Source organism: Neoarius graeffei, chromosome 17, assembly GCF_027579695.1.
Source record: "Neoarius graeffei isolate fNeoGra1 chromosome 17, fNeoGra1.pri, whole genome shotgun sequence".
In the NCBI taxonomy this organism is placed as follows: Eukaryota; Metazoa; Chordata; class Actinopteri; order Siluriformes; family Ariidae; genus Neoarius; species Neoarius graeffei.
In genome coordinates this window covers 63512809-63584897 of record NC_083585.1, presented here as the reverse complement: position 1 = coordinate 63584897, position 72089 = coordinate 63512809, and the positions used below count along the sequence as shown (strand labels likewise).

Here is a 72089-nt window from a genome sequence, read left to right as displayed (position 1 = left end):
CTGATGGAGCTAGTTGTTGCAGGCTGCCTTTGAACCGGCGGGTGTACTTAAGGCCAATTTATGCTGACAACCCAGTCCTCGCAGACGGTGTCGCAGTGTCTGCGTAGCCCCCCCACCTTCACAGACGCTCTGCGCGCACCTCCCAAAAACTGTGACCACCGCAGAAGCCTCGCAGACAGCGCCGCAGACAAGAGGGCTCTGATTGGTCCACTCTACCCGCTGTACATGCACTTCCGCTTCCCTACTTTCCCGGTTTTTGTTTTCACGACCGGCATTTTTAAAAGCACGAGCGAAGATGGAGCAGCATGAAGAGCGGTTGATTGAGGAAGTACGTACATCTATACGACTCCAGTTCTAGTCATTATAAAAATAAAAGTTCTAGTCATTATAAGTAACCGGAGGATAAACACTCCACTAACCACACCCACCAACTACTCCTAGCGACTTCGCGCCCCCTTGCGTTGTGCTGGTGAATAACATCGCGCACGCCTATTCCCCCGCTCAACAATAAATTACAACTGTCTGCGAAAAGCTATCTGCGAAAGCCTTGTCGCAAGAGCATGCAGAGGCCTTTAGGCTGTAGACGAACCAGGTTGTGGTCAGACTTCCCTAGTGGAGGGAGGGGTGTGACTCTGTATGCATCCCCCACATTAGCATACAGCAAGTCAATTGTCCTGTTGTTCCTTGTTGGACAATCCACAGCCTGGTAAAAAGCAACCAAAGTAGAGTCCAAAGTAGCATGATTAAAGTCCCCAGAAATGATGATAAATGCCTCAGGGTGCTGTGTCTGCAGCCTTGCTGTGACAGAGTGAATCTCCTCACATGCAGTGGCTGTGTCTGCCCTCGGAGGGATGTAAACACAGATGGTGATCACGTGACTGAACTCCCTTGGCAGATAATATGGCCGCAGGCTAACGGCTAGCAGCTCCAAGTCTGGGCAAAACTTTTCTTACAGGCTCTCAATATTGCAAGCTACCAACCCATGCATGTATTTACTTTGTTTTCTATTCCTTTCAGTGAGCAATGAATGCATCTCTCTCTCTCTCTCTCTCTCTCTCTCTTTTAGGAACATGATTCTGAAGTGATTTAATTGATCTGACCAACCATCCATCCATCCATAATCTGTAGCTGCTTATCCTGTGCAGGGTCGCGGGTAAGCTGGAGCCTAACCAGAAATTTTTGGTGTGGGTGCATTTGGGTAATTGAGTGATCAATCTCATTAAATCAGTCTCATATTAAATTTGAAGGTTAATAATTAAATTGAATCAATCTCATTTGAATCATTTAAATTGAATCATTTAAATTGAGTCACTTAAAGTGAATCATCCAAGTGAACCATCCAAGTGAATCACTCAAATTATTATGATCACCTACCGTATTACATAAACTATATGCACCTTTTTGAATTCTTTGGGAGATTGTGTGACTTCGGGTATATTAAGCACAACAAATAAATACACACAGTTTCAATAATAAATGAATTTATTATAACAAAGATAAAAATGAATAATAGCAAATTAAATATATACAAATAGTGAGGTGTGTGTGTGTGTGTGTGTGTGTAGATGTGTGTGTGTGTGAGAGAGAGAGAGAGACCTTGGGTGTGGCTTACAAGAGGATGGGCTCTTGTAGCAAACTCCACGTGTGTTTGTGGGAGAGGAGTTAAGGCCCAAGGACCCTACCTCGTGGAGTTAAAACAAAGGAAGGTGTGTGTGAGTGTGGGGGAAAGACTGCCACATGTTGGAGACAAAAGGCTAGCTCTGTGTAGCTAACTAAAGTGTGTTTGAGCACATGGTAGGCCTAGATTAGCTTTGTGTTGCTAATGTGTGTTTGTGTGTGGCCAGGCCTGGTGAACACGTGTTTCTAAGTAACAAAGGGCTAGCCGGTAGCTAACCCACTAGTTCATAACACTACTAAATCCACTGAAATCTTGATGAGATCAAGATGTGTGATAATGAAATTGAGGATATTAGTAAGGAATAAAGAAGCATGCACAGCCTATCTAATAAAACAATTGAGAGATTTACAAAATATAACAATCATCAATTCAACATGCTGCATGTCTAATAGTGTAAACAAAACCTTCCTGAGTTTAAATTCACACTGTTTCAATAAAAGCAAATTCCTAAGACTAGCTTAATTATGCCCAAATGCCAAAGTCTTACTTAATATCCCACTTCTACGCGAGATTATGAAAAGATTTTCCAAGACTTCGGAGGTTCGCCATTGTGGAGCACGTGAGTCAATTCCGTGAGTCGATTCCATGGACAGAGAACTTCTCTTGATCCGACGCGTCGCTCGTGATAAAAGAAAGTCTCTGATTAAATTAATGTGCACAGCGCTTCAATCAGGAGGAATTCTGGTCACTCCTAATTATAAATTAACTGCTTTGAGCTGCAGTCGTACGTACTTAATGAATGAAATCGGTTGTAACTCACTGAGTTTAAAATCGCGCGATCGAGTCTACCATGGCCAAAGGTAACTCTGATTCTTGCAAGAAAGAAAAGTAAAGACGTCTTTATCTGGTTGGCTCGCGGAGCGAGCCTTCCTCTCTGTGTCCGTGTTGGAACACGGCGCCAAAAGAGAAAGATATGGCGGATTTCCAGGTCCTTTACGGAATCATGGAGGATGTGATGAAAGTGATCCCAGTGACGTAGGTCAATGCGGAAGTTGGCTGATGGGAAATGTAGTTTCTTAAAAAGGGACTGTACCTACATTGGTTACTCCGCCTCTCTTTTGAAAACGTCACATACCGAGTCCACACATCCGCTGAACTGATTGGTTTTCGAGGGGGTTCATTAGAAAGTGGTGGCTAAAAACTTCTCTCTGTAGAACCCTGTCACTCACTCACTCACTCACTCACTCACTCACTCACTCACTCACTCACTCACTCACTCACTCACTCACTCCCTTCCCCCTCCTCTCCAGAAGAGGACAAAAGGGCAATAATATAACAACAACCAATCAGAATTCAGATACATTCTGTTGCCAAGTAAAATTCCTCTGGCGGGAAACTTCAGAAAGGCAGTGAGGCAAGGAAACAATTCTCCAAACATTTTAATGAATTGGATGGCTTTATTGGTGAATTATGCCTCCAAAAAAGAACTTTACAGCCGAGGAAGGTGATGACATTAAAAAGTCCCCCCAGGATTTCACAGGCCTTTTTTGTGATTGTTGCGGGCTAAAATGTCTGATGTTGCAGGGGGTTTTTCCAAAAAATTGCGATGAAAGTTGCGGTGTTTAGGTTTTTGTTGCGATTACATTGCAGGAGGAAGTGAAAGTTGTGAGAAATTGTTGCGATTTTCTCTTTGTGATTAAAATTGAGTGATATGTTAAATATTAAGTTATTACTGAAAAACTATTGATTAAAAAAACAAAGACACTGAGAAATGGTCCTATAAACAACTTTACCAATTTAAAAGATTACCAGGATTACAAAAATGCAGAAAAATAGGCTTTACTTATCCAAATGCACTTGTTGGTTCAAAAGTTAAAGTGCAGAGAACCTCACAGCACAACATGAAGTTACCTTAAAATATAATATAAATGCCTCAGCTTTCATGTAAGAAAAAAAAACTATTAATACTAGTACTGTGTGCAGGCAGTCTCTCCTGAAGACTAAATTAAACAATAATTATAAACTAATAAAATAAATGTCTCAGGCTTCATAGAAGAAAAAAACAATTTGAACAGAATCTCACAGTATGATGCTGAAGCTGCCTAAACAATGGAAAATAAAATACCATTTTGGCAAAAATGTTGGCATCCATTAATTTCTTGTATTAAGTAAAAAAATAATGTAAAGTGCACACAGTACTTCACTGTAAACATAACACACTTTCAGTAACAGAATTTAAGCCTACATAAACACTGACTCGCACACAGTGTTGCCAGATACTGCTGACATTTTCCAGCCCAAAATATGTTCAAAACCCATGTAGGTGCATTTGGTAATTATTAAGTGATCTCATTAAATCAGTCTCATTAAATTTGAAGGTTAATAATTAAAATGAATCAGTCTCATTTGAGGGCGGCACGGTGGTGTAGTGGTTAGCGCTGTCGCCTCACAGCAAGAAGGTCCTGGGTTCGAGCCCCGGGGCCGGCGAGGGCCTTTCTGTGTGGAGTTTGCATGTTCTCCCCGTGTCCGCGTGGGTTTCCTCCGGGTGCTCCGGTTTCCCCCACAGTCCAAAGACATGCAGGTTAGGTTAACTGGTGACTCTAAATTGACCGTAGGTGTGAATGTGAGTGTGAATGGTTGTCTGTGTCTATGTGTCAGCCCTGTGATGACCTGGCGACTTGTCCAGGGTGTACCCCGCCTTTCGCCCGTAGTCAGCTGGGATAGGCTCCAGCTTGCCTGTGACCCTGTAGAAGGATAAAGCGGCTAGAGATAATGAGATGAGATGAGTCTCATTTGAATCGTTTGAAGTGAATCATTCAAGTGAATCGAATCAGTGAATCATTCAAAGCGAATCAGTGAATCATTCAAAGTGAATCATACCATTAATCCTGGTGCTTAATAACAAATTACCAAACAGCTAGATTATGGTATATTCCAAATTATTATTGATCACTTACCATATTACATAACTTATATGCACCTTTTTGAATTCTTTGAGAGATTGGGGACTTCAGATATTTATTGGAACACAAATAAAACAGTTTGTTCAATAAATTAATTTATTATAACAAATAAAAAAAATGAATAATAGCAGATTAAATATGTACAGGGAGGTGTGGTCATATACTTGAGTATGTAGATGTATAAGATCGTGCGTGTGTGTGTGTGTGTGTGTGTGTGTGTGTGAGAGGCTATAAAGTTTGGAATGTTATCTGAGGTGTTGGGGGGAAGGTGAGTCCCCCCCCGTTGTTTGCCTTGAGACAAAGGAATTTCTTTTTTATAACATTATAACATTATCAAATTCACTGAAATCTTGATAAGGTCAAAATGTATAATAAGAATGAAATTGAGGATATTAGTAAGGAATAAGAGAGACAGAGACATGCACAGCCTATCTAATTGAGATATTAAAAACAAAACAGATCAATTCAACACGCTGCGTGTTTAACAGTGTAACAGATAAACCTGGTTTTAAATTCACACTATTTCAATAAAAGCTAAATTCCTAAGACTGATCTTTATTATGCCCAAATGCCAAAACCTTACTCAATATTCTTTAGCCAGATATGAAGAGATATTCGCCGTTGTAGAGCACGTGAGTCGATTCCGTGGACAGAGAACTTCTCTTGATCCGACGCGTCGTGGCTCATGATGAGAAGAAAAGTGTCTGATTAAAATTAATGTGCACAGCGCTTCAATCAGGAGGAATTCTGGTCGCTCCTAATTACAAATTAAAACTGCATTTGGGCGGCAGTCGTGACGTCACTTCTAATACGAATAAACCGGTTGTAACTCAGGTTGAGTTTAAAGATCGCGTGACTCTGGAGTTTACCTTGGCCAAGGGTAAGAAAGAAATTGCGCTAAATCGTGGATCTTGCAAGAAAGAAAGAAAAAGAAAAGACGTCTTTATCTGGTTTGCCCGAAAAGAGCACTCTCTCTGTGTCCAGACTCCTTGGAGTCCAGGAGGAAAGAGAAAGAGCTAGGAGTGTCCTTGTGGTTCATGCCCTCCTGGGGGATGACGTAGATGATCCCGCCCTGGCGTGACGCAGGTCAACGCGGAAGTGGGCTGATGGGAAATGTAGTTTCTTAGTGGAATGTACCTACACCTGCCAAAATGCACCTAAAACCGCCCAATCTGGCAACATTGTTCGCACATGCTGCTTCTCTTGAACGTATACACGGAAGTAAGGTGGGAGGTAGTTTGTCGACGTCATCTCAAGACAACGCCAACGATTGGTCAAATTTGCGGGAAAGTTGCGGTGATTGGATATAATTGCAACACCGCCCTGAATTCGAGGGGATTGGTTGAATTTGCAAATTGCAACATCGCGAAATCCTGGAGGGTCTGATTAAAAAGTCACTCGACTTTCTGGCGGAGGAAGTTTCTGTTATTAAACAACAGAAAGCCATCATGGACCTGGTGACGGAAGTGAAGTCGCTCAGGCTGCAGAACGCCAAGAAGGACCGGCAGCGTTTCGCCCACCTGGAAAGCAGAGTTGCTGAGCCGATGCTCTGTAGTGAATCATAAGAGCCGACTCCCATCGAGTGAGAGCCGGCTCCCCACTTTTTTATTTCCCTTTCGCTGCTCAGCTCTCACTCTGAGGTGGGGTTTACATTAGACCGTATCAGCGGATCATCAGATTAACATTTTTAAAACGATTAGAGTGCACACAGCAACACCAATACACGATTTGCGTGCACACAGCAACACCAATACACAGATACGCTCGGCTCTGCAGGCATCCTGTGCTCCAAATCACTCCGCCCTGAACAGCGAGTGCCCTCTGGAGGGTGCGCACTCTGGCCCCGCACAGCTCACAGAGCGCGCGAGTGGAGCACATGAGCTGTGATTCAGGACTGAGCCGCTGTGTGTGTGATCTCAGTGCATATCACTTACCACTTGCAAATGGAAGGATGGCAAGCCTAAAGACAATCATAACTACACAATGGGCAGTATTTGCATCAGTATTTGTAGTATTTTCATACTTTTATACTCTTTATTGAAAGGTGATACAAGGCGGAAGTCCGCGCCGTTTTTCAGCAGTCGCGTCACATGACCAACGCCAGCGAATCAGGAAGGTGGATGTCACAGTGACGTTGTCCAATGACGACGCCAGCTAGAGCTCAGTACAGCGTATCCGCGTATTCTCAATGTTTACACAGCACCGGACCACACACGATCTGGATTGAATACGTGGACCCTGGCGGATTCCCGTTTCCCGGCATTTCAATGTAAATGGATAGTGCATCCGCAAAGAAAACAAGACAGATACGGTCTAATGTAAACTTGGCCTCAGTGGCTCAGCTCTGCTCACGGCAGAACTTTGTTTTGATTGGCAGCATGGCGGCCTTGTGGCCAATCACATGTGAGGATATAGGATCATACCATTATGTGAAAACAGAGAGGGGGACAGACGCGACAGTCAGGTGGAGCGTCTGTCCGTTCCCGTCAGTGAGTGAGACAGTAGACAGCAGTGAGGAGGACAGTGCGAGTGCGGCGCAAAAACACGTAAATATGACTGACACCCATAAACGAAGCAGCATCTGGCTGCAGTTTAAAGATATTGGGAACAGCAGAGCAGAGTGCCTTCACTGTAAAATGAAAACAACAGTAAGAGCAGGTTCCACCACAAACCTGCACAGACACATCAGAACTGTCCATCCCACAGTGCAGTTGGAGGAGAGAGGGCAAGCTGGCTCAACGTCTACTGACCCTGCTGTGTCTGGTCCCAAACCAACAACTGCTGCAGCAGCTACTAGTAGTGCAAGTATAATAACCCCTCCTACTGCAACTCAAAGCAAAATAAGTCAGTTTATACCAAAGCAGATGACCCCAGCCAAACAGCACCGTATTGATGAGGAGTTGGCTAAAATGATTGCCACTGATTTCCAGCCCTTTTCCATTGTGGAGGACAAAGGTTTTAAAAGTTTTGTCAAAGCCTTAAATCCCACATACACTCTACCCAGTAGAAAAACAGTCCCTAACAATGATCCCAAAACTATATGACACAGAACGTGCATTATGGCAAGACAGGGTGAAAAAAGCTCCATCAGTTTGCCTGACAACTGACTACTGGACCTCTAGAACCACCTGCTCTTTCATGTCCGTCACTTGCCACTTTATTGAAAATTACAAGATGACATCTTGCCTGCTGGACTGCTTCGAGTTCACTGACAGACACACTGCAGAAAACTTGGTAGAGGAGCTATTAAGAGTGATAAATGAGTGGCAAGTACAGGACAAAGTGGTGTGCTGTGTGAGTGATGATGCTGCAAACATCACCAAAGCCATAAAAAATCTGAAGTGGACCCACCATCCATGTCTGGCGCATACATTAAACCTGATGATAAGAGATTCCCTGAAGGTGGTGAAAACAACCGTGGACAAGGTAAAGGCTATTGTGGAGTTTTTCCATTGAAGCACAGTAGCTGCAGAGAGGCTGAAGTCCACACAGCGCCAGATGGAGTTGCCCGAACTGAGGCCCAAACTAGAGTGTGCTACCAAGAAAGATCTCGATCTCCGAAAGTCAGTTTCTATTAGAGATAGGCCGATATGTTTTTTTCGGGGCCGATACCAATAGCGATTATTAGTAGTCACAGAGGCCGATAACTGATATGTGGAGCCGATATTCATTTGCAGTAAAAGTAAAAATATTGGCGTTGAAATTTTGAATAATAGAAATTCCAACACTTAACTTTGTTTAAATGCCTTTAAGCATGTGTTTATTAAACTTCTTTTCAGATTTGCAACTGACAATAGACATCTTTTTAAAATTCTAACAAAAAGTGCAGGAAGCTCCCAGGCTCAGCAGTATGTCTTATAAAGTTAACTGAAAACTTGAACAAATAAATAGCTCCCTGAAGTTTTTCTACAGTAAATTAAGTTTTCCAAAATTTCAATATAACTGAAATGTTATTTTATCTTTCACTTGTCTTTGTTTTAAGTTCAAACAGAAACATAAAGTGCAGGGAGTTCCCAGGGTCAGCAGCATCATCTCTTATAAAGTTAACTGAAAATTTAAATAAATAAATAAATGATTGTTAGGTTTATATAAATATTATTCTTATTATTCTTATAAGTATTATTATTAAAATGGTGACAAAATTAAGAGTTAACTTAAGGTTCAGTTAAAAATTACCTTCTGTCTCGGCTGGACATTGTTTGGGAACATTTTGTTTATGAAATGTGTATTTTGAACAGAGAAGTGTCTGAAGGACCCACCAAGGTCTGTTTTAGTGTCAGATCGACCCACACACACACTTTAATGTTGGATGTAATGGTAGCCTTATTGCTGAACAAAGAGTTAAGACTCTTATATTATATTTTTATAGTATATATTATAGTATATATTACTTATAGTATATTTTAGAGCTTTTTAAGATCCTTTATTATTTTGGACTATTGCATATACTATGGCAGTGATTTTAAACTGTTCCTGTGTAGCCTGACCTTCGTCCAGTGGAGAAGAACACTTCTTTGTTAGACCAAACATAGTCTTTGTTTAAAACATTGTCGTAAAAACATCTCACGCGCTTTGACGTACGTAAATGAAATTGCTGAACTGCTGAAATATTATTTTGTTTATGATTGAAGGTTTCATTCACACACACATACATATGGAATTAAGATGTGATTTGCTGACCTAGCACATAGACACAGAAATCAAAATGATGTCACTCACTCACACCCTCCCATAGAGGCACAAACACACCCCTCTCTGAGGTCACATACAAACACACACACACATACATATGGAATTAAGATGTGATTTGCTGACCTAGCACATAGACACATATCAAAATGATGTCACTCACTCACACCCTCCCATAGACACACACACACACACACACACACACACCCCTCTCTGAGGTCACATACAAACACACACACATTTGACAGACACAATAGCCGTTTGGAGAGATTATGATTTGTTATAAAAGGTGTTTGTAATCTTTCATCTTTGACGAAGTGACTGTGCGAATAAACTGGCATGTGAACAACTCAGGTGTTCCCTTGTCTGTTTCTCTCGTTCTATCATTCGTCCCGCATCCGAGGGGACTCACGAAGGAATCTCGGGGTCTCTTTCTGGGTGAACCCCAACAATTTGGTGTCAGAAGTGCGATACTGCCAACCAGGTGAGTAAATTATTTTAATTTTAATTTATAATTTGATTGGTTATTGATTGGTTGCCGCCTGGTTGGTAGTAATTAAAAAAAAAAAAAGAGACCCATTATAATTCAGGTTGGTAAACCTCGTGTAGAGGCACGGGACGTTTTGGGGAACCTCGTAGACTTTTTAGATTTTAGACTTTTTAGACTCTTGTTTACGGGACGAGACGGGGCTGGTAGAGCCACGGGATTGGACTGGTAAACCTCGTAATTTGTTTACGGGACGGTGAGCCTCGTGAAGACACTCCACGGGAGAGCTGTCACGAGAAGAGTGCGCTTTTAATCTTTGATTCCTTTGTGCAGCCACCATGGGGGGAAAATTTGTATTATATTAATTGTATTATATTAATTGTATTATATTAATTGTATTATTGTATTAATTGTATTATTGTATTAAGGTACCCAGACCCCGAGAAAAAACCCACGGGATTGGATGAATTGCTGTGGTTTAGCATTCTACAAAGATTCTAGACAATTTGGCTGGCTCAGTTTTGATTTATCCTCATCCAGGTATTTGCAATCTCTGGGAGCTGTGTAATGTATCTTTAATTGTTTTAGCATTTATATAAGGCATTACTGGATATGCACAAAATAATGAAACAACAAATCAGTACTCTGGACATGAACAGTCAGAACTGTGTTCCTGGTGTGCATAAATGTCAAACCTTTGGTCAATCAAACCTATATAACCAACTTCCAAAATCCTTATTTCCTTTATAAAATCCTTATAAGATGCAAATTAAAATGATTTACCTAAAATTTGAATGATAATTAACAATGTTAATTAACAATGTTAATGTTAATCCCAGTTACTTTTTAGAATCCTAGAAGAATGAATACAAAGCTTCAATGTTTGACAAAAAACTACAAAGTGTAAATGTTATGTGCTCTTTTATCATTGTGGGAATTGATTATAGCTCTAAATAAATATTGAAGGTTTTTTGAATCCGTATACCTTTATTTGTACGCCCATATACTATGTTTATTGAATCAAATCCGTATAAAATACGGACATTCTGTATATTGTGCATTATGATCTCAACGAAAGCTTCACTGAATCGATTCTTTAGAACAAACTCGCATGCGTGTGAATCAATTTACTTGATTCACTCTTGATTCTTGATTCTTCAGAAACTACGGAAACCTTATTTGTATTCCTGTTTTCAAATTGTAAACAATAATCACACTTTCATGCTGCATGAAATTAAAGCATGAACTTTCCTCAAACCATTACGTGTGCATGAACTCAACAAATGCCGTTGATGCGTCTGTATCGATTCGCTCGATCGAGTCATTTATGTTTCGTCCCGAAAAAGATCCGAATCGTTTGTAAATCGCATCACTGCTAGAAATCCAAGAGAAGAGATCCTGTTCCCTTAACATCATCAGAGGAAAAATATGCTTCTTAATCAATTAGTTTCAGCGTTTGGTGAGTAGATCATCTGTATTTTATTTTATATTCCTTGTGTGTTGATAGTCTGAAACTTGTAACTGGAAGGTTATCAGGAAAGTCACGAGTGGTCCGCGAGCACTCTACAAGACTATTAATGTGTTTTAATAATTAATAGTGCAGCTATTAATGCAGTTTCATGTCTAGATCTTATAAATGATGGATACGAAGTTTTCAAAATTATTAATAACATGAGAACTCCAGTTCCCATGATGCTTGTGAACTGGGCATGCGCACTGGATAAAAGAAAAAAAACAGCTCTTTAGGGCAAAACTCTCGTCTCATCAGATTTGGGCAGTAATTCTATGCGTTCAGACCTTAAATAATGAAATAACTGTACAAGCAAATACAACACAAAAACCATTTTAAAACATTCACTTAAATTAAACAGACATGGTAAAAACAGAAGAAATATATTTAAGGCTTAGAGTTTGATTAATTCAGCCAAATCAAATATCACTTTCAGATTTGAAGATATTTATCAGGAATCATTTTTAAAATATTGAGTATTATACCACTTCCTGTTTAAAGGCATAATAAAAGGCATCAAATATATTTACCCTACGTGTGAATGGAAATGACGAAAAGTTTAATGTTTAACCTAATGTTTAATGTTGATCTAAAACATTTTAAACTGATCGTGTGGTGGTCTAGTGGTTAGGATTCGGCGCTCTCACCGCCGCTGGTGTAGTGGTATTTTTATTAATCATATGTAATTCTAACCTTTAAATATCCTATATACTCCTGTTTCTGGGCGGCACGGTGGTGTAGTGGTTAGCGCTGTCGCCTCACAGCAAGAAGGTCCTGGGTTCGAGCCCCGGGGCCGGCGAGGGCCTTTCTGTGCGGAGTTTGCATGTTCTCCCCGTGTCCGCGTGGGTTTCCTCCGGGTGCTCCGGTTTCCCCCACAGTCCAAAGACATGCAGGTTAGGTTAACTGGTGACTCTAAATTGAGCGTAGGTGTGAATGTGAGTGTGAATGGTTGTCTGTGTCTATGTGTCAGCCCTGTGATGACCTGGCGACTTGTCCAGGGTGTACCCTGCCTTTCACCCGTAGTCAGCTGGGATAGGCTCCAGCTTGCCTGCGACCCTGTAGAAGGATAAAGCGGCAAGAGATAATGAGATGAGATGAGACTCCTGTTTCTGATGCGTTTTAGCGAAATGTGGACTTACCTTGCCTGGGAAGCATGAAATTAGTTCAACCGCGAGCTAACCCGCTTTTTACTTCATTTTTGACATTTTTTGAATAATTGTCGTCCTATTATTATAAATAATATTTTGAATAATTGTTCCGTAGCAATATGCTTTGTCTCTTTTCTCAGTGAACATTGAGATAAGGGCTCCCAGACTGTTACAGATAGCTATAATATAAACAACTCATGCAAGAATAGCAGGCAAGGACAGCCACAGAAATCTGCAATGGGCAGAGAAAATCATTATTTTTGGCACTCTCTCACAATAATAAATTTAATAAGTAATCTCTTTATATTATTAGGTAAATTCCATATACATAAAGTCAAAATGTCCAAGACAGACAACCAATTCTCATTAATACTGTTAATTGAATTAAAAATGTATTTTGAGTCTCTGTCACATATCGAATCCAACAAAAGAGTGCTTATCAGCTATTCAATTTTATTCAAATTACATTCAGTGAAATTGTTTGTCATTTCAATTTGCCCTGTTTATCTCCTTATCTTTCTTTAAACTTATTGCTACTTATGAGGCTAAGCTTAAACATGTTCCTCCTAATTTCGAACTATTGATATGAAATGCTCTGATTAACTGTTTGCTGAGTTTTAAACCTCCATACTTTTGCCTTTAAAAACCACAGAGGATATGGAATGGATAGGTTTTTAATGTATTTACTTAACCATAATTTTTTTTTTCAGCAAGAAATAGTTAACAAACGTTTACTTGAATAACTTTTTGTTTATAAATCGGAGACTTGGGTTTATCTTTGTTTAACCATTAAGAAAAAAACTTCATAAATTATCATGATTATGATGCATTGGCTTGTATAAGTACTCATTTTCCTTGAACCTTTCCGCGTTTTGTTACACTGCAACCTGGAACTTAAATTGACAAACTATTCATGTGTATCCTGTTTATAATAAGCAATACCTCTCTCTCTGGATCCATATCATCCTACAGTCTCTTCTCGAGCAAGGCGTGGTGAGACACTTTACACAAGATTTACGTATGAATTGATTGTTTCTTCTGTAATATCACAGGTTCCTGCCATTAATGATCTCTGTTCTGCCTTTTTTTCCACGCACATGAGGAGATAGCGTTTGGACTCAAGGTTTCATTTGACTCTCCTGACTCTCCTGCTGTTTTTTTTCAGCTGTAATTCATAACGTGCTCTGTGACCTTCTCCCTCCCTCAGGACTCTGTGGTCTGTGTGTTCTGGTGTCTGCTGAGTACATCTGGTGCATAAGGGCTTTAAGGTTTCCAGAACCAAGCTGCAATATTGTATGGACACTTAAGTATTTGAACTTTTGAAGTTTTGAACTTTCTCAAGGCTGTCATTCTAGACACAAAACCTCCTCCACTGCAACATCCTTTGACCTGGACTGACGCTATGGTGGTCGCTTATCACTCCCTCAGAAGCACCCTTTGTTCCGCCCCTGGGTCACCTGCTCACTTCAAGCCCTTCCACCTCTGTGCCTGTGGGCACCGGGGCACGGCCTCTGGGGAACATGGGGGGGGGGGCAATGCATCATTGTGCGTTTTTATCCAACACATTAAAACATTAGACATTGTTGCTCAAGGCTTACCTGCGTGTCTGGGGGCTGTCTTCGCATGTGCTTTGATGGTTTTAGATGCGGAAAAATTGGTTTTGTCTCACCCATTGATCTTGCACTCGTCACATCAAGTTAAACAGGTGTTGCAAAATTTACAGACCCATTACATTCATTTAATCAGTAATTTAATAGATAATTAGATTAACGTATGACTATTTATTCTCTGTTCTACTAAGAATCTCGAAGTTCGTGTCACATCCTCTTTTGATAATGTAGGTCGCGCTCTCGCACGCCTCCTTAATTCTCGGGATGACACTTGGGATGACATTGATATTGTCTCTCTAAAAAAAAATCGTACATACTACTAGTATCAGGTCTGATCTCTTCGCTCCAGCCCTCTAGGGATCTTTGTTGATGGTTTTGTTTTTGTTCTAAACCCTCAGACGGTTCTTGTTTTATAATTTATAATATTATCACTCTGTGGTTATTCTGTGTGTTCAATCAATATCAGCCTGATATTCTGCATGAGACATACGCTTTTTTTTTCTTTTTCATTTGATTTTTGTCATCTTGATTGTGGACAAATTCTCTAAATGGGTAGAAGTTTTTCCCTGTTCTCGAGAGAACACGAAGGTAGTTACTCGTTTTGATACCTAGTTATAATAATAATAATGATACATTTTATTTATAAGTGCCTTTCAAGGTACCTAAGAACACTGGACAGTAAAAAAGAAAAACAAACAATAAAATAACAATAAAATAATAAGAAATCAATAATAATTATTGTTATAGTTATGGGGTTTCAAATGCCATAGATTCCGACAAAGGTACCCCTTTCACCTCAAAAGTCACACAAAACCTTTGTAAGTATCTCTAAACTAAACTGGTGTTTTCACATTCCTCAATCCTCTGGTATCGTAGAACGTACTAATCGAACATTGAAAGACAAATTAATTAAGGTCATGCAGGACACAGGTTTGCTTCTGTAATCCATAATTCATTCTGGCTGAAATTTGTGTGACACCAAGAAATTATTCTCCCCTGGAAGAAGGGAACTCCGGCTCCGGGTACCTCTGATTTGAAAATGCATATGGATGAGTATTCTGCAGCCCTTATAGATAAGTTGCATAAAATTTGTACCAAGGTCAATAATACAATATTATCTCCACCACACACCCCTTTCACGTGGGAGACAAGTGCTGGTGTGATTTTTTAAAGTAATGATTTGGACAATTGGGAAAACAATATAATGGGCCTGCAGACATAGTCGCCATTACTTTTACTGCTGTTTTAACTGATCCTTTTCCACAGTGGATCCATGCCACGCGATTGAAGAAGGCTCCATAACAAAGTTGTGTTACAATAACAAGTTTGCTACTATTAACGCCTTTTGTGTCCCTATCTAGTCTCCCTCTGGCCAGTTTTCTCTCTCTCTGTCTCTCTCTCTCTCTCTCTCTCTCTCTCTATTTCTGAGCTCTACACAGATTCGACTGAGAATCCTCAAGACGTTGTGAACAAAGCGGGGAAGAGATCTTGCACCCCATTTGGAACCAATCATACCCTCCCATAGACACATACACACACACACACACACACACACACACACACACCCCTCTCTGAGGTCACATACAAACACACACACATTTGACAGACACAATAGCCGTTTGGAGAGATTATGATTTGTTATAAAAGGTGTTTGTAATCTTTCATCTTTGACGAAGTGACTGTGCGAATAAACTGGCATGTGAACAACTCAGGTGTTCCCTTGTCTGTTTTTCTCGTTCTATCATTCGTCCCGGATCCGAGGGGGCTCACGAAGGAATCTCGGGGTCTCTTTCTGGGTGAACCTGCTTCCTGAAGTTTTATAAAGTAAATAAAACAAAGTTAAATAAAATCTGCACAGAAATGTGAATCAGTTAGTAGTCCCAATTAGTAGTTCCATTTGAGCAGCACCGGATTGTGGTGCAAAAAGCAGAGTTGTTCAGCGTGCTCTCCAGTGAGACGGCTTCTCTTCCTCTCATAAATTGCAGAGACTTCACTGAAGACTCGCTCACTTGGGACTGATGAGGGTGGTGCACAAAGAAACTTTCTTGCTTGTTTCGCAAGTAGCTTGACGCGCCCTTCATTCTGTCTCCACCATTGGAGTGGGTCCCCTTTCCGCCTGTCGATCACTGGCTACTTGAGGTACAGATGTAGCTCATCCTCAATGCAGCTACTGGCCAGCAGGTCACCAGTGTGGTGTGCCAGCAGAGAACTGAACATCTCATCAACACGGCTGCAGAAGGATGTGTGTTCTCTCCGTTGCCTTTTGTGGATGTTTCCGTCATTCTCGTGTGTCCCATATGCAGCTGCCTGCTCCTCCACACTGGCCTCCTCTGCAGCAGCCTGCTCCTCCATACTGGCTCCTTCTGCGGCAGCATGCTCCTCTCGAGTGGTCTGTTGTGTGGCAGCGTCCTCTTCCTCTTTTAACCATTCTTTAGCCTTGCTCAATGTTGTGGCAGAGGAGAATGCGTGACTCTTATAACGAGGATCTAAGAAACAAGCCAGCACCACAGTTTTTGTGTCTTCTACTTTTGAGAAACGCTTGTCCAGGCTCTCCCTCATGGCTTGCCTGAGCGTTCTGATGCCTTTTGTGGAGGGCCCCTCATCATCTTGAAGTAGCATCTTCAGCACAGTCAGGCATGGAATGATGCAGGATGCTGATGAGTTGCTGTGGCTCACCTGAAGTGTCACTTCCTCTATTGGGAGAAGAGTTTCAATTAAATTGGACACAAGGTCCCACTGGTGGGCATTGGGACCTGCAAATCCTCCATGTTCACCACAGTAGATGGTAATCGCACACTTTTGCTCCAGCATTCTTTGGAGCATGTGAAGCGTTGAGTTCCACCTCGTTGGAACAGCCTGGATTATGTTGTGCTCTGGCAGGCCAAGTTCTCTCTGAATGTCTCGCAAACGCTGTTTGGCCAGAATGGAGTGGTGGAAATGTGTGGCACACTTCTTAAGTATTGCGATGACATCTGTGATGGCTCTTTGACTTGACAGACCATCATTCACCACAAGTTGCAAGGTGTGCAATGTGCAGCTGAGGTCTGGGAGTTCAGCGAGCCTCGTTCCCTTGACAATATTTGCTCCGCTGTCTCGAAGCACTAATGCTACAAGGTCTTTGCTTATCTTCCAGTCCTCAAGCATACTGAGGAATGTCTCTTTCAGGTATTCCCCAGTGTGGGACCCATGCATCGCTCTTGTGTTTAAAACGACCTGCTTTCTTATCCATTTAGCATCAATGAAATGGTATGTCAGGCTCATGAGAGACTCTGTCACACCAGACCAGCAGTCTGTGGTGAAGGAGAGAGAGTAGCCAGCATTGTCAGGTTGAATCAGGGCTTTGATCTTGTCCACAACCTTGTGGTGAACTTCTTGCAGCTTTTCAGTTCGGTAATACTTGTCACTTTTCAGAGCATATCGTGGCTCTGCTGCAGCCATCAGGCACTTAAAGGGCTGATGACACGAACATGACTCTATGCAATTTCTTAAATAAACTATACAACATGGCAAACATGTTAGATTTCTGTTATAATTACGTGAAAAGAAGCTGTTGTTATGTGAATATCCAACTTTTAATTGCACAGCGCAAGAAAACTGGGTCCGTGGCTCGCGGCCATGCTGTGATGTCAGCGGAAGAACACGCTGCGGTTCACTGGCTGTTCTACTCAATGGAAATGGTGCATGAAAACGCCGGTCTACTTGGCAGCTGGCATCACAGTTCTGAGCAAAAGAACAACCAAATACTGGTATTTTAAGCAGTGATCATGATGGCATGATTTTATCTGATTTTAAATAAATGAGATTGATAATAATGTGAATGTTCACAACTAGTACATACAAACTCTGCAGCTTCTGATTCAGCAGCTGCGTCATACTCCGCAAAAACATCAGCAAGAACCTACAATATAAATGGAAATGCAATACACTAAGCTCAAATGACTTTTGGAAAGTATAATTTCAAAATTTTTTCTACATATTCTTGAAGTCGGTCATCGGGGTACTTGCTACCGTTCCCTAACAACGCATGGCAAAGGGTAAAGTGTAGTGTTGCTACGAGTACTTGCTAAAGCCTCCGGTGGAAGATCCTCGATGTGCTGATAAGACATACAGTTCTATATAACACACAAGTGTCACAATAATCACAAAACAGATGCAAATTGTTAAAATACCTAATTTTTAAGCAATCATGTATTGATCTCTTCCAAATAGAATCTATGATAGCCTACCCTCTTTACCCTTTGCCTCTCGTTGCTAGGCGGCAGTTACATGAAAGCCGCAAGCTTTCACAAGCAAATACATGACTGATATCACACCGACGTTACGATTACATTTATGATTATCATGAATGTGTACTCTATGATGTGTACTCTATGAGCGCTCTGGAGTGAGTCACTTCCAAGATGGCCGTGCAGACTGCATGGTTACTATTTTTAGCATCATGTCAGAGCACTCTATAGCTCTACGTACCTTTATCTTATGTCGTTTCTCAACACATGTTCTGACAGGAGGACTGTCTTTGGAGGAGTCGCCTTGTCCCAGGCGACTGCTGGATCCGGCACAGCTACTAGTAGACCCACTCCGGAATACTGTAGGCACTGCTGATGGTAGCAACACACGTTTGTGCTGAACTGAACACCCAAGAGATTCTTTTAAGCTGGGAAGGGTGTCAAAACAATCCAAATCGAAGTGTTCAGAGCACAGGATGGATGTTGGTGAGGGCTCCCACTTGTCACGAGTGCGCCTGACTTGCTTCACCCACTTCGCATGCAGCTCGGGATCTCTGGGAAGCTTGAATAAACTTACCCCATCCTTGTGGGTTTTGGAGCAAAAGCTGGCAACATAACGCGAAGGCATAATAAATATATATATATATATATATATATATATATATATATATATATATATATATATATATATATATATAAAATAATGTATAATAATGTATAATTATAATACTAATAATGATAAACTGAACACCTGTCGCATCAACAACAAACTGGTAAGTTAGGAGGAAGATTCTTTCGCTGATGTCATATAGCCCCTCCTCCTCATTCGTCTCCTGGGTGCTGCAGCCCCGTCAAATTTGCCCAAATAGCCGCGTTTTTTATCATAACTTGTAAAATAGGCGCCTTCGTGAATTAATATATGGATCATCGGGAATTACTTTTTGTTATAAAACATCACCAAAGATGTCAAAAACGTGTCATCAGCACTTTAAAGCCAACATCAGACACCACCATGAACGGTTGGTTGTCAGTGACTATCATCTCTATGACTAGTTTGTCCATTAGTTTCGACCTGTCATCGGAGTGTGTCCACTTTCTTTGTTTCTGAAACATGTCCTCTATTGTTGGCTGAGATGAAGTTGCCTCATCCTGATGAGATTCAGATCCCTGTTTCTTCTGTGCCGTTTCATACAACTCAGGGCGGTGAATCCTAAGATGGGACCACAGGTTTGAAGTATTTTTGTTTTTTCCCGTTGTTGCTCCCATGCTGACACCTTCATTGCATGTATTACACACTGCCTTCCCTGGTGTTGGCTGGGTGTAATACATCCATACTGCACTCTTAAACCTAGGTCTATCCATCTGCAATAAGGGTTTGAAAAAAAGAGAGTGAGTTAAAAGTGGGGCCATATGCTGACATGTGCTCAACTCATCGTGCTTAATTTATTACAGCATTTGGGAAACCTGCAGTTGATTTTATTATGTAAATGTTATATTTTAACATGTGATAGCAGGGACCCTGTCATTCAAAACTAGGCTGCTACATTATGAACAATGTATGTTACTATAGCTGAAAAAATAGTACAATAGCAATAGGAGAGACTGTTCATCCCTGAACACCATGCAGTTCATTCATGTAGGCTTTATGATGCATTATGTCTTAAGTCTTGAACAGCAATATTCTGCTCCTCTCTACAAGAAACTATCAAAGACAGCTTCTTCAGGACACACTTTATCTAACAATATGTCATTTTCTGCTGCTTGGGATCTCTCCATCAACACAGAAAAAGGTAAAGTAAAATAACTTGGTAGTTTAACAGTCATTATTGCCCTTCAGTTTTCTGTCAGATAGACGGTGATTTGCTGTCAGTTTATGCAGCTTCTCATGTGGCCCACACACACACAGACACACACACTATTCTCTACCATAACAGACATGGCTCCGCATTGTTACAGTTTGCTGAGCGTTTGCCAGAGGAGAGAGCGGACCAGTGGGCTAACGTTATGCTAAAAGCTAATTAGCCTTCACCTCTATGTGCTTCCCTGCAATAAAGCTGGACTGAATTGAGTTCATTAGGTTTTTTACACTCTCTCCCTCTCACTCATAGACTGTAGCTCTCACACACTCTCACTCACTCACTCACTCACTCACACACACACACACACACACACACACACACACACATCACGGACTATTTCCATATCGATATTATCAGCAACCTTGTTTCAAGTGATTAACAGACACGTCTGGAGGGACTGCGAGCAGCAAAGCTGCCGCTTATGTTTATATAACGTTATTGGGCTCACAGTAACGTTACTAGTAGTTGTGAGTTGTAGAGGACTGGGATGTTTATTACAATTTCGGGAGTCTGCTGCCTTAACTTACCTTCGAAACATCAATCTGCTCTCCGGAGGTTCTACACTTGGCAAAACTTGCTCCTCTCCGCCGTGTGCGATCTTTCACTACTGATTGGCTGTTACCCGTGCTGTGTAACCAATCAGATGGTGCTGTGGGTGGGACAATGCTCGAGCCAGATCAGTGGCTGCAGATAGAGAGGCGCGGCTGCATCAGAGCCAAAATAACCCAGTTTTAAAATGATCTCTTATCAGCCGTTGGATTAAAAAAGAAGGCCGATGCCGATATGCGTCTAAATGCTGAATATCGGCGCCGATAATCGGCCCGGCCGATAATCGGTCTATCCCTAGTTTCTATGCAGAATGGATGAGTTCATGGATACCGCCATTGAAAATATTTTAACCAATCAGAAAATTCCCCCCGATCGTTTCCGGCAATTCTGACGTCATTTGGGTGCAAGACACGAAGCTCCGCATAGCGAGTAAGACTTGAAGCTTACAAACGAGACAACACGGTCAGTAGTCCGCAAAAGAGAAATTCAAAGGGTAAGAAAACACTTTATGGCTTCCCTAAGTTTTTATTAAGCGTGATGTTATTTTGAGTTCCTTTGGGCATAAATGTAATAATTGCTGATGCAGCTAAGCAGCTCGATGTTTGTTGGGTGTCTTGCTTTGATTCAGTGTTCTCAGAAAAGCCTCAGTAATGACTGACTAAAACAACTCTATAAATATCGTTCACTTGTGTGTAACTAATTGATACGGTAATGCTTGTTTATCATGATCCTCATCATTATTTGTGTCATTGTCCAAAATACTCGAGGAAATCAGTGAAGAAATGTCGCTGGCGCTGTGGTCCATTTTATCGAATACGGCCATGGATTGTAAGTGACGTCAAACACGTGATAACTGTTTCACCTGTTTCTTAAAAATTTTATGGAGTAAATTCCAAACCCAGTTTTGTGTGTGTAACTAATTTTTAATCATTTTGGTGCTATTTCTGTAATCTAGTTGTACTCTGTGATAATTACAGTTAGCATATTTTTGTTTATGACTCATCATTGTTTATAGAATTTTGTCAGTTTATTATTGTCTGTTATATTTTATTGTTTCCTGCTGTCATCAAGAGGACCACATTGGAAATAAGTGTATTTTATACTTTGTGTTGTCCTCGGTGCTATTTATACTGTATCCTTTACATGTATGAATTTTACCAGATAAATCCATCCCATACCAGCAGCTCGGGGGTTTCTGGCAATATTTCTGCCTTTTCTTGTACAAGTGCATCCTGCTGTAATGTTCAGATGAATCCTGTATAGTAAAGCAGTGCTTCTTTACCCTCTTTCTGCGTTGCTGCGGGAGTTGGACTGTCTACCACAGTAATTACGGTCGGCTAGCTTGGGGACATCTTGATGAAGTTTTTCATGAATGAGTTGAGAGCATGCTAAGCATGCTAACGAATAGTATAACGCAGTTTCAGCCTCATTTTACAGGTAAAGAGTTCAGGTTTGTCCAAAAGTCAGGGTTGCAGCTCATTAATACACTATTTCAGATGTATAGTGAAAAAATCGACATTCTCACCTTAGCAGACCTTTTGCTTTGCTCCTTCAGTACTGAAGAGCTACACTCAGCCTTGCGCCCAAATGACGTCACGCATCGCCCTTCCAACAGGCAACATGGCGGCCTCCTGGTGGCATTAGAGCAGCGATACAAAAACGCTCACAACTTTCTTATAAATGGTCAAACATGCCTGAAACTTTTCTTACAGGCTCTCAATATTACAAGCTACCAACCCATGCATGTATTTACTTTACATGTTCTATTCCTTTCAGTGAGCAATGAACATCTCTCTCTCTCTCTCTCTCTCTTAGGAACAGGATTCTGAAGTGATTAATTGATCTGACCATCCATCCATTCTCTGTAGCCGCTTATCCTGTGCAGGGTCGTGGGTAAGCTGGATCCTATCCCAGCTGACTATGGGTGAGAAGCGGGGTTCACCCTGGACAAGTCACCAGATCATCACAGGGCGACACACAGAGACACACAACCGTTCACACTCACATTCACACCTCCAGTCAATTTAGAGCCACCAGTTAACCTAACCTGCATGTCTTTGGACTGTGGGATTGATCTGACCAAACAGTGCTTGTTGGAAAGACTGTCAACCAAGTTATGCATGTTCACGTGCCCCAGTGCTGATATCGATTATTCATGTTCCCGGGCACCTCTCGTGCCGTTTTCAGTGTAGTTTCAAGTGCCGCGTGAGGAAGCAGTTCCCTGTTTAAGATCCTTGTGTGTGCGTAATTGACCAGAAAAGTAAGTTTTGGTGTTGAATGTATAGCCTCTTGCTGTGAAAGTCTAGTGTAAGCTTTGTGTAGGTTTAGTAGTAATGTCTTCAGAAATCGTTTTTGCCTGTCTATGAATGCTAACTTGTCTGCTGTTTAGTTTAACTGTATATTTAGAAGTTCAACCTGTTATTTGATCCAAATATTCCGTTTTTCATGCCTAGAGTTAGTAAGTTATTATATCTTATCTTAGTCAGCCTTATTTAGTCCATTTTGACTAGATATTTGAAGTTAAAAGTTTGCTAGTTTTATGCATATTTAAATGGCTAATTTCCGAAAGTTTCCATGCTGCTGAGTCCAACCTGCAGTGCCACTAGTGGTCACTAGTTGGCACTGTTAGACCACACATCATTTTGTATTTCTGTAGTATCCTATAGTGTGTTAATGCACATTATTTGTTTGTTTCTTTTCTCAGACCATACACATACTATTGCAACAGACATGTTAAGATAATATCCACCTAGATAAATATAAATACAGAATAGAGGAAGATTTATTTGGAAATTGAACACCTTGTACCCCGTGCTGTGCTGTATTGTGCATTTGAAGACAAGTAAATCTTGGTTTGCATATCCAGTTGTCCTGTGTTCTGACCAACACACCAAGGAGACACCCATATCTCATTCCTAATACAGTCCATCTTTCAGTACCTGAGCCACACCCACTCAACAAAGGTCCTTCAAGCCGGATATTGGTGTTAGGCTTGGACAGAGGTGTATTTTGAAGATATGCAGCCATACTCATCACATCCTGAAGCTGTCAGGCCAAAGCGTCAGATCCATCTACCTGGTTATCTTCAAGAATATGATCTGAGCGATGGCCGAAGACATTCCCTCCCCTTAGTCCTTCATCCTACACTACAGCACCAGCCAGCACAGGGTACTGAAGAGAGGCTACACTATATGCCAGAAGAGAGAGTGCCAATGGGGACTTTGCCTCCGACAAGAGATAGAACACCTTACAGTCAGTGTGAGCAGTTGCCTGTACCAATCGATGATGGGTTGCATCCAGTGCTTAAGCACAGCATGTACCCGCTGCTGCCTGTTTCAGGTCCCCATAGTCCTCCTCTACTGCAGCCTAGTGGTCAACCACCCATGTCCCCCTATCACCAATCATGGGAAAGATGGCAACCACCGACACTGCATGTGTCAACCAGCCAATATGGTGACCAGCCACATAGTGAGCATGTAGAGCCACATCTTGAGCATCCTGTATCCAGAAATATCTCACCGTTACCTTATCATTCATCTCAGATCCCTCATTCCACTCCAGCTTCACAGCCTCTTGCACCTTCTCAGCCCAACAGCCACTGCTCAACGCAGTCATCTCAGACAACTGGGGCACAGCCTCATCATCCTTCCTCCCCTCCGCAGAGTCCTCGGGGAGAACCTTCAGATAGAGACCAGATGTTGAGTGACTTCTTTGAGAAAATGATGTCTGAGCTGAAGATAGTGAAAGACCAAGTTGCAGCCTTTACGCCCAGTAAATCTCCACTGCAATCAGCTAATATCCCCTTTTATGGAGGCTCCTCAGCAAAGCAAGTTCCTTATCCTCACCAGCCTTTTACTCATCTACCTTATAGCCTTCAGCCAAGTCAGCCTTACTTTGCTGGTTATTCTCAGCCACAGGTTCCACCATCCAGACCTACTTATGCTCAACAGCCATCGTTTGCACCGCAGCCTCAATATCCACCACGAAGGCCCAGAGTTCCTGTATAATGCCTTATGTACTCAGCAAACCAAGAGCAAACCTATAGGGGTCCTAAAGCAACAATACCTGACTTTGTCACAAAAGATCCTGGCGAGTTCACTCGTTTACAGAGAGCTCTTGGAAACCTTCTGCCTCCTGACTCTATGGAGTTATTCAGATACCAAATCCTCTTGGATCACTTGAAGCTCGAGGAAGCATGTCTGGTAGCAGATTCCTTCATGAACTCCCCCTTTCCTTACTCTGACACCATGGCTGCGTTGACTGAGAGATATGGTCAACCCCATAAGCTAGCTCTCAAGAAAATCACCAGTGTAATGGATTCAGCAGACGTCAGAAGGGGAGATACAGAGGCCTTTGAGAGATTTGCCTTGGAAATTAGAGCTCTGGTTGGCATGCTTGCTACTTTGGGTCCAGACGGTGACATAGAGTTAAGATGTGGATCCCATGTGGAGCGCCTCTTGAGCAAGCTACCAATAGAAATGAGGTCAGAGTTCCGTCGCCGGATGGGTCGAGGCCCTGGAACTGTGTTCACTCTCACTGACCTGTCAGAGTGGCTACATTATGAGGCATGGTGTCAAGACTCAGCCACAATGACTATCGGCAAAGGGCAGAAAACAGCTCAAAAGCCTGATCGCAGGCGAGAAGGGAAGTCCACCACTCGCTCAGCTACCATACTGCATGGAGCCAATGAAGTTCCCACGCAGCCATCAGCTGACTCCTCAAATAAGACAGCTGACTTAGCCCAGAGAAAAGCTACCTCACCGGCTTTCTGTCCATACTGTAACAGTAGCGAACACTACCTCAGTCAATGTACAGTATTCAAAGCCTTCACCAAAGATCAGATGGCTAATTGGATAAAAGCTAATCATAGATGCTGGCGGTGTGCACGCAATCACCAGGCTGCACAGTGCACACTAAAGAAGCCGTGCAGTATCTGTAAGGGAAGACACCTTCAGATCCTGCATGAGGTCAATACCAAAGATGCCAGCCCTAAAGAATCTTCAAGCCGGTCAAAGTCAGCCACTGAAACCCTGTACCTGGACCAGCCTACAGACAGCAAAAGAGTCCTCCTTAAGGTCACTAGAGTTCTGATTCGCTATCAAGGGAAAACTCTCGACACCTATGCAGTGCTCGATGATGGATCACAGCGAACTATCGTGCTCGCAGCTGCAGCATTGAAGCTGGGCATACAAGGCTCAGAAGAGAATTTGACATTGAGAACCATACGTCAAGATGTGCAAACTCTTAGTGGTTCCTCTGTCTCCTTCCAGCTGTCTCCTGCGAACCAGCCACAAAAGACATTCCAAATCAAAGCAGCCTTTACCGCTGAGCACCTTGGACTTGCTGACCATTCATATCCTGCCACCCTTCTGAGCAGGTATAAGCATCTTCAACACCTACCTCTGCAGCCCTTTGAACATGCATCACCCCTGCTACTCATTGGTGCTGACCACCCTCATTTGATAACGCCCATCACACCTGTTCATCTAGGACCACCAGGTGGGCCAGCTGCTGTACAGACCCGGCTTGGATGGGTACTACAGGGTCCAGCTCGTCTTCTCCAAACACAGTTACAGTCACAACAGTGCCTTTTCCTTTCCCTGAGTCCTGCAGAAGTGGAACTCAAAAGAGATGTAGAGCACCTGTGGCAACTTGATGTCCTGCCTTACTGTTGTGAGAAAGAGGCCACGCGGTCGAGAGAAGATCAAGATGCCATTCGTTGTTTGGAGACCAAGACAACCAGAGTAGAGGTGGATGGAGTCCTTCGTTATGCCACACCACTGCTACGTAAAGCCAACAGTCCCCGCTTCCAGGCCCCTAAGGAAGCTGTCATGCCTAGCCTCAGGAGCATGGAAAAACGTCTGGCTAAAGACCCTGGCAAAGCAGAGATATACAATGCCGAGGTCAAGAGATTAGTGGATGCTAATGCTGTGACCAAATTGGCCTCTGAGAACACCTCCACAGGGGAAAGCTGGTACATTCCCCACTTCATTGTCAACCACAATGGCAAAGATCGAATAGTGTTTAACTGTTCCTTCAGACACAAAGGTTTCAACCTCAATGAAGGCCTCCTGCCTGGTCCAACCCTTAGTCCCTCACTCCTGGGCGTTCTCCTTCGATTCAGGCAGCATAGTGTGGCCATCAGTGAAGACATACGAGGAATGTTTCACCAAGTATTGCTCCTGCCTGAAGACAAACCTCTGTTGTGCTTCCTATGGCGTGATATGAGGAGAGATGACCCACCTGACATTTACGAGTGGCAAGTGTTACCCTTCGGGACAACTTGTAGTCCTTGTTGTGCCACCTTTGCTCTGCAGAGACATGTCACATCTCACAGCTCGCCAGAAGAAGATGTAAGATTCTCTGTGGAGAAATGCTTCTATATAGACAATTGTCTCCAGAGCTTTAGAACCAGTCAGGAAGCCCACCATTTGCTCAACAAGCTAAGAGACCTACTAGCATCTGGAGGATTTGACCTTCGACAGTGGGCCAGCAACCAGCCAGATGTTGTTAGCCACCTCCCACCTGATGCTAGATCTGCCAAACTGGAGCTATGGCTCTCACAGGACAAAGCAGAAGTAAGAGAATCCACTTTAGGCTTGAGCTGGTTCTGTGACACTGACACCTTAGGCTTTAAGCACAGACCTGTGTCATACAAGGCTCCTACAATGAGTAACATCTACCATGTGTTGGCCACTCAGTACGACCCTCTTGGAGTCCTCCTACCCTTCACCACCCGTGCAAAGATCATTGTCCAACAACTTTGGGATAAGCACCGGGATTGGGATGACCCCCTACTCCCTGAACATCTCCTTCAAGCCTGGGTAGAGTGGGAATCAGAGCTGAAACATCTGCCTCAAATGGTCTTGCCAAGATGCTACTTACTATCCTCACTGGACGATCCTCAGGTGACCCACAACATTCATATTTTCTGTGATGCCTCAGAAAAGGCTTATGGATCCGTGGCTTACCTTCAGTCCACAGATGCTGATGGCAATGTACATCTAGCCTCCCTCCTAGCAAGGTCCCGAGTAGCTCCAAGAAAACAGCACTCAATGCCACGGTTGGAGCTATGTGCAGCACTCACAGGTGCTCAGCTGTCTGCACTCCTCCTAAAAGAGCTTACCCTATCCATTCTAGAAGTCACCTATTGGACAGACTCTACCACTGTCCTCCATTGGTTGCACTCTGAGTCCTGTCATTTCAAGGTGTTCGTAAGTACTCGAGTGGCAGAGATACAGGAGTTGACCAACCTGAAATTCTGGAGATACGTAGACTCTGTCAGAAACCCGGCAGATGACCTAACCAGAGGCAAGCACTTGGAGCAGCTCATAGAATCTAACCGTTGGATTCATGGACCTCAGTTTCTCCTGCTACCTCAAAATGAATGGCCATCGAATCCCTCCGAGCCTGACAGGGATGATCACACAGAGCTAAGGATGACCACCTTCTGTGGACTAGCCACAGCTTTGCCATCTGTGACAGATGGGTGCAGGCATGCCAGCTGGCAGGACCTGCTGCAAGCAGTGGCTGAGGAGCTTCATGGGGCGGCGGGTCTCACTCATCACCTTCCTGCCACTGTCTTCAGGGAGGCAGAGTTTCTGGTGCTGAGGAGAGTCCAGACAGACTGCTTCCCTGAGGAATATTGGCTCCTAGAGGAAGGGAAATCAGTTCCCTCAAATAGTCGTTTACTCTGCCTCTCCCCTGAGTTCGACCATGCCACCCAGCTCATTAGAGTTGGAAGCCGATTGAGACGTGTGGAAGGACTTGATTCAGACAGTATCCACCCTGTAGTCCTGGATCCTAGCCATACGAATACTCGTCTCCTCATAAAGGCCTATGATGTCCAGTTATGTCATCCGGGACCAGAACGAGTGTTCGCCGAGCTTTGTCGGAAGTTCTGGATACTCCGAGGAAGGGAAGCAGTGCGCAGGCATCAACATCTCTGTCTAGAATGCCAAAGATGGAGGTCTAAACCAGCCAGTCAGAAGATGATGAACCTTCCACCCCCTCGACTCAGACTGTACAAACCAGCATTCCATTCTACTGGTATGGACTGCTTCGGCCCCTTCATGATCAAGGTGGGGCACCGAAACGAGAAGAGGTGGGGCCTGCTATTTAAATGCCTGACAACTAGGGCTGTCCATTTAGAAATCCTGACCTCCGTTGACAGCGACGCTTTCCTCATGGCCCTTAGACGGTTCATTGCCTGTCGTGGTCAGCCTGCCGAACTCTACTCTGACCAAGGCACAAATTTCCGTGGAGGGGAGACTGAACTTAGAGAGGCCTACAGTAGCCTAAGCCCCAAATTGCAGCAACTCCTGGCCAAACGGCAGATCAGCTTCCATTACAATCCACCTGCAGCTCCCCATTTTGGTGGAGCATGGGAGCATGAGATCAGATCGGTCAAGGCTGCCCTTTATGCCACATTGGGCTCAGAGACTGTGACAGAGGAAGTCCTCAGGACGGTCCTTATTGAGATCAAAGCTATGATGAACTCAAAGCCCCTTGGATATGTTTCAGCAGACCTGGCAGATCCAGACCCCGTGACACCGAATTGTCTCCTCATGGGGCGGCCAGATGGCTCCTTACCTCAAGTAATTTATCCAGAGTCTGAGCTGCTGAGCAAACGGAGATGGAGACATTCCCAAGTGTTGGCAGAGAGATTCTGGTCAGTCTTCATCAAACATTACCTGCTAGGACTACAGACCAGAGGGAAGTGGCAGAATTCTTCTCCAGATGTCGAAGTCGGCATGGTAGTGCTGGTGATTGACCCCCCAGTTCCAAGGTCTTCATGGCAGATCGGCAAAGTGGTCAAGGTCTTCCCAGGCATCGACAGACGAGTAAGGACAGCCGAGGTGAAAATCAAGGACCGAGTCTACACCAGGCCCATCACCCGCCTGATTGTGTTGCCAGAGATTGCCAACGCAGAGGACAATCCTGGTGACCCTGATTGACCCCACAACAGCCTTTCCATGGGACAAATTTAGATATAAATTTGGGGGCGGCTGTGTTGGAAAGACTGTCAGTCAAGTTACGCATGTTCACGTGCCCCAGTGCTGATATCGATTATTCATGTTCCCGGGCACCTCTCGTGCCGTTTTCAGTGTAGTTTCGAGTGCTGCGTGAGGAAGCAGTTCCCTGTTTAAGATCCTTGTGTGTGCGTAATTGACCAGAAAAGTAAGTTTTGGTGTTGAATGTATAGCCTCTTGCTGTGAAAGTCTAGTGTAAGCTTTGTGTAGGTTTAGTAGTAATGTCTTCAGAAATCGTTTTTGCCTGTCTATGAATGCTAACTTGTCTGCTGTTTAGTTTAACTGTATATTTAGAAGTTCAACCTGTTATTTGATCCAAATATTCCGTTTTTCATGCCTAGAGTTAGTAAGTTATTATATCTTATCTTAGTCAGCCTTATTTAGTGCATTTTGACTAGATATTTGAAGTTAAAAGTTCGCTAGTTTTATGCATATTTAAATGGCTAATTTCCGAAAGTTTCCATGCTGCTGAGTCCAACCTGCAGTGCCACTAGTAGTCACTAGTTGGCACTGTTAGACCACACATCATTTTGTATTTCTGTAGTATCCTATAGTGTGGTAATGCACATTATTTGTTTGTTTCTTTTCTCAGACCATACACATACTATTGCAACAGACATGTTAAGATAATATCCACCTAGATAAATATAAATACAGAATAGAGGAAGATTTATTTGGAAATTGAACACCTTGTACCCCGTGCTGTGCTGTATTGTGCTTTTGAAGACAAGTAAATCTTGGTTTGCATATCCAGTTGTCCTGTGTTCTGACCGACACACCAAGGAGACACCCATATCTCATTCCTAATACAGTCCATCTTTCAGTACCTGAGCCACACCCACTCAACACTTCTATTCCTTTACACTTTTCCCCCATGTGTACTTTTCTTTTGTCATTTATTTTATTTGTTGTCACATATGACTGGACAATTAAAAAATATATTTTATATTGAATTTGTTGTAATGTTTGCACATAGTTTACTTACATTGTTTAAATTTCTGATCCCATTCTGAAACCATAATAATCTAATAAACTACAAAATGGTCAAGCAGTAAAAATAAAAAGATCAGAAAAATGCACAAGGATAAAATGAAACAGCAGAAGGGGAAGAGGGAGAGAGAGTGAGTGTGTGTGTGTGTGTGTGTGTGAACTACATTCTAAAAATAAAATCTATAAATACTTGAACAGTTACAGAAGACTTATAAGAAGAATTAATGTTCTAATCATCCATACAAAGTTCATAATGAAATCACTTCATCCTTTTCCACTTTGTTGTTTAATTCACCTCTTCAGGTTTCGACTAGGCGTGGGCCGATCTTAAGTCTCATCATCGTATCATGATTTACACCTAATTATGGCATTCCTTTAGAACAGGACTGGATCCCAGGCGTCCTTCTCCTGATCATCAGCCCTTTTCCAGCTGTTCCATCTGAAACTGTAGTTTTATTTTGCTTTTTGTTGTTTTGTACTGTATATTTGTGTCTGAACAGAGAATCCTGACGATACTGGATCGGTGGTGTTTGTGGTTTTTCCCCGTATGCTAGCGCACGTGTGGAGCTGCACATTAGTGAAGGCCTCACAGGAAACCAGTGTGTGGTGTGTGAGGCCTGAAGTGTGTGCAGTTCCCAGTGTGTAGTGATGGAGAGAGACGCGAGCGCTCCCTCTGGGATTTAAACTGATCTCTGTTTAATAAAGTTTTGTTTCGACACAGTGTTTGGATCTTGAGTTTATGAAGCATCTTTTATAAACCTGAGTTTGATTAATAGTTGTCATTTGGCCTTTAAATGGAAATAGAAAAGTAGAAACACAAAGGGAGTTTTTATGCCCTGGTAATTAAAATTAACCCTATTTTATTGTTTTAAATGATTACATCATCTATTAGTTTTAAAGTACAATAAACTAGTACAAATGAGTTTAGAACATGGGGAGAGAGACACATCACTGACATTAAATCAGGCATCTGAGAGGAAAAACAGCCCCAAATCAGAAAAAGGTGATATTGTATGTGGAAATTGAAATTAAAACTGAAAACAATGATTTGTAAATAATCTTTATATGGATAGATTCCAAAACCTGCAAAATAACTCTGTATTTATTCCATATTTTAAATATATTTTTTAAACAGAACATGGTTCAAGACACAAAATTGTTAAGTGTTCTTACACACAGTAGGGTGTGTTTCCACCAGCAGCAGGACAGAAAGACGCAGTAGTTTGAGGAAGTTTTATTTCTGAAGAAACAGATTTTGCCAAAGAAAAAACAGAATGAGACATTCTAAACTTTCATATCAGTGTAATAAATCTCATAATAGTGCATACATTTAAAATAGTCTGAATTTTTTTTCTAGAAACATCTTATATTCTGCATTAAGACATTTATGTAACTTATTTTCTTATTAATCTATAAAACAGATGCACTCTGAAAATAATAATTCATTAGTGCCACAGTTTCTGCACACAAAAGTGTCTTTGTATTTCAGGGAGAAATTCAATCTGACACCTCAGTTATAATTTTACTCAACATTTCAACTTTTACCAACATTTCATTTTTTCATCGGATCACAAAACCTCACAGATGAGTCAGAAAGCCACATCCAGACCCCAGCGTATAGAGGCTGAGTGAATGTGGTGTGGACTCTGTGGAGGAGCCTCATCGGGTCAGAGACGCTGTAGAAGGACAGAGTTCCTGCACTGTGATCCACATACACTCCTATTCTGGAGGATGATGGACCTTGGAGAACAGTCTTAATGTTGTTGTGTCGGAAATAGACAGAGGAAGGAAAACACTGCAGACTCCAGGACTGACTGTTGAATCCAAACCCACACTCAAAACCCCGTCCTTTCCTGCTGATCTCTTTATATGAGACTGATATGTCAACACCATCACCCGTCCACTCCACCTCCCAGTAACAGCGTCCACACACACTCTCCTTACACAACACCTGCCACAAGGAGTCAAATCTCTCTGGATGATCAGAGTATCGCTGTTTTGTCTCACTGCGTGTCACCGCTCTGTTCTCAGACAGAATGAGGTTAGGATTTACTGTGTTTGGATCCAGAGTCAGAGAACAGAAATCTAAAACAATAAAATATCCACAGGTTAGATGTTAATCACAGGATTTATAAGAAGTGTGTGTGAGACACCTGTCTGTCGTGAGGCTCCGAAGCGCGTATGGAGTAGAAGGGGGCGTGGCAGACGAAACCACGTGACCGATGACGAAAGAGGCCTTGGCTCGATATAAAATCTGGAGGGCTCCGAACCCATTCCCCTCTGTTTTAACAGTATTTATTGGTCACATTTTAGACACAAAAAATTCAATTAGCAAAATTGTGACCAATAAATACTGTTAAAACATGTGAGAATGAAGCTTTTTCTTTTTAAGTCCACACACTGTTCAGCAAATGGGGCAACTTTTAATGTGGTAAACAAATGCAACTTTAATCAGAATTATGAATGATGTATGCATTGGAAAATAAAATAATTCACGCCTATGCAAGATGAGTTTTGTTAACTGCTTGTGGAGTGTGGGTTCAGTCCAGTCGTCATCTCACTGAAGCATTTGGCCAGACGGTGCATCCGGCATCCATACTGTCAGACACTGTATTTCTTATTACATTTGTTTACCACGTTAAAAGTTACCCCATTTGCTAAACACTGTGTCATCTTAAAAAGGAAAAGCATCAAAATTGAATCATTTGTGTCTAAAATGACAGTGAATTATGTGATGAATAAATACTGTTAAGACATGACTGTGAGAATGAAGTGAAAATGGCAAATAACATGAGAAAATAATCCTGTTTCAACAGCTGTCCTAAATAGAAAGGAAGTATTGTACAGCCTTTTGTATTATTATCATCATCATCTCTCATGGGGCGGCACGGTGGTGTAGTGGTTAGCGCTGTCGCCTCACAGCAAGAAGATCCGGGTTCGAGCCCCATGGCCGGCGAGGGCCTTTCTGTGTGGAATTTGCATGTTTTCCCCATGTCCGCGTGGGTTTCCTCCAGGTGCTCCGGTTTCCCCCACAGTCCAAAGACATGCAGGTTAGGTTAACTGGTGACTCTAAATTGACCGTAGGTGTGAATGTGAGTGTGAATGGTTGTCTGTGTCTATGTGTCAGCCCTGTGATGACCTGGCGACTTGTCCAGGGTGTACCCCGCCTTTCACCCGTAGTCAGCTGGGATAGGCTCCAGCTTGCCTGCGACCCTGTAGAACAGGATAAAGCGGCTACAGATAATGAGATGAGATGAGACGACGGTTTAACACACAAACCAAATCCACGCGATGTGAGTGGTAAGATGGCGTCCAGATGGCTTCACTCGTCCCTACAGAGGGGAATGGGTTCTGAGTCCTCCAGGTTTTATATAGAGCTCAGTGGTTGTGATTCACGAAAAGATTCATGACTCGGAATCTCATTCAACAGAGTTCACTAGCGACACCTACTGTTCAGAGAAATGTACAGCATGTTTTAATTCCTACATCACAACAGTGTTCTGACACTTTACATTATTATTCACACAGTTTTCCATTTTAAAATAACTTATAAACATTAGTTTTTTATATACCTTTGTTATTCAGTACTCTTATTTTCTCTCTCTCTCTCTCACACACACACACACACACACACACACACACACACACACACACACACACACAGTCTCTATATGAATTTATGCTCAGTATAATTGTGTCTGCACAGGAAAAGGTTTAGATAAACATGAAGAGGATAACGTGTGTGTGTGTTGGATTCAGAGTCCTTCTGTAGCCGTAGTAACATTTCAGAGAACCTTTATTGATTTTTATTGAGGAACAGGATTTCTCCTCACTGTGTTTGGATCGAGGCGGTTCCTTTAATGACCTTCTGAATAAGTGTTGTACTTTTGTTTATCATGTCTGGAATTCTGAGATTGATCGTGTCATCGCCATAATTCTCAGCAGTAACGATGTCAGCTCATGAGCTTTATAAAATCCCAGCTTAAAATGTAGATACCATGTCTATAAAATCAACCTTCAAGCTTAGATTTGTGACTTCTGAAGACCATTCAAGTTTAAAAGATGGTGCTGATGTGTTAATAAACTGTAGTGAGGAATGTAGATCAGTTTTCCAAGTCCAGTGCATTTGTTGTTAAATATGAAGCCCTTTTTTATTACATAAAAATAAGATTAAGCTCCAACTTGACGCATCGAGGATAATGTACATTTAATCCACGCATGTCACGACAGTCGAGGCGAAAGAAAGAAAAAAAATCGAATGTTTATGCATTAATAACCAAGTTAAGTTATCAGTGAAAATGCAAGGCCATCATGTGGGCGGTCCTCCTCTGAGTTGAAGTGAGTGTGTGTGTGTGTGTGTGTGTTTTACACCTACACTGCAGGAAATCTTCTCTGCTCTTTGGTTCTGAGGGTAAAATCATGTGAACTGCTGCAGCTGTAGAGACACAGAGACAAAATGGAGACTGAAAAATGACACGAAAACAGTTTAAAGCATGAAAATGAAAAATTAGGCCACTCATTTTTTATTTTTAGGTTCACGGATTTTTTCAACACATTTTAGAGTATGTCGGTTGAAATAAAAAATGTCAATGTCTGTTTTTTCTTTTTTTTCAAATGGCAAATTTTCAATGTCGGGATTAGAAAATAAAATAAAGACAGACACACACAAAAAAATTATATTTTTATATATATATATATCTCATCTCATCTCATTATCTCTAGCCGCTTTATCCTGTTCTACAGGGTCGCAGGCAAGCTGGAGCATATATATATATATATATATATATATATATATATATATATATATATACACATACATACATACACATATATATATATATATATATATATATATATATATATATACACACACACACACACTACAGTTATATTTAACACAAATATCAAAAATATGAAAAAACAATTTCAACTTTTAATTTTTAATTCTTAAAAGTTCAGACAGAAAGCTTTATGACCAGGTTTCATTGGAAACAAGTTGTATCAACAGAAGGTAGAATTCAGAAAATGCAAAAAGATTTAAATGTTTCATTAAAGTTCAAGAAAACATTATGAACAGTCACTAATTACTGATGAGCAGGTTCGACACATATAAATAGGCTATTGGACCCAACATCTGCAAAAGTCAGTTCATGTCCAAAACTGGACTCACATCCTTTTCTTTCTGACTACTTTAACAGCATTCCTGCAGACAATTTCCTTTCCTGCCACAAGGCAGTTTATGCAGATAGGCCTCACTACGCCGTATTCTTCCTTTTTTTGTTGCACTGCTGCTGTTGAAGCAATTTCAGGGTCAGCACAGTGGAAACACACATCAGGAAAAGAAGCCGTTTTCCCCGCGTAGTAAGTTGTTTCCACTGGAGAAGCACACGTAATGCCCTCTCTAACCACAATCTGGTCACTGAGGGGACCAGATTCAAATAATGGACTGCCACAAACATAGACCCTCTCTTCCTTCATTCTACTGACATCCTTTTTGTCACTTGCGGAGAGTTTCTTTCTCGAGTAAATCACTCTTGGTTCTCGGCATTCTGCACAGACAACTACTTGACGGACTTTATCTGCTACAAGGATGCCTTTTCTTTCTTTGTATCTTGCGGTTGGTTGTGGTTTGGACTGCAAACTGGGTCGTGAATCATCATTTGTATCTTTGCCATACACCTCATTAAAAGGTAGGTATGTGTCGCCATCCTTTCCAAGGACTGGATCAGGTAGGTAGTGGAGCTTCTCAAAGATTTCATCTGACAGTCTTGGCGGATTTAGTGTGCAATAAGCACATTCTTGTCTGGTACATTTCTTGATTTGAAATGAATAGTGTCGACATCTGCAATGGTGATCCATGAAATCCTTCAGTTGAGGAAACTTGCTCAAATCGTTTGGTAATGCATCTGCTTGGATATTCTCATCAAGTAGTTTGAGCATTTCCTTCATTGACTGTATGGACTCTTCATCTGCAGGCTGATGTACCTCCACTACTTCTTCCTGCCACACTAACTTTCTGAACCTTTCATTCAGGATTGTTATAACAGGGCTAACTGATTCAAGGTATGCATCTTTTATCTTAGGGTCGCGTTCAGCAGCATTCCGCAACTTTGTTAGGCTGGTAAGAGACTTCAGACGTAACTCAATATCAGTGAGTTCTCTGCAGAGGGAGACATTCTGCAGGGCGAAATTCAAACAGCTCATGCATCTTTCAGCAGGGTTGGCGTAGCTTTGCATAGGTGCAGTCCTCACTGCAATGTACATGTCAAGGTTAAGGGATATGAACATTGCTATGCCAGCTAGTTGGACAGACTTGAAGTTGGTGCGATGATCTGGCCCGCCATCTGAATACAGAAAGAGTATTGGTGAATCAAGATCAAGACCATCATCTGTACTTATTTCTCTCAATATTTTTGAATTTTCTGCTGCATGCCTCATAGGACTCGATGGCTGGAAAACCTTGTCCTTTACAGTTACATGTATTTTACCCCGATGAAAACTATCCCGTGGATCTGAAGGTATGTTGACATGAAAGAGAACCGATGGTATTGCACCTGCAACATGGAAATCATGATCCATTGCTGCTAAAACTGTGTTTAGAGGCACTAAGCTCTTGTTATGAGGCCGCACTCCAGTCGATATAGGTGTGGCTGGTTCCCCTATGGGCACAACTGCTTTATCATCTACACATACCATCATCGAATGCTCTTTCCACTCAACGGCCATCTCCTTCATCAATTTGAACTGATAGCCTGTATAATGGGCATCTACATGCTGTGCTCTAGCAAGTCGCTGTTGTATGGCAAATTTTACTTTGAATCTTCCAGTGTATGCCATTGCGGAGTATGTGTAGGGATTGCGAGGCCAAAAATTGAACCATAACCATGATGCTGATGGTATAGGTGTATCATCTGGTAATCTGCTAGTGATCTCTCTGCGTAAGGAATCAACAGACACAGCAAATGGTAAGTATAGATGATCTGCTTGTCGGCGCTCATGTACTGCAGCCTTTTCATCTAGGTATCGCTGGAGTTCTTCCCAGAATGGGTCATATCTAGTGTCACAGACTCTTCCATTATTTCGGCGCAAATCATACACAAGATCTGGATCATCAGCAGCAAGCAGACACGCCTCTAATCGATAATCAACACTGGCTGTTGCTGCGTTTACTGGGGCTGATGCGTCTTCTCTCAAAAAGTTGTACATTGACCTTAGAAGTGCTGGTTTAACAGAGGGGTACCGGTTTGTGAACTCTCTCCTCATTGCACGTGTCAAGTAGATGGGTATTGTTTCTTTTAGTGAAGTTACAGCTTTGATAGTATCTTCATCATCTTTCTCTCCAGATCGCTGCCATAGGAAGTTTATGTTTCCTAGAGAATTGCCATGGTGGTAGGAGTACAACGTGGCTGGAAAGGGAAGTGATAGCTTTTCTAACCACTGTCGCCGTTCATATCTGTCTTCAGGTTCCAGGTCCAGTAGTGATGCTGGACAATATGTATGAAGATTCTAGACTACATCCACAACTTTGGTGTAACTGTTTGGAATTGGACCCAGAGAGGCAGGAAGATGACGCAGAGTCTGTCTTTCATGGCTCTGATTGGTTCAAGAGATGCGTGGTTGGATGCTGTTCTTTCTTTTTGACAAAGAAGATAGTCATGATATGACTTCATTCCTTGAACAAGCTTGGACATTTCACTTTGGAAATCCTGGAAATTTGTTTGAAAATCACGGATGGTTCAAGAGTTCACACAAACAATCAATGTTCTGCTTCAGTTCATCCGCATGCAACACTGTTTTTTTCTTTTTTTGCGTTTTGTAGTCGTTGTACCCTGTAAATTCTTCGAAGGGTAAAACAATAGCCCTTTCCTTGATGGTTTCGCGATGGGTATCTAGGAGCCATAGCACACTTGTGAGTGTGCTTACAACATTTCGGCCAATGCCCTCCACCTGAGTTGAAAGGAAGCCGACGCCCATACTCTTCATCTTCTCCAGTAATGTGTTGAACACAACATCCTTTTGGGTAGCCCACTTTCCTACAACAAAAATGTTCAATATATATATATATATATATATATATATATACACACACACACACCATTCTAAATCACATATATCAAAGTTACATACACATTCACAATATCCGATTCTTTGCAATCACTATTAATCAATAGACAACTATGTTCTGATATATCTATAGTACTGATAGGCCTATATATTCAACATAGCAACCCTTTGGTGACTGACCCCTTGAAAATGGTTCCTCCAGGAACGATGACGTTTCAGTTGTCAAGACAACGGAAAAACTAAAATACAAAAACAGAAAGATACGTCACAATGCTCTTGTGCACAAAACAAAATGCTCTTGTATTTGTATTTGTATTTTAGTTTTTCCGTTGTCTTGACAACTGAAATGTCATGGTTCCTGGAGGAACCATTTTCAAGGGGTCAGTCACCAAAGGGTTGTTTCTAAATAGTACATAATTTTTAAATCCAACTGCCATGAGTCATCGATTCTGTTATATTTCTGTTATATTTGTATGATAAATATAAAATAATAAAAAATGAAATTATATATATATATATGAAAATTCAGAGTGCAGTAAACTACACCATTCAGCTAAATGGATTATAATTGTAAAATGTTAAAAACTGATATTTTACAAATATTTAAAGAGTAATGAATATTATCAACATTTACAGTGATATTCAATAGCAGTGTACATGAGCTATCAATATTTGATATGTAAATACATGTATTTCATAGAATCAGTGTATATGTATGTAAGTGTATATATATATATATATATATATATATATATATAGACATTCAGTCATTCCATCTACAGACTAGTACTACATGCAAGCTTGTGTTTAAAACCAGCACTAGATAGGATTGCTACCATCACCAATACAAGAAAAAAAACCTACCATACCTGTATATTTACCTTATATTATCCAAATTATGTTTTCCTAAATATCAATATTTCATATTAAAATCATGAATAATATCAAAAATATTTTACCGGAGTTATATTGAAGATTTAATGTGTTTATTTTAAATATAAAACTGATTTAGCAGTATGGACTCAAGGCATTTTTAATTAGGAGATGAAATCACCTGCAGATTTGGGAGAAACCGGATGGGGGTATTTCTAAATTCTATTCAGAAAATAAAAAGTTGGGCATAATGTCCCCTTACGACGGCCTATCCTGGCCGGTCTGGGGCATTTGCCCTGCTATAATATATTAAACATTACAATATTTACTGAGCGATAATACGTTGAATTATTGCCACGCTTTCATATTTAGACCATCTAGCTCTAATTTGTATTAGAAAAATATAATGCTTGTACTAAGTTATAGATATATAGTGAATGGTTTTGATCACTGATTAGTATTCCCAGGCAGTACTTACTTCTGTGAAGGCAAGTGGTCGTATGAGCGTGATGCTGCCATGAGCACATCGAGTGCTGACGGATGTCTGACGTCCAGTTCACATTCAATAGCACCTGTGCTGTCTCCGTCGTCTTCAAGCTCAACAGTAATATACAGTAGGAGCAGTCAAAGTCTCTGACTAAGGTTACCACTGGCATGTCGAGCACTGCTCTAGTACCGGTATCGGATCTACCCTCCTTCGTGGAAGCGTACACACATTTTATCATTTCTTTGCTTACATTTAATTCTTGCGATATGTATTCACCGACGTTCTGTCCACTTAACAAATCCACTCGATGAAACGATTTGCGATCTCCGCATGAAATGCTGACATAACGATCAGAACTGACTGAAGCCATTTTGCCATCACGCTGGTGAATTCGATAAGCAACTTCCCAATGGTAATTGCCAGTATCCCAGTCGGAAATTTACAACGAACAGTGTTTACAACATGTTATTCCCCAGTGTTAACTGGGAAAGGCTTTTTTTCCGATACCGACCTTGACCCTTTGCAAGTCATCTGCGGTTAGATTGTTGCACACCGTGACCATGGTAGGATATGTACCGAACGCAAATGTATACTCGTGTTACCAGTGGGAATTTTCCCGCCGAATGCAGTAGATCTATTAGTACTGGGTATATAATGCTGTTACAAGGAAGCTATTACGTTGTCAAAAAAAAATATATACTAATTGCAAGTTTCGGCGGTTCAAATAAAAAGTACACATAGACTTTTTATTTTTTCAGCAGTAGTTTTTATCTCACGTCGACGGATCCGTGAACCTAAAAATAAAAAATGAGTGGCCTTAGATTCCTCACTGCTCTCAGTCAGACACGATTTAGAGATCAGCCAAAATGTCATCACACTGTGCAGCATTTGAATGTAAGAATCATGAGAAGCAAAAAACTTTTCCCAGCTGAAGCTCTGACAATGTGTGTGTTTTTACTTTCTGATGGATTTTATGGAGGAATTAAGGCCTCGGTTCTGATCTGATGTTCATCATATTTGTTATGTGTAAAGTTCAATAAGATTAGTTTGTGGATGTGTGATTAAGGTCCTGTTTATCTGGGAAATTTAATTTGTACATGTAATTTCTGAGGCTAATACTAATGCTTTGTGATTTGATGCAGTTTTGTTCCTGCTTACGTTTTATTTCCGTTACATTAATTTTATGGCTCTCTTTACTGTGATACAGAACAAATGTTTGTTTGTTTACCTTGTGGATGGATTACGCTGAATTCCTCCTCACAGATTTCCTTGACTCGTTTTTTCAGATCTGAGAGAGATTTCCTCACTCCATCAAATGAGAGATGTTGATTGACAGTGAAGCTGGGTGAGTCGTCACATCCAGGAGAAACACAGAGAGACGGGAAACTCTACAGAGAGGAAACACAGAATAGAGAAGGAGAAAAGTGTAGGAGAGGAACGAATGAATCTCAGACTGAATCAGACCAAAGACACACTTGGGATCTCAGACAGGAACATTTATTGTTGCTGTAATGAGCTTTTAGGAGGAAACTTTGTGAGGAACAGCGCCCTCTGTAGATCAGACAGTGAGTGTTACCTGGAGGAAGTGGATGTGATCGTGTGTGTGTGAAAGCTGCTCCAGCTCAGTGACTCTCCTCTGAAGATCAGCAATCTCCTGCTCCAGTTGCTTCTGGAGTCGCTCAGCTTGACTCAGTTCAGCTTTCTCCTGAGCTCTGATCAGCTCCGTCATCTCCAAGCGCTTTTTCTCCATGGAGCTGATCATCTCAGTAAAGATCCTCTCACTGTCATCTACTGCTGACTGATAATGCATCTGTTAGTACGTGTACACACACACACAAAATGGAGGTCTAATGAGATACTCTGTAAAAAATAAACTCTCTCTAGAGATATTTTTGTTTTTGTTAAGCCTCGGGTTTTCATTCCTTGTTTTTTTAGTTCACTATTTTAAGGAGATACGCAGAACCTTTATTTTTAAATGCAGGTCTGAGTGGATAGTATCTCCATCCTTGACTCTTGTATGCTGCATAAATGGGAATCAAAAAAACCAGAGTTAAACTCGACCGCAAATTTGGCATTGGAGCTGCCCCGCTGAGCCAGCCAGCCCTGAGCGCGTGACATCACTGCGGGAACCGGTTTTAAGGCCGAGGCCTTTGACAGCTATAGACCAAAGTCAAATAAATAAAAAATTTATGGTGAAAGTAAGAAATACCGTTACTGACTTGCTCAACTAAGACTGATTTGACTTCATTGATTGTGGGTTGACTCTCATTAAAACAGGATGGGTGTTATAACTTATGCAACATACATGTACATGCATGCATTTTTCACTGATAAAATGTAAAAGGCTCATTAAATAATCAGATGAACTGAGACAATCACATTCTGAAGCAAATTAAATAAATCTGAGACCGGTAACTTAAATACACAATACAAGTTACATGTATTAATCTAAATGCAGGTAAACGTGTTGTTTTTGTTGTTTTGTATCCAAATGAGAGTTGGAGCTTACCCGTCTGCGTTCTCGCTTCTTGAAGGCCGATCTTGTGGCCGATTGTTTTGAAACAATCTGATGTTCAGTTGTTCATTCAGTTCTCTGTTCATTCGCTTCTTCCACACAAGGGCGAGATGGCAACAATATCCAGTTTAGAAATCAGACGGCTGCTCCACTCATTCTCCATTTTCCCCAGACTGAGTACTCCACCATTACTGCTCGGCTCAGGCAATTACTAAAACCCGGGACGGGACATCGCCGGTTTTAGCAACAACCACAGGGAGGTCACTGCCTGAGCGATAATATGTCACGTCCCGTTCCATCCTGGGTTTTACCAACAACCCTCGGCTCAAACTGTGGGAGAGCTGGTGCCACTGAACTTACTTTCCTTTTTTGTTGAAAAAAAACAATTTTTATAAAATAATTTTTTTCCTTTTCTTGTAGTTTTATTTAATTGTTGGTACTGCACCCTCTTTCAAAACTGGCTTATAGCCAACACTCCTCAACAGATCAGAGGTTCTGTACGAGTCTTCAGTAAAATGTGCAGAGCAGAGGAGAGACCACTTCGTTGGTGCCCAATGTGCCTGTGAACTTCTCGCAAAATGTGTCCAAATCTTTGCAGTTTGAACATTCTTGGGCCATGAATGCAACATAAATGCACCTTCTGTCATGTTGCTGCACCAGCCAGCAACACATCTACGTGACATGGCGATAAATTAGCTCAAAATGGAAGCTGGAAGTTGCAGTTAGCTCTGTGTTTTAGTATAGCGGAAATGGCGATGAGACCGATAGCCTTCCTGCTGTGACGTTACAGACGTCAAGGTCATTCACTCAGGCCGCTACCTATATGAATCATTTTAAAATCATAACTATTACAATATTAGATTTATTGTTAACGCTTAAAACTATTACTGTACCATTCTTGGGGTCTCAAGCAGTGGCGGCTAGTGAAAAAAAATTCTTGGTGGGGCTGGTGTGCCAATAGATTTCCCTACCTAGTCCAGTATAAGCATTCAAATGAACAGTCAGAAAATGACAATTCCACAATTATAATTTAATTTCCTTCACAAAATCAGCAGTTTCACAGATAAAGTAAATTAATTTATAGCTATATTAGGCTCCATTTATGCTTTGGAAAGGAACGGTATCAAATACAATACAATACTCAAGTTCTTGAGAGAAGTTTACAGCAAGAGTATGATTTCAGCTGAATCTATATAAATCAACAGTGTGTGTGTGTGTGTGTTTCTGAGATGACGGTAAGATTTCTGTGTGAGAGAGTGAAGGATTTGAAGTTACTGTCCAGTTCAGAACTGAGAGACAACACGAACCAAAACTAACAATAATAACAAAGACAAGTTCTGATTCAACAGTGGCGTTATGTTTACACTCGGCAGATTTAGTCCTTGCATCTCCTCTGTCCAAACTCCAAAGGGAGAGAGTGATGTTCCTACTTTGAGTCAGTGTGTGTTTGTGAAGTTGGACTGTATAGTGAGTGAGTGAGTGAGTGAGTGAGTGAGTGAGTGAGTGAGTGAGTGAGGAGAGAGAGTATGATGTGATTTTTAAGTGGGTGAGTGCGAGTCTGAGTAGGTGGGTATTTGTATGTCTGTGTGTGAGAGAGAGAGTAGATGAAATGAGTGAGTGAATGGGGTGGAGAGTTCTTATTTGTACAAGAACTTTGCTCGTCTGTCTGTCCCCGCATTGCTAGTTCAAAAGCACCACAAAATTTAACACAATCGATGATCTTAGATAAAATATGACTTTATCGACCTCTTCATTGTCCCTTCTTACAGCAATGCGGTACCCATCGTCTAGCTGCGCCGCTATGCTAATCCTTCCAAGCACAGCTAGCTTTACGCAGTTTCCCATGTGAACTCTTGATCTTTCCTGCTTCTTGATGCGATCGGAGAGCTGCTTTAAGTCAGTTTGTCCAGACTGTGTCCACATCAAATCACACCTGTCACTTTTGAAAAGGATGCAGGGGAAACAAAAAAGTGCATTGGCTGTTCCACAGCCTGTCAGCCACGACTTACACTGGAACCAACTCCTGCAAAACGTCCTGTTGTAGGCTTTAACTTTCTCCTTGGTTGGCTGGGTGATGTTTATTTCGGGCTTGTCGGGTCGCAGCTCTTTACCACGGATTTTTTCCACCATCGTCCTTCTCGCAAAAGAGTAGTTCAACAAAGATCTCACCGAATTTGGTGGAAGCTGCCCCTCAACTGTCATCATCGCCATCATCTCTCTGACTGACTGACCTGAGACCTCAAATTTATCACCATAGTAACAAAAAAAAAAAAAAAAAAAACACTTTCCCACATTTTCTGTAGCAGGGGCGAAATTTCCAGCGCCCCAAAACAATTAAATTCAGCGATGCTGATTGGCCAAACATTTATTATTTTTCCCTAGCAACCATACACGATTGGCTATTTCGCTGCACTTCTGGGGCACTTTGATGAGTGTCCAAGAAGAGAAATGATACGAGTCCGTCAGTGGAAATTCACTGTTGAATGAGAGTCAGTTGGTGGAAATGTTGTTTAAATAATTCAGATTGCATGTAGGCACACACTATTAAGTAAAACTGACATTGATAACATTTGTTTAAAAAAAAAAAAAAAAATATATATATATATATATATATATATATATATATATATATATATATAGGCGGCACGGTGGTGTAGTGGTTAGCGCTGTCGCCTCACAGCAAGAAGGTCCTGGGTTCGAGCCCCGGGGCTGGCGAGGGCCTTTCTGTGTGGAGTTTGCATGTTCTCCCCGTGTCTGCGTGGGTTTCCTCCGGGTGCTCCGGTTTCCCCCACAGTCCAAAGACATGCAGGTTAGGTTAACTGGTGACTCTAAATTGAGCGTAGGTGTGAATGTGAGTGTGAATGGTTGTCTGTGTCTATGTGTCAGCCCTGTGATGACCTGGCGACTTGTCCAGGGTGTACCCCGCCTTTCGCCCGTAGTCAGCTGGGATAGGCTCCAGCTTGCCTGCGACCCTGCAGAAGGATAAAGCGGCTACAGATAATGAGATGAGATATATATATATATATATATATATATATATATATATGCACACACACACACTCCACATCTGGGAGGGTGGCGCCCGAGCGCCCCCTATGGGCCAGCCGCCACTGGTCTCAAGGCACTTATAAACAAAACATGAGGCCATGGTTCTGCACATCTCCTTTAAGCAGGTTAATTGAAACACAGCTACTCTTCACTCCTCACCTTAATAGTGTCCACAGTCTGTTTCAGCTCCTGCACCTCCTTCTGCTTCTCCTGGATCCTCTGCTGGGATTTCATCTGCTCCTCCTTTAGCTCATTCTGAGACCAAATAAAATACATTTTAAATACATTTCATCATCTTCTACACAATTATAGCCAAAAAGGAAAAAAACAAAACAAAACAAAGTCAATAAAAACATTTCAGTGAAAACTAGAAATATCGCCTCGAGAACTAACTAAAATTAAAAGACACCCAAAATCTCTGGACAATGTTTACACCATGCATAAAGACACCTACAAAGACCTACTCCTCCCCCACCTTGGGGCCTCAGATCACTCCACTGTTATGCTAATGCCAGCATACAGACTGCTGGTTAAAGTCACCAAACCAGCTACAAAACAGATATGTGTGTGGCCAGAGGGGTCCTCAGAGGCACTCCAGGACTGTTTTTCCATCACTGACTGGAGCATGTTCAGACAGGCGGCCACCTACAACACCACCACAGAGACCGTCACTGCCTACATGAGGAAGTGCATGGACGACATTACGGTCACCAGAACCATCTCCATTCGGGCCAATCAGAAGCCATGGCTGACAGGGGAAGTCCATAGGCTCCTGTCGGCTTGGAACGCCGCCTTCAGAGCTGGGGACGAGGTGGGCCTGAGGACAGCTAGGGCCAATCGGTCATGAGGCATCAGGGTGGCCAAGAGACAGTATTCCAGGCACATTGCTGACCATTTCAACGACAGCAGAGACACCAGGAACCTGTGGCGGGGGATTCAGACCATCACAGACTACAAGCCCTCGCCACAGACCTGTGACAACTCCACGTCTCTGCTGAATCAATTGAACGACTTCTTCGCTCACTTTGAGGCAGACAACAGCACCACGGCACAGAAGACCCCACCACCTCCCGGCGACCAGGTGTTGATGCTGTCCCCAGACAGCGTGAGGAGAGCTCTCAGGACGACAAATGCACGAAAAGCCCCGGGTCCTGATAACATTCCTGGTCATGTCCTGAGAGACTGTGCCGAGGAGCTCACAGATGTCTTTACAGACATCTTCAACATCTCGTTGAGCCAGGCTGTCGTCCCCACGTGCCTCAAAACCACCACCATCATCCCGGTCCCGAAGAAGCCGTCTCCCTCCTGCTTCAATGACTACCGCCCTGTCGCACTCACTCCCATCCTCATGAAGTGCTTCAAGTGGCTAGTCATGTGGCATATCAAGTCTGCCCTCCCCCCTGCCCTGGACCCTTTCAAGTTTGCATATCAGTCCAACCGTTCGACCGATGATGCCATCTCCACTGCCCTCTACTCAGCCCTCACCCACCTGGAGACAAAAGACTCGTATGCCAGAATGCTGTTCATAGACTTTAGCTCAGCATTCAACACAATCATTCCTCAGCAGCTCATTCATAAACTGGACCAGCTGGGACTCAACACCTCCCTGTGCAACTAGCTGCTAGACTTCCTGACGGGGAAACCACAGACTGTATGGGTCGGCAGCAACTCCTCCAGCACCATCACACTGAACACGGGGGCCCCCCAAGGATGTGTGCTAAGCCCCCTCCTCTTCACTCTGCTGACCCACGACTGCACACCAACATCCAGCTCAAATCTCAAGTTTGCGGATGACATGACTGTGGTGGGTCTCATCAACAATGGCGATGAGACAATCTACAGGAGTGAGGTGAGCCGCTTGGCCATGTGGTGCAAGGACAACAATCTCCGTCTGAACGTGGAGAAGATGAAGGAGACTGTTGTGGACTTCAGGAGAGAGCGCACCCAGCATGCTCCACTATCTATCGACGGTGCTGCAGTGGAGAGGGTGAGCAGCACCAAGTTTCTGGGTGTGCACATCTCTGAAGACCTGTCCTGGAGCAACAACACCGCATCACTGGCCAAAAAAGCCCAACAGCGTCTGTACTTCCTCCGCAAACTGAGGAGAGCAAGAGCCCCGGCCCCCATCATGCACACTTTCTACAGAGGCACCATCAAGAACATTCTGACCAGCTGCATCACCATGTGGTATGGCGCCTGCACCGTGTCCTGCTGCAAGTCTCTGCAGTGCATTGTGAGAGCAGCTGAGAGGATCATTGGTGTCTCTCTCCCTTCTCTAATGGATATTTATAACTCCCGCCTCACCCGCAAAGCCATCAGGATTGCAGGTGACCCCACCCACCCATCTCACAGCCTCTTCAGCCTGCTGCCGTCGGGGAGGAGACTGCGGAGTCTCCGAGCCAAAACCAGCAGGCTCAAGAACAGTTTCTTTCACCAGGCAGTCAGGAGGCTCAACTCCCTCCCTGTTCTGCCCCTCCTCCCCCCTCTGCCCCATGCCACAGAGTCTGCTCGCACACACCCCTGCCCCCCCTTCAGCATCTGACATGTCATCCTCACAGTTCCACCCCCCCCCAAAAAACACACACACACACACCTCAATGTTCATTAACACACTGAACTCAGGGACCGCACATCTCACTTTACCTCGCTCATTTGCACTATTCCACACTACCTCATTTTAACAGCTGCTAGTTTGTTTATACTACTTATTTCGTGTTTACCTGCTATACCTCAAGTGCCCTTGACTGTTTGTTTATTTGAACGTGTGTGTGTGTGTATGTGTGTGTGTGTGTGTGTGTATGAGTGTTTAGTCTATGTCTAGTTCATATCTAGAGTGTTTATACTGTTTATATTGTCTGAGTGTTTAGTCTATGTCTTGTTCTCATTTAGTGTTTATACTGTTTATTTATACTGTTTATATTGTTTGTCTGAGTGTTTAGTCTATGTCTAGTTCCTATCTAGAGTGTTTATACTGTTTATATTGTTTGCTTTTTTTTCCAATTATTCTATTTGTATTTATTGCATTGCCTGTTTGCACCATGGGTCAGAGAGGACTGAAATTTCATCTGTGCTGTATGTCAAGCATGTATAGCATAATTTGACAATAAAGTTGACTTGACTTGAAAATGAAGTGACTTCTATCTTCAAATGTTTGCAGCACTTATGATATTATAAGTTTAGTTTTCTGTGAAAATGTCAACTGATTGTCATTTCAATGTTATTTGTGTGACAGAAACATCAAGGTAGTTCAGCAATATTCTCTGGAGTGAAACTGTTCAAAAGGCAGCTGTGACTTTCAATGGGATTCACAGACAGACTGATCTGAGAAAAACGCGATGAGTGCTTCCGGGAATGTGAAAGAGCCGCCAGATTCATTGCAACTGGCGTTTGGTGGACGATCATGGATTGAAAGGAGTTCTAGATGAGTGTGAAACTAATGATTTGGAGGAGTTTTCAGAAGAGAATGACAGTGAGAGTACTATAAAAGTGAAGGTGAAGATAAGTCAGGCAAATGGAATTTGGTTCAAAGAGCATCGAGGAAAAGAAAGGTGAAAGCTAAACAAGATGAAGCGAAAAGATTGAGGACTGATGTTAAAGTTGTGATCCGATTTCAAACCCCTTGTATACTAAACCCATTGAAAGTCAGTGAAGCCATTTATAGGCAAGTAGGTGAAGTTCGCACTGTCACAACGTTAAAAGATGGTAACCTGTTAGTTGTTTGTCAAGATAGAGATCAGAGAATGGGATTAATGAAGCTTAAAACTTTACTGGGGAAACACGTTAAAGCCCAAGACTGGGAAGAAAGAGGTAAAGTAATGGCGGTGATATCAGGTGTATCGACTGACTTGTTAGAGGACGATATTAAAAGCAATGTTAAAGGAGTTAAAATCAACAAAGTCAAGCATTTGCCAGTAATTAGGAATGGAACTAAAGGACCGAGTTTGTCTGTCTTGTTAGTGTTGGATGAGGTTAAGATGCCCGAGCGGATCATGATTGGATATTTAAGTTATATGACGAGGCCTTACATCCCCCCCACCAATTAGATGCTTTAAATGTCAGCGATATGGACACATTTCTTCTGTGTGCAAGGCAAAACCTAGGTGTGCTAGATGTGGAGGCGAACATGAATATGGTAAATGTGAGGAAGGAACAAAAATCAAGTGCTGTAACTGTGGAGGTGAACACAGTGCGGCCTATAAAGGGTGCGAGATGTATAAAAGAGCAATTCAAGTGCAAAGTGTTAAGGTGAAAGAGAGCGTTACTAATGCCGAAGCTATTAAAAAGGTTGACAAAGAAAACCAAGCAAAATCAAGGGTTAAAGGAAATATGACTCCTGTAGTTTTACCCCCGAGTCAAACTCAAACGACTCTGAAATGCTGTAAAGTAACTGAAGAGACTTTAATTGTGGATAAGAAAAATTTCATTGCTTTTATGGTGGAAGTGATTAATTGCTCAGCCCAAGTAGCAAGTAGAATTGATAGAATTAAAATAATTTAAAAAGCAGCAGAAAAGTATCTAGAGATTCATGAATTGTCAGTTGATTCCATTCACAATATGGTATTAGGGGTATCTGATAGTCAAGCACCACATGGCAGTTAATAATGACTTTATTTATTCTACAGTGGAATGCCAGGAGCTTAATTGCTAATGGTCAGGAACTAAAACACTTTATTGAGGAACAAGTTGTTAAACCAAACATTATCTGTATACAGGAAACCTGGTTAAAACCATCACTTGATTTAATAATATATGGATACCTAGCAGTGCGTAAAGACAGGGATACTGCAGGAGGTGGAGTGGCCACATTTATTCAGCAGGGGATTAATTACAGAGCTTTAAATATAGATAAAAGAGGTTGAAGCAGTTCTGGTTGAGATTTGGGTCGGTGAAACTAAGATTAAAATTATCAACTTTTATAACCCTGGTAAAAGAATCTTGAGAGAGATGCTAGATGGTATGTCTCATCTCATCTCATTATCTGTAGCCGCTTTATCCTGTTCTACAGGGTCGCAGGCAAGCTGGAGCCTATCCCAGCTGACTACGGGTGAAAGGTGGGGTACACCCTTGACAAGTCACCAGGTCATCACAAGGCTGACACATAGACACAGACAACCATTCACACTCACTAGAGATGGGATTTATGGCTCTTTGATGGGATCCGCATCTTTGTGATCCGTTCTTTGAAAAGAGCCGTTCAAAAGACTGGCTCATTTGGCTCTTTTTAAATATTTATTCAGTTTTAAGAAGACAGCGTCTAAAGAAGCCAGATCCCTCTGCTTAGAGAGTGACATCAATATTTCTGGACATACTATAAAGCTAGACTTACATTATTGTAACCCCTAAACGCTCATAAATAACCATTAAAAAACAATGAGGGCTTCAATGAATGTCCATGCAGAACGGCTTTTCTGTAAAAAAAAAAAAAAAACACTCAAGAACATAGTTATCAAGAACGCAAGAATATTTTCTAGAAAAACACTTGTTTTACAAAAATATTTAACTGCACAACTGGTGCCATCCCTCCCCCAACCCTCCAATTAACTACTCTGAAACAGAGCCATGCAGGGTTTTTTTTTTCTTTCTGGAGAGCGCACGTGCAAGCAGCATGACCACAACGGGCTGCGCTCGGACGACCACCTCCCACTCCCTGATGTCACATCGGTGCCTATTTGTCTGATAGCTACATTTGCATATCAGACAAATAGGCACCACTGTGCCCTCACCGTAACCTTTCCCTAACTCAGTGAAGGGAGGAGGAGTAAAGAGGGAGCTTTTTCATCTGAAACACAGTACAGAAAAAGAACGACAGAAAGAACAGCTCCCCCAGCTCGAGACTTGGTTCTCATCGTTCATGCCTAGGAGCCGTTCAAAAGAATCGGTTCGTTTGTGAACGTCACAACACTCATATTCACACCTACGGTCAATTTAGAGTCACCAGTTAACCTAACCTGCATGTCTTTGGACTGTGGGGAAAACCGGAGCACCCAGAGGAAACCCATGCGGACACAGAGAGAACATGCAAACTCCACACAGAAAGGCCCTTGCCGGCCACGGGGCTCGAACCCAGACCTTCTTGCTGTGAGGCGACAGCGCTAACCCCTACACCACCGTGCCGCCCTGACTTAAACTCAATCATTACAAATATATTATGAGTCAGCAGAAGAGGTTCTTGGTAAACCTTCTGGGATGAGGAAAAAGAGAATGGTACCTTGGTGGTCAGATGATTGTAAGGAAGCAATTAAAGCTAGAAATAAAGCTTTCAAAATTGTTAAATCAAACCATTCCTATACCAATTTAATGGAATACAAAAAAAAATCACATTCAAAAGGTTAAAAGAATTATAAGAGAAGCTAAAAGGAAATATTGGCGTGATTTCTGTTCTAAAATAGGGCGGAAGTCAAAGGGGATGATATTTGGAGCGTGATTAAAAAGATGGGAGGCATTAGAAGGGAGTTTTCCTTGTCTGTGATTAAAAACGATGTGGAGCCAGTAACTAATCAAGAGAAAGCAGAGATGCTTGCGAAAAGTTTTGTGAAGGTTCATAGTTCACAGAACTTAACTGATGAAGAATTGTCTTGGAGAGTTAAAGTAATAGATGAGAATAAAGGATTACTGGAAAAGCAGGTAATAAGTGAGAGTGTACTTGATAAGGATTTTACATTATTTGAGCTTAGGAGAGCGTTAGATGAGGTTAGGAACACTTCTGTTAGGACTTGGACTGTTTTGGCCTCTAGAGGCCGCTGTTATTTCCTTTTCGTGTCATATTTATTTTGGCCTCTAGAGGCCACCACTGTTCCTGTGTTTTGTGTTTTTTTTTTGTTAATTGCCTGTTAGTCCTAATTATCTTCACCTGTGTCCTTAATTAGTTTGTGTATTTATACCCCTGAGTTCAGTCCTCTTGTCACGGAGTCTTTGTGCTGTTATGTTTATCTCCAGTTTCCTTTGTACTGTGTTTTGTGGATCTTCTGAGCTTTTGCATTTTTGCCTTTTTCTTTTTGAATTATACTCTTTGTTTTTGTTTTTTTTTGTTTTGCCCTGGATTGTATATAGTGTACATAGTATAAATAAACCTTTTGTTACTTTTTCTACTTCCGCCTCACACCTCTGCATTTGAGTCATTCCCCTGGTGGCCTAGTGGGGGTTTGCTGGATCATCACACCAACGAACCAGGTTCGAATCCCAGCAAAACCCTAACAGAAAGACTCCGTCATGACCGACTCAGCAGAGGCTGCTTCAACTGTCTACACGGCCAACCTTCAGGGAATTATGGCAGCTTTGACACGCTTCGGAGCGACCATGGACGCTCATGGATGTACGCTCACCAGCCAACGTGAGGCCCTTGCTCGCCACGAGGAACTGCTTCAGCAAATTGGGAAAAACCCTGGCACAGCTGACATCTCTGCCTGCATCTCCTGATCCAGTTCCTGCTCCTGATCCAGGTCCCACTCCTGCTCCAGTGCCTCCTGCCATGCTGCCTTCTTCACCTCACGAACCCAGCCTTCCTGCACCACAGAGGTATGACGGCAAGCACAGTGAGTGCCGAGAGTTCCTTACCCAGTGTCAACTCACCTTTGAGCTTCAGCCTACCACCTACACTACGGATCGCCGCAAGATTGCCTTTGTGATCACCTTATTAGCTGGTAAGGCGCGAGCCTGGGCTACTGCTATCTGGCAAAGACAGGGACCTGAGTGCTTTGATTTCCAGCTGTTTTCTGAAGAGATGCTTCGGGTCTTCGATCAGGCAGACATCAGTACCGACGCAGCCCGAAAGCTCATGTCCATCCGGCAAGGAGGAAGCGTCGCAGATTACGCCATCTCGTTCCGAACACTCGCAGCAGTAAGTGGATGGAACGAGACTGCCCTGGTGTCAGCCTTCCACCATGGTCTGTCTGACCCCATCAAGGACGGTCTGGCCTCTATTGGATGCCCAAGTGACCTCAAAACCCTCATCTCACATGCTATTCGTCTGGACAACAGGATGAGAGAACGCCACCAAGCCTTGAGCCCCCCCAGCCTCCCTACCTCTACCTGGAGACCGTCTACCTCCTTCAGTGACTGTCCAGAACCCATGCAAGTGGGTCGTACTCGCCTCTCCGCATCTGAGAGGGAGCGCAGGAGGAGGGACAAGTGCTGCATCTACTGTGGCAAGCCTGGTCACTTCCGAGCATCATGTCCTGAACTCTTGGGAAAAGGACCGCCCCGTCCAGCCGAGGGAGGGTTGTGACGGGGCCTACCCTCTCTCCCGGACTCCCTGGCCAAGGAATCTACATCCCGGTCTCCATCTCCTGGGGTGAGTCTGTCCACTCTTGTCAAGCTTTGATAGACTCAGGGGCGGCTGGGAACTTTATGGATATTCACTTCGCCCAAAGCATCAATATACCTACTGCACCTCTTGAAGTCCCTCTGTCTGTGTCTGCCCTCGATGGCCAAGCGTTAGGTGATGGAAGAGTCACTCAAGTTACTTCTCCAGTCTTCCTCCAGTCTCAAGGTCACAAGGAAGAAATATCCCTGCACCTGATTCCTTCACCTGAGTTCCCAGTTATTCTAGGCCTTCCTTGGCTTACTCGCCACAACCCTCGCATAGACTGGGTAACAAGCCAGGTTGTGGAATGGGGCCCTGCATGCCATGCCTCTTGTCTGCTCTCTAGCTCTCCTGTGTCTCCTGCCGAGCCCCCTGATCTCACCGAGTTATCTCAAGTTCCCACAGAGTACTGGGATCTCAAGGAGGTATTCAGCAAGAGCAGGGCCGCCGTTCTTCCTCCGCACCGGGCCTACGACTGTGCCATCGACTTGCTCCCTGGGACTACCCCTCCTCGTGGCAGACTGTTTTCCCTCTCTCAGCCGGAACGCAAGGCCATGGAGGAATACCTCAAAGATGCTCTGGTCTCTGGGTTCATTCGACCCTCCACCTCACCTGCTGGAGCCGGCTTCTTCTTTGTCGGCAAGAAGGATGGGGGGCTCCGACCATGCATTGACTACAGGGGCCTGAACAAGATCACTGTGCGCAACCGATATCCCCTTCCGCTGATGTCCACTGCTTTCGACCTGCTCCAAGGTGCCACCGTCTTCACCAAGTTGGACCTACGGAACGCATACCACCTCATCCGTATCCGACAGGGAGACGAGTGGAAGACTGCCTTTAACACCCCGTCTGGGCACTACGAATACCAGGTGATGCCCTTCGGACTCACCAACGCACCAGCTGTTTTTCAGGCCCTAATCAATGACGTCTTAAGGGACATGATTAACCTGTACGTCTTTGTCTACCTCGATGACATCCTTATCTTTTCCAAGACCGTGCAGGAGCACCGCCACCATGTCCGCCAGGTTCTCCAGAGGCTGCTACAGAACAATCTGTTCGCCAAGGCCCAGAAATGCGATTTTCATGTTCCCGAGGTCTCCTTTCTGGGATTTATTGTACGGACAGGCCAACTCCAAATGGACCCTGCCAAGACCCTGGCCGTCCGGGACTGGCCTACTCCCAAGTCCGTTAAGGAGGTTCAGCGGTTCTTAGGATTCGCTAACTTCTACCGCAAGTTCATCAGGAACTTCAGTTCTGTGGCAGCACCCATGTCAGACCTCACCAAAGGGACAGGTGGATCTTATGGCTGGTCTCCTCAGGCAGAAAAGGCGTTCAAAGACCTCAAGGCCCGCTTCTGCACGGCACCCATTCTGGTCCTCCCGGACACCTCCCAACCATTCATCGTGGAGGTGGACGCCTCGGACAGTGGTGTCGGCGCGGTACTCTCTCAACGTTCGGAAGGAAAGCTGCACCCCTGTGCTTACTTCTCCCACCGCCTGAGTCCTGCGGAGTCCCGGTACGATGTGGGGGATCGAGAACTGCTAGCGGTCAAACTGGCCCTTGAGGAGTGGAGGCACTGGCTGGAGGGAGCGCAACATCCATTCCTGGTTTGGACTGACCACAAGAACCTGGAGTACCTCCAGCAAGCCAAGAGACTGAACCCTCGACAGGCTAGGTGGGCCCTGTTTTTCAGTCGGTTTGACTTCACCCTCTCGTACCGTCCCGGCTCCAAGAACACTAAACCTGACGCACTGTCCAGGCTGTTCTCTGCCACTAACAGGGAGAATGAAGTCGGGCCTATTATCCCGGTGTCCCGGATTGTGGCCCCTGTCCGCTGGGGTATTGAGGAGGCTGTTCGACGAGCCCAACGCCAGGACCCCGGTCCTGGGACGGGGCCACCGGGCCTCTTGTACGTCCCACATCAAGCCCGGGCCAAGGTTCTCCAGTGGGGTCACTCTTCCCCTCTCACCGCCCACCCGGGAGCTCGGAGGACCCTGGACTTCCTGAAAAGACGCTTCTGGTGGCCTAACATGGAGCAGGAAGTAAGGTCATTTGTCCTGTCCTGTGAGGTTTGCACCAGAACCAAGAACCCACGACAGCGTCCCCAGGGTCTCCTGCATCCTCTGACCATTCCCCGGCGTCCCTGGTCCCACGTGGCAGTCGACTTCATCACGGGTCTCCCTGAGTCTCAAGGTAACATGGTCATTTTGGTCATTGTTGACAGATTCTCCAAGGCCTGCCGCTTCATACCTCTGTGCAAACTCCCCTCTGCTCTTGAAACAGCGAAACTTATATTTAATCATGTCTTCCGAGTCTTTGGTCTTCCACAGGACATCGTCTCAGACCGAGGGCCCCAGTTCTCCTCCCGAGTGTGGCACGGGTTCTGCAAGGTCATCGGAGCCACTGCCAGCCTCTCCTCTGGGTTTCACCCACAGTCCAATGGTCAGACGGAGAGGCTCAACCAGGACCTGGAAACCACCCTGCGAGGCCTGGCTATGGATAACCCGACATCGTGGAGCACCTGGCTGCCATGGGCAGAGTACGCCCACAACACCCTGCAGTCATCAGCCACCAAGCTGTCGCCATTCCAGTGCCAATTCGGGTTCCAGCCACCTCTGTTCCCGGACCAGGAGGAGGACGCGGGGGTGCCCTCGGTCAACCAATATGTGAGACGGTGTCGCAAGACCTGGAGCAAGGTCAGGAAGACCCTCATACAGACCTCCAGAACCAACCAGACTCAGGCCAACCGCCATAGAAGACCTGCACACACTTTCCGCCCTGGGCAGCGGGTTTGGCTGTCCACTAAGGACCTTCCGCTGCGGGTGGAGAACCGCAAGCTTGCTCCTCGCTACATTGGCCCCTTCAAGGTGGTGCGCAGGGTGAACCCTGTCTCCTACCGGCTCCAGTTGCCCCGGACTCTGAGGATCAACCCCACTTTCCATGTTTCCCTGTTGCGGCCTGTACTGACGTCTACGTATGCCCCTGCCCCTAGGAACCCCCCCGCATCTTCCAGGGGCAGACTGTGTTCACTGTGCATCGCCTGCTTGACTCCCGCCGGGTCCGCGGCGGGTTGCAATATCTGGTGGACTGGGAGGGCTATGGTCCTGAGGAGCGCTGCTGGGTTCCTGCTCGGGATGTCCTGGATAAAGAACTGTGTCGGGACTTCCATTCGGCCCATCCGGATCGCCCTGGGAACGTCAGGAGACGCTCCTAGAGGGGGGGGTCCTGTTAGGACTTGGACTGTTTTGGCCTCTAGAGGCCGCTGTTATTTCCTTTTCGTGTCATATTTATTTTGGCCTCTAGAGGCCACCACTGTTCCTGTGTTTTGTGTTTTTTTTTTGTTAATTGCCTGTTAGTCCTAATTATCTTCACCTGTGTCCTTAATTAGTTTGTGTATTTATACCCCTGAGTTCAGTCCTCTTGTCACGGAGTCTTTGTGCTGTTATGTTTATCTCCAGTTTCCTTTGTACTGTGTTTTGTGGATCTTCTGAGCTTTTGCATTTTTGCCTTTTTCTTTTTGAATTATACTCTTTGTTTTTGTTTTTTTTTTTGTTTTGCCCTGGATTGTATATAGTGTACATAGTATAAATAAACCTTTTGTTACTTTTTCTACTTCCGCCTCACGCCTCTGCATTTGAGTCATTCTCCTGGTGGCCTAGTAGGGGTTTGCTGGATCATCACACCAACGAACCAGGTTCGAATCCCAGCAAAACCCTAACAACTTCACCAGGGAAAGATGGTATATGTTATAAAATGATTAATGAAGTCAATGACGTGGCTAAATATGTAATTTTAAGTCTTTTTAATAAGATTTGGGAGCAAGGTAGATTGCCTTTGTGTTGGAAACATTCTGTAGTGGTTCCGATTGGAAAACCAGGGAAGGATAAAACTGAAGTTAAAACTTATAGGCCAATAGCATTAACATCTAATTTATGTAAGATTATGAAAAAAGTGATCACTAGAAGGCTAGTGTATGAAATTGAAAAAAAGAGGTCTTGTCTCCCCACACCAGAGCGGGTTCCGTAGTGGACGTACTACAGTGGACCCTATTTTATGTTTAGAAAATGAAACAAGGAAAGCACAAGTCAATAACGAATCAGTTTTAGCAACATTCTTTGATACAGAGAAAGCGTATGATATGCTATGGAAGGAGGGGTTGTTGATTAAGCTGAATAGGATGGGTATTGGTGGCAAGATGTTTAACTGGATTAGAGACTTCCTAAAGGACAGAACAATAGAAGTAAGAGTTGGGGTTAACTTCTCTCACATCTATTCAATAGAAAATGGAACATCTCAAGGTAGTGTATGCAGTCCAGTACTGTTCAACATTATCATTAATGATGTTTTTAATAAAATAGATGGCATTAGAATCAATAGAGCATTATATGCTGATGATGGAGCTTTGTGGATAAAAGGACAAAATATTGATATTAGAACTAAAATGCAATTAGCTATCAACAAGGTAGAAAAATGGGCATGTGAGTGGGGTTTTCATTTGTCTGTAGAAAAGACTCAATTTATTTGTTTTTCAAAGAAAAGAGTAAGTCCCACACTAGAGCTTAAGTTGTATAACCAGTCCTTAGAGCAAGTTAATATTGTTAGGTACTTGGGAGTTTGGTTTGATGTCAAGTTAACATTGAAGGAACATATTCAGAAAATAATTGAGAAATGCAAAAAGGACATTAATGTTTTGAAATGTTTATCAGGGTACAACTGGGGAGCCTCAGGGATGTCCCTTAAAAGAATTTATATTGCACTGATAAGATCAGTTTCAGATTATGGCTGTATTGTGTATCTTTCAGCATTGAAGACATTGCTTAATGAACTCAATAGAATGCAGGCTGAAAGTCTCAGGATATGTTGTGGTGCATTTAGAACTTCTTCCATACCAGCGTTGCAAGTAGAATCAGGAGAAATGCCCTTAAGCCTCAGACATCTTAAATTGAGTATGGCTTACTGGATTAATTTAAATGGACATGAGGCAACACACCCTACTAAAAAAAGTTCTCAATGAGTGTTGGGAGTATGGCAGATCCCAGATTTGTAGCTTTGGATGGGATGGTAACAAATTATCAAATCAATTGGGAATAGATGATATGATTTGTAGTAAGACTGTGCCCCGGTAACAACTCCACCTTGGTTGTTTTGCTCCCCTACGGTGATCAAGGAAACCAAAGAGATAGCTAAATCTGGAGGAGTGGATCAGAACGTAGAGCAATATTTAGGAAGTAGGTACTATAATACAACACAGGTTTATATAAATGCATCTAAAGATTCAGAGGGTAAAACAGGTATTGCAGTTTATACCCCTGATTACAAAATCTCTATTAAAAAGAGAACATCAGATCATCTGTCTATATTTGCAGCTGAAATGACAGCCATTATTATTGCATAACAGTGGATAGAAGAAACTAGGTCCCCTAAAGCAGTTATTTGTTCTGATTCTATGCCATCTCTCACATCCGTTCAAAGTGGAGAATAGTCATGTCGACAGGACTTACTGAATGAAATTAATATCTTATTTGCAATCAGTCAACAGAGAATATCAATCCAGTTTGTATGGGTTCCAGCCCATAAAGGAGTTGGTGGCAATGAGGAAGCAGACAAGCTGGCAAAAGAGGCAACCAAAGAAGAGGAGGTTCAGTTAAGTATTCCACTCAGTAGATCAGAAGTGCATATTCTGGACCAATTTAGGTTTTTTTTAATATGAAAGTATGTCCCTTTACCCACTCATCCAGAAGGGTAATATTGCACAAGGCCATCTGTCTACAGCAGAAAAAAATAAAATAACCAAACGCGTCTGGAAAAATCCCAAGGGAGTCTGGAGCCAGAATCGTGACGTCACCTGCAGAAGTGCCGGCAGGCTGCGAGAGCTTGCACGGTTTCAGTGCACAGCCTGTGTAGACCAAGCGCTCCCATTTCTCTCTCATTGTCCGGTCTTTTGGAAAACGATGAGTACTAATCCCATCAAGCTTGGTGTTGCTACACCCTCCTACGATACATCTGTTAACCATTTTAATAGTTACGCGATAACGTTGAAGAAATTTGCAGAAAACCACCAGGTCGTTTTCTCAGAAACAAACCAGTGCTGATGTAGGATTCAGAGGAAGGCGTCCCGCAGATGACGTCATGAAAATCAATGTTTCCCGGGAAATTCAAATGCCAAGTTTTTTCAGAGGCAGACCAATTCACCTCAAACAGCTTGATTTCAACTGAATTTTTCTGGTATTGCGCAAGGTAAAAAAAAAAATGCAGAGAATGCAGAATGTTACAGATATTTGACCAAAGTTTAATATAAAATAGGAGAATTACATTGATCTTGCTCCTGAATTTACCCGTGATATGCACTTTAAGGTACTCATTAAACATAAAGTTAACATATGGCAAGCTGAATGGGATAAGGAGAAGAAAGGTAGACACTTATATAATATACAAAAAGATATCTCAAGTAGCAAACCAAGTTACCCAAACAGACAGGAGGAGGTTTGGTTTACAAGACTGAGAATAGGCCATACTGGATTAAATAACAGCTTATACCAGGGGTGGGCAAACTTTTTGGCTCAGGGGCCACATTGACTTTTGAAATTTGCCAGGCGGGCCGGGCCAACACCAAATTCATACATATCGAACATAAACCGGAAAAGCTTTAGTGTTATTGTAAGGCCTTCACTGACACAGACCCCAATGCAGATCAGATTGACATTTATTTTAGTTCTCAGTCAACAAAGGCAGAGCAGAAAAATGCTTGCAGTTCAATAGATTGGCACATAAAAAAATATACACATAAAAACAAACACCAGCACTACAGCAGCCACCCACGACAACCAAAATTACTAAGAGTTATACTTTTTATATTATTATGTCTGTAAACATGTGACTACCATCTTATTACAGCTCCAACATAGTTTTAAAAAGAGAAAAAGTGTTAATACTCACATTCACTCAGCAACCGCTGAGCTGTATTCGTCCGTGCTTGCGCTGACTGGTTGTTAGCATAATTAGCATGCTTGGAGGAAAAGTGCCATTTGATGTTATATTCCTTTAAAACTGCAACGGTTTCTTTGCAAATACAGCATACAGCCTTTGATCGGACTTCAGCAAAAAAATATTTAGTTGTCCATTCTTTATTGAACACCCTGCACTCACTGTCCACTTTCCTTTTTTTAGGACCACTCATTGTAAAGTTTTATCCTGTGTTCTCGAGATCATCAGTGGCACGGGCGCCAGAATGATTTCGATGGCACGCGCTGCACCACTCTGCAAATGTAATCTCGCGTGAATACGACTGACTGGAAAGACGGATCTCTAGAACACCTGTCTACGTGATAACACTGACGCTTATAGTTTATAGATCTGCTCAATCGTGTTTATATGATTGTCTTCCACGGGCCGGATTAAAAACGCCAACGGGCCGGATGTGGCCCGCGGGCCGTAGTTTGCCCACCTCTGGCTTATACGTTGCAAACAAAACATCCATCTGGAAAAATGTGAACTTTGTGGAGTGAGAGAGGATGTAGATCATGTTCTTTTAAGGTGCTTAAAATTCTACAGACAAAGAGAAAAACTGAAGAGGGAAGTGAACGCAGTCAAGAAAGCCTTTTCTTTAGACACCTTATTAGGTGAGCCGAGATCAGAAAACATCACTTGTGCTATGATAACATTTATCAAAGAAACAAAATTAGCAAATAGGATTTAGTTTGTTGTTTTGTGTTGTTTTTCCTTTTTATTCAATTTTTCTTTGAAATGACATCCATTTGATTGCACCTCAGTCCAGTCGATGGCGGTAAAACACTTTGCTTGTAAACTGCCATAAAACCTGACAGAAGAAGAAGACTGATCTGAGAGCAGTGCGCGTCATCACTGTTCCCTTTTATTTCTCAGTGAGTTTAGAGGGGGGAGACATGCACAGTGCACATCTGGATTCATGGGAGTTATTTATTTGTTCAGCACTAAAATCCAGAGTCATAGTCAGGTTTACTTCTTTCAGGTGCTGTGTGGACATTCAAAACCACACCCAATTCCACCGGAAGAGAACCACACCCAATTTCCACATTCAGAAAGATAAAGATTTTTTTAACCTGTAGATCATTAAATGTTATGAAATATGATATCCAGTTACAGAGCTTTAACACAGTCACGTGAGCACTTTAGCTGTAAAATGCTGGAAGAAGGTTGTTGGGTGTTGGCTGTTTAAAGTCCACTGACTGGTCTGATCTCTTTAACATTTCTTTACATATTACTGTTTGACTGGAAATAAAAATTTACTTCACCGAGAATGACAGTCAGAGAACCAATTAAATCCACTGAATACAAATTAGATTAGAAATAGAATTTGTATAAAATGACTTGGAAAAGAAGAATGATGTCCAGTTCTCACCTGTTTTTCATTTCTTTCTGCTTTAGTTGAAACTGTATCATGACCTTTATGTTCATCCATCGTACACAAATAACAGACGAAGCTTTGGTCAGTACGACAGAAGATCTCGATCAGTTTGTCATGTTCAGAGCAGATCTTCTCTTGGAGCTCTGCACAGGCTTCAACTAACTTGTGCTTCTTAAAGGCAGGAGACTGATAGTGAGGTTTAAGATGATCTTCACAATAGGAGGCCAGACACACCAGACAGGAATTAGTGGCTTTGCGTTTTCTCCCAGTGCAGGAATCACACTCCACATCTCCAGGTCCAGCGTAACAGTGAGCAGGAGAAGCAGCTTGGAGTTCAGTCTTCTTCAGTTTCTCCACCACTTCAGCCAGCATGTTGTTCCTGCACAGAACAGGCCTTGGAGTGAAAGTCTCTCTGCACTGGGGGCAGCTGTAGACGCCCTTCACATCCTCCTGATCCCAGCAGCCATTAATACACACCTTACAGAAACTGTGTCCACAGGGAATAGTCACAGGATCCTTCAGGAGATCCAGACACACTGGACAGCTGAACTGATCCACAGAAAAATGATCTACTGAAATACCAGCCTCTGCCATTTTCCTGTACTGAGAGAGAGAAAGACTCTGAACTTTCTGCTGAGTTTTGTTTTCTCTGAAATGGACTTCCTGGTTCTGTGTGTGTTCTGTGTGGCAGAGAGAGTGGGCATGGCTTTAAAGAGAGGGCTCCTTTTTTGTAATGTGTAAGGCGTGGCCTGGCTATGTTAGCAAATTGCTATTCAGTGTGAAGAGATTTAAAACAGTGTGTGTGTATTTCCTACAGGGCGTATAGACTTGAACAATCTAACCAGTGATAGTTTAAATAAACAATGAGCACATCTCTCTCTCTCTCATGAACAGGATTCTGAAGTGATTAATTGATCTGACCATCCATCCATTCTCTGTAACTGTAATTTAAAACATCTTTTATATTGAATGTTGTAATATTTGCACATAGTTTACTTACATTCTGTTTAAATTTCTGATCCCATTCTGAAACCATAATAATCTAAAACTACAAAATGGTCAAGCAGTAAAAATAAAATGATCAAAAAATGCCCAAGGATGGGGGCGTCGTGACTCAGGTGGCTAAGGCGCCATACTATAAACCTGGGGACCCGGGTTCGATTCCAACCTAAGGTCGTTTCCAGATCCCTCTCTCCCGCTCATTTCCTGTCTCTACACTGTCTTATCCAATCAAGGTGAAAAAAGCCCCAAAAATATCTTTAAAAAAAAAATGCCCAAGGATAAAATGAAAAAGCAGAAGGGGAAAAGTGTGTGTGTGTGTAAGTACATTCTAAAAATAAATCTATAAATACCTCAACAGTGGAAGTGTTTTTGATCAAAGTTAAAAATTAAAAAATAAAAATCTCATATCTCATTTCCTGACTTAAGATAACATCACATCTCCATTATAACATCAGCTGTAGTATTTCTCCTTGCAGCATCTCCTGTAGCACTTTCATCAAAGAGCCTCCACACAGCAGATGTTTGTGGCTCCTCCTCCACTTGGCCCTCTAATGGTGGAGCTGGCTGGCTGCTGGGGGTGCATTTTGCTGCTGCGGCAGTTATTCTCTGAAGTGCCTCGTCAACAGCTCTGTTGTCACTGAGTGCAAGCTTTTTAAACCTTGGATCCAGTAATGTGGTTTCTGAGAGGACAGTGTTGAACTCCATACGCAGAAATTTTTGGTCCATGGCTGAACAAAGAGCTGCAACCAATTCCTTTACTTTCTGCACGGTTACTGTCAGTTGGTGTTGGGCTGTCACGGGCTGAAGACCTTTTGCAAAGCAGGAGCATTTTGGAGGCTGTGACATAGCTGAAGGAGAGAAAACAGCAACTTTTAAAATTAGACTTTTTAAAAATTAAGCAGCATATTGCTTTTTCCAATTTAGTTTCGTCAATCATATGTGTTGTTTCTGCAATGTATAATAGTGACTGAATAGTAGTAGAGAAAAAACAATTGTCCAAGGTACCTGTCTGCACTTATCTCCACAGTCACCTCCTCAAATGGTTGCAGGACGGTGCAGACCTCTTTCACCAGCTCCCATTCCTCTTCACTGAACGTATCAACAGGTGCATTGATGAGGGCCAGGGTGGAGATCAAGTCAAGTTTATTTGTATAGCGCTTTTAACAATAAACATTGTCGCAAAGTAGCTTTACAGAATTTTAACGACTTAAAATATGAGCTAATTTTATTCCTAATCTATCCCCAATGAGCACGCCTGTGGCTGCAGTGGCAAGGAAAAACTCCCTCAGACGACATGAAGAAACCTCAAGAGGAACCAGACTTAAAAGGGAACTGTTCCTCATTTGGGCAACAACAGACAACATGACTATAACATTAACAGTCCTAACATAAAGTCAGCTTTGTTGATGCTATAAACCTCCCACCAACAGAAACCCGAGCACAAAACCGTTCACAACAACCACAGTCTTAAGTCAGCAAGTCAACTGCAGTCGCCAGCCACAAAAGCACCACTGCAAGAGTCCAGAGCGTCCTCCAGGCGTGACCCCAAACTGTCCACATGGGGCCGCCCTCCACAGGAGCGATGCGATGAGACTCCAACCAGACACAGGGCACCAGGATGGATCAGGCAGGTCCGAGGAGCAGAAGAGGTCAGCATCTCGATCCCAGAACCGACATGTAACTCAGAGGGACAGATTTGGGGGGGGGGACCTGGCATCTGGAGATGATCGCATCGTTTGTTTCAAGAATGCATTTCAACATATAAAATGTTGAGTTCCACCTGGTACCACACTTTTGTTTGGGCCTCAGTTCGGGCAACTCCATCTGGCACTGTGTGGACTTCAGCCTCTCTGCAGCTCCTGTGCTTCTGTGGGAAAAATCCACAATAGCCTTTACCTTGCCCACGGTTGTTTTCACCACCTTCAGGGAATCTCTTATCAGGTTTAATGTATGCGCTATACATGGGTGGTGGGTCCACTTCAGATTTTTTATGGCTTTGGTGATGTTTGCAGCATTATCACTCACACAGCACACCACTTTGTTCTGTACTTGCCACTCATATACCACTCTTAATAGCTCCTCTACCAAGTTTTCTGCAGTGTGTCTGTCGGTGAACTCAAAGCAGTCCAGCAGGCAAGATGTCATCTTGTAATTTTCAATAAAGTGGCAAGTGACGGACATGAAAGAGCAGGTGGTTCTAGAGGTCCAGCAGTCAGTTGTCAGGCAAACTGATGGAGCTTTTTTCACCCTGTCTTGCCATAATGCATGTTCTGTGTCATATAGTTTTGGGATCATTGTTAGGGACAGTGTTTTTCTACTGGGTAGAGTGTACGTGGGATTTAAGGCTTTGACAAAACTTTTAAAACCTTTGTCCTCCACAATGGAAAAGGGCTGAAAATCAGTGGCAATCATTTTAGCCAACTCCTCATCAATACTGTGCTGTTTGGCTGGGGTCATCTGCTGGGGTAAAAACTGACACTTTGCTTTGAGTTGCAGTAGGAGGGGTTATTATACTTGCACTACTAATAGCTGCTGCAGCTGTTGTTGGTTTGGGACCAGACACACCAGGGTCAGTAGACGTTGAGCCAGCTTACCCTCTCTCCTCCAACTGCACTGTGGGATGGACAGTTCTGATGTGTCTGTGCAGGTTTGTGGTGGAACCTGCTCTTACTGTTATTTTCATTTTACAGTGAAGGCACTCTGCTCTGCTATTCCCAATATCTTTAAACTGCAGCCAGATGCTGCTTCGTTTACGGGTGTCAGTCATATTTACGTGTTTTTGCGACGCACTCGCGCTGTCCTCCTCACCGCTGTCTACTGTCTCACTCACTGACGGGGATGGACAGACGCTCCACCTGACTGTCGCGTCTGTCCCCCTCTCTGTTTTCACATAATGGTGTGATCCTATATCCTCACATGTGATTGGCCACAAGGCCGCCATGCTGCCAATCAAAACAAAGTTCTGCTGTGAGCAGAGCTGAGCCACTGAGAGTGAGAGCTGAGCAGCGAAAGGAAAAAAAAAAAAGTGGGGAGCCGGCTCTCACTCGATGGGAGTTGGCTCTTCTGATTCACTACTGCGCATGACACATCACTAAATGATACAGTAGACTGCTTCCAGCTTGTTGGAATTATTCCTGTCTCCCAAACCATGTTAAATAGTCTCAAAACTACATCACGTGAATTATTATCCAGATGTTCCAGCATGCTATAGTTAATACCATCTTTCCCTGGGGAAGTTTGCTTTACCTTCATGATGGGTCTATTTAACTCAAATAGACTGAAGGGTAAATCTAGACCATCATCGTCCTAATGTAGTGTTCCTCACCTCAACACCTGGATTTAATGCCAGTGTATTATCCCTAGATTGTCTAGCTGTATTTGACAGATTCTCTAAGCTATGAATTTTAACAAACATTTGTGCCAATAGCTCTGCTTTGTCTGTTTGTAACTGCTATTTTATTATTTTGGTTTAACACTGGTATTTCATACCTTCTTCTCATCTCATCTCATTATCTCTAGCCGCTTTATCCTTCTACAGGGTCGCAGGCAAGCTGGAGCCTATCCCAGCTGACTATGGGCGAAAGGCGGGGTACACCCTGGACAAGTCGCCAGGTCATCACAGGGCTGACACATAGACACAGACAACCATTCACACTCACATTCACACCTACGGTCAATTTAGAGTCACCAGTTAGCCTAACCTGCATGTCTTTGGACTGTGGGGGAAACCGGAGCACCCGGAGGAAACCCACGCGGACACGGGGAGAACATGCAAACTCCACACAGAAAGGCCCTCATACCTTCTTATACCACTCATTTGTCTGATCGTTCCCCAGACATCTGACCGCTGAGTTTCCCTGCCTATGCTATTACAGTAGTGTCTCCAGTATGTACATTTTGTTATTCTAATAGTTCTTCGAACTATTGCTTGTGCTCTTTTATACTGAATTAATGTTTCTAATGAATGATGTTTCTTTCATTGTCAAAGCTCCATTTCTTCTTTTGACTGCTTTTCTACAATTTTCATCCCATTCTGTCTGCCTCCTACTGCCTTTGGAATTGTTTCCTCTGCTGTCTGTATGATTGCTGTCACCAACTTATTATTAAACTCATCTACACCAGTAATATACTCCCTAACCAGTTGTTCACATCTTATTTTATTTAATATTTGAAATTTGTCCCAGTTGACTTCTTTGAAATTCCACCTTGGTATCCCCATTGATATTTGGGTCCATCTCAGAAACTGGGTACTGTGGGGGTACCCCACTAAATATACTCACACTCAGTAAACTATCCGGTTTTGAATGGTGATGTTGGTTTTAATTTGAAATAAAATTATGAAAGAAATAATACAGATAAAATTAAATCTTTGATGTGAATACTCTTCAGAATTTGGCAAAAATTCTGCAAATTTGTGGAAAAATGGCAGTTTGATCTGGGACATGATAAATGGTTGACTACATCACATTCCCTTAAAAAGGTTGTCGTCCACAGCAAAGTCTACAGTTATCACTAATTGTATTTTAAGTTGTAACTTTATCCACCTAAGGATTGGTGCGCTCACAGAATAATCATAACCGTAATAAAACATCATGCAAAATATTTGATCGCCGTTGTAACTCCATTTTCCGCAAACTGAAAACCAATACGATCGTGTGTTTTGATCTAAACGGAAAGCCTCAGGGTCAAGGTCATGACCTCAGCAAAAGTAATAACTTAAAATCACTACGCCATATAAAAATTTAGTTATAAATCTGCGATTTTATTTTTTAAAACGAAAGCTGAGAGGTATAGAATATGTTTCTTACAGAATATGTTACAATGGTAGCTGGTCTTGTATGAATTTCTGAGCTATAAAATGAGTTGTGGTCTATTTTTTACTGTAGCGTGTTATTTAGATAGATAGATAGATAGATAGATAGATAGATAGATAGATAGATAGATAGATAGATAGATAGATAGATAGATCCTTTAATAATCCTTTACAGGAAATTACAGTGTCACAGCAGCACAACATTCAGACATCACATCACACATTACCTCACCAATAACTCTAATAATTGAATACTACTATTAATAGGTTAAAATAGATTAAAAAATAATAATAATAATAATAATAATACTAAAGCAGAAGGAGTGCAGTTACTTTTGTGCATTATAGAACCTTATAGCAGCTGGTATAAAGGACTTCCTGAATCTCTCTGTTTTACATATTGGTGCAATCAGCCTCTGACTAAAACTGCTATTGTTAACCACTTTCAGGGCATAGAGTGGGTGTTGAGAGTTGTCCAAAATTGCCCTCAATTTACTCAGGGATCTAGCCTCTGTCACCTGCTGAACCGTTGGGAAAACAGTCCCTACCACTGATCCTGCCTTCCTAATTAGCTTGTCCAGTCTTTTGTTGTCAGCAGCACAGACTCCCACACCCCAACATACAACAGCAAAGAAGAGGGCACTTGCCACCACTGAATGGTAGACACTGCATAGTAAGGGCTGACAGATATTAAAAGATTGCAGCCTTCTTAAAAAATAAAGTCGGCTTTGGCCCTTCCTATACACAGTCTCCATATGACTCCTCCAATCCAGCTGCACTCCCAGGCACCTATGGTTGGCAACCACCTCCACCTCAGTGCCTCTGATGGTGATTGGTGTTGGTTGAGTCCTTTTCCTCCCTTTCCTGAAGTCTACAATTATCTCCTTGGTTTTTGTGGTGTTCAGCAGGAGGTGATTGTGTGCGCTCCATTCCACAAAGTCATCCACAGTGGCTCTATACTCCAACTCATCGCCCCCTTTGATGAGGCCTACAACAGCAGTGCCATCTGAGAATTTCTGCATAAAGCAGCTGTTGGTATTATATTGAAAATCTGCTGTATATATTGTAAACAGAAATGGAGCCAGCACAGTTCCTTGTGGAGCCCCTGTGCTGCTCAAGATGGTACTGGAGACACTGTCCTGCAGGCACACATACTGTGGCCTGAGGTGAAGGTAGTTCAGGACCCACCATACAAGCGATGGATCCACCTCTATCTTCTCCATCTTTTCACCAAGGAGTTGTGGCTGGATGGTATTGAATGCACTTGAGAAGTCAAAGAATGTAATCCTTACAGCTGCATCAGAGGTGTCCAGATGTGTATATGCTCTCTGCAGCATATAGATGAGAGCATCATCGACACTGATGTTATTTGTGTGCGGGGAAGGACACACATTAACAATTTGCATGTGTAGAATGGAATTTTCCACTCCAACAGTTAGAAGTTGATCATGCTTCCATTTGCGGTCTTTCTGTTACGCGGATGATCTGTTCGGATGTTATCACTGCAAAGGTGAGTTTTGATAGTTTTATTTTGTTTTAGTCTTGCAGTATAAGGCAATAGAATGGTTTCTTTTTCATCTTACTTTCATACAGTACCAGTCAAAAGTTTGGAAACGCCTCTAATTCAGTGGTTTTTCATCATTTTAAAATTTTCTGAATTGTAGATTAATACTAAAGTCAGTCATTGACATTATGAAGAAATATATATGGAATTATTTGGTAAACAAAAAAGTGTTAATCAAACCAGAATATGTTTTATATTTTAGATTCTTCAAAGTAGGCACCTTTTGCTTAGATGACAGCTTTGCACATCTTGGCATTTTCTCATTCAGCTTTACGAGGTAGTCACCTGGAATGGCTTTCAGTTTACAGCTGTGCCTTGTCAAGAGTTAATTTCTTGACCTCTTAATGTGTTTGAGACCATCAGTTGTGTTGTGAAGAGGTAGAGTTGGTATACAGTGAATGGCCCTATTTGAGTACTGTTCTAATCCATATTATGCCAAGAACTACTCAACTAAGTAAGGAAAAATCACAGTCCATCATTACTTTAAGAAATGAAGGTCAGTCAGTCCGAAAAAGTTTGGGATGAGTTGGACCGCAGAGTGACGGCAAAGCAGCCAACAAGTGCTCAGCACCTCTGGGAACTCCTTCAAGACTGTTGGAAAACCATTTCGAGTGATTACCTCATGAAGCTGATTGAGAGAATGTCAAGAGTGTGCAAAGCTGTAATCAAAGCAAAAGGTGCCTACTTTGAAGAATCTAAAATCTAAAACATATTTTGGTTTGATTAACATTTTAAAGTTTACCAAATGATTCCTTACGTGTTGCTGCATAGTCTGGATGACTTCAGTATTAATTTACAATGTAGGAAAAAAATTAAAAAATCGAATTTGAAGGTGTTTCCAAACTTTTGACTGGTACTGTATTTCGTAGTGTTTGCGTATTTTTGGCCAATATTTTGTAACCATGGTCAATTTAGATCGAACTTTTGATAGAATCTACGGCCAGTCATTTTGCCCCGCCCCTGCCTCGCACTCTGTCCGGTGCGGTAGTGATGTCCCGTTGCTCGTGCGCCACAGCAGAGACCCGCGTGACCTTCAGCCGGTACAGTCGCTGTTCTTTTACCACCGCCGTTACTCTCATCTTTCCGGTGTGTTCTTGATTTTTCCATTGTGTCCTATTTCGCCATATCAAATACCCAAAATGTATCTTATTATTCATATTTAAGTGAATAATCAATTCAGTCATCATAACTTGGCATTTTTAACCCAAGCAATCAAAGAGGAAATTTATTCAATATTTTCACTCATGTGTGAAGGAGGGGCTTTAATTCATGATGTAGTTATTTTATATGTAAATCAAATTTACAAAAGCATTTGGCAAAGAAAGCACAACTTTATTCATCACACACTTGTGAAATTTCCTCTCTGCATTTAACCCATCTGAAGCAGTGAACACACATGCGCACGCACACATACTCAGAGCAGTGGGCAGCCATGCTAACAGCACCCGGGGAGCAGTTGGGAGTTCGGTGCCTCGCTCAGGGGCACCTCAGCCCAAGGTCGTCCCATATTAACCTACCCTGCATGTCTTTGGACTGTGGGGAAAACCGGAGCACCCGGAGGAAACCCACGCAGACACGGGGAGAACATGCAAACTCCACACAGAAAGGCCCTCGCTGGCCGCTGGGTTCGAACCTGGACCTTCTTCAGAACCATGCCTACTCGAGGACAAAAACAACAAACTGATGAGGACGTAGTCACTCTTGGTACCCTGAAAGAAATGTTAGATCAACAAAGGGCAAAATATGAGGACCTGTTGATGAGACAACAATCCACCTTTCAGTCTTTCATCACAACAGGAATGGATACAAACAACAAAAGAATGGACAGTCTCATCCACGAGGTGCAGGAAATAAAGGACAGTCTACCATTCTCCCAGGTGGAAATCCAAGACAGTAAAGCAAAACAACATGACCAGAGCCACAATATCAAGGAAACTGAGACAAAAATAGATCGTCTAGGAGCTGACATCAACACGGTCCTTCATAAATCCGATTACTTGGAGAACCAGTCTCGTCGTAATAACATTCTGATCGACAGCGTCCCTGACAACAAACAAGAGAACTGGAACCAATATGAACAGAAGAAGAAGAAGAAAGAAGAAGAAGAAACCTTTATTTGTCACATGCACACTTCAAGCACAGTGAAATTCATCCTCTGCATTTAACACATCTGAAGCAGTGAACACATGCTCAGAGCAGTGGGCAGCCACATCACAGCGCCCGGGGACCAGTCAGGGGTTCAGTACCTTGCTCAAGGGCACCTCAGCCCAAGGCCACCCCATGTTAACCTAACTGCATGTCTTTTGGATTGTGGGGGAAACCGGAGCACCCGGAGGAAACCCAGGCAGACACGGGGA

At 42.7% G+C, this 72089-nt stretch overlaps 1 protein-coding gene and 1 pseudogene across 1 annotated transcript; both read right to left on the bottom strand.

The window, feature by feature from the left end:
- Positions 1-15909: 15909 nt before the first annotated feature.
- LOC132901264 (zinc finger BED domain-containing protein 4-like) lies at positions 15910-20774 on the bottom strand (annotated as a pseudogene).
- An 11422-nt stretch (positions 20775-32196) lies between these two features.
- LOC132864416 (tripartite motif-containing protein 16-like) lies at positions 32197-62947 on the bottom strand. The gene is made up of 6 exons (XM_060897834.1): positions 62348-62947; positions 45828-45923; positions 41682-41915; positions 41334-41493; positions 35057-35116; positions 32197-32766 (listed from the first exon to the last, which is right to left on the bottom strand). Exons 1-6 carry the CDS (start codon positions 62945-62947, stop codon positions 32234-32236), a joined length of 1683 nt encoding a protein of 560 aa, XP_060753817.1. The 3' UTR covers positions 32197-32233.
- Between the last annotated feature and the right edge of the window lie 9142 nt (positions 62948-72089).

Coding starts and splice junctions, on each gene's coding strand:
- LOC132864416 (XM_060897834.1), bottom strand. CDS start 62,947: ATGGCAGAGGCTGGTATTTCAGTAGATCATTTTTCTGTGGATCAGTTC. Junction 41,916..45,827: donor AGACTGTGGACACTATTAAG/GTGAGGAGTGAA, acceptor ACGTACTAACAG/ATGCATTATCAGTCAGCAGT. Junction 32,767..35,056: donor CAGAGAAGATTTCCTGCAGT/GTAGGTGTAAAA, acceptor TTATTGTTTTAG/ATTTCTGTTCTCTGACTCTG.